This window comes from Lathyrus oleraceus, chromosome 3 (assembly GCF_024323335.1).
Source record: "Lathyrus oleraceus cultivar Zhongwan6 chromosome 3, CAAS_Psat_ZW6_1.0, whole genome shotgun sequence".
Lineage (NCBI taxonomy): Eukaryota > Viridiplantae > Streptophyta > Magnoliopsida > Fabales > Fabaceae > Lathyrus > Lathyrus oleraceus.
This window is the reverse complement of record NC_066581.1, coordinates 35519952-35592040: the sequence shown is the minus strand read 5'-3', so window position 1 is coordinate 35592040 and position 72089 is coordinate 35519952. Positions and strand designations below refer to the sequence as shown.

At 36.2% G+C, this 72089-nt stretch overlaps 1 protein-coding gene, 1 long non-coding RNA gene and 1 pseudogene across 8 annotated transcripts; 2 read left to right on the top strand and 1 right to left on the bottom strand.

Annotated features, from left to right (window-relative positions):
• The first annotated feature begins 25888 nt into the window (after positions 1–25888).
• LOC127133740 (uncharacterized) lies at positions 25889–25988 on the top strand (annotated as a pseudogene).
• Positions 25989–32503: 6515 nt separating this feature from the next.
• On the top strand, positions 32504–62026 carry LOC127132326 (piezo-type mechanosensitive ion channel homolog). Of its 6 annotated transcripts, none has more exons than XM_051061261.1 (21): positions 32504–33091; positions 34138–34218; positions 34442–34601; positions 34715–34872; positions 35362–35518; positions 35632–35818; positions 36975–37090; positions 37566–37650; positions 39149–39364; positions 39447–39621; positions 41784–41912; positions 47579–47752; positions 47934–48158; positions 48332–49813; positions 50024–52503; positions 53424–53819; positions 55232–55390; positions 60325–60828; positions 60980–61121; positions 61257–61401; positions 61494–62026. In XM_051061261.1, the coding sequence occupies exons 1-21, from the start codon at positions 33043–33045 to the stop codon at positions 61627–61629; spliced, it is 7356 nt and encodes a 2451-aa protein (XP_050917218.1). In that variant the 5' UTR covers positions 32504–33042; the 3' UTR covers positions 61630–62026. The 6 variants fall into 6 exon arrangements, with proteins under 6 accessions (XP_050917218.1, XP_050917216.1, XP_050917217.1 ...); XM_051061259.1 differs by having other exon boundaries at positions 60953–61121; XM_051061260.1 differs by having other exon boundaries at positions 39441–39621.
• LOC127132327 (uncharacterized) lies at positions 56148–57025 on the bottom strand. Of its 2 annotated transcripts, none has more exons than XR_007806670.1 (2): positions 56703–57025; positions 56148–56512 (listed from the first exon to the last, which is right to left on the bottom strand). It is a non-coding gene; the product is annotated as an uncharacterized LOC127132327 (long non-coding RNA). The 2 variants fall into 2 exon arrangements; XR_007806669.1 differs by having other exon boundaries at positions 56148–56489.
• Positions 62027–72089: the final 10063 nt, after the last annotated feature.

Below are 72089 nucleotides of genomic sequence, written 5' to 3'. Positions count from 1 at the left end.
GAATTTCTTTTAAGGTATGAGCATTTCACATTGAAAATGGCAAAACATGTAAAAAATACACACAAGTCAAAGTTCTATAGGCAAAGTCAAAATTTCACCATGCACAACCTCTAAAACCATGTCCATAAAAAACTAGAGGAAAAATGGGATCTAACAAAAAAACTCTCATAATTTTCTGATTATTAAAATATTTTTTATGAATTTTTTAAGATTAAAATGATTTGTGTAATATTTATTGAATGTGTTAATTAATTAAATGTTTTTTAATGGCAAACTTGTAATTATCCTCTGCCTGGCCAAAACGCAGGCGTTTCATTTTCTCGCTGGCATGGTGTGATTGGTTGGAAACGGAGGGAAACAACATTTGAAATTTGGCCTGGCAATTGATGAATCAAACAGGAAAAAATCCAGAAAATTCGTCTTCCTCCCCGCGCACTCAAGCTTCCATGTCCAAACTTGGTTTTGCTCATTTCTCCACCAAAATTCACAAACGACATATGGTTGGAAAGGTCTCAATGTCAGGATCACAAATATGTCCTTGACTTTAACTAATTCTTCCTAAATTTTCTGAATCGAACACTTTAGGTTTTGGTATCAAAGCTTTGAATCAACATAACTCAATCTATGTTTCATCATTTTACAAACCAAGCCTAGCATTGGATTCTACATTAAACGCACTTTCAAACGCATATAACAATTCATCAATCCATGAGATTCGAAAAATCACCTTTGTTTGATGACAGCCGTGATTCGTGATGTATTTGCGCGTGGAAGTCCAAAACAGTTGAAGAATGATGATAGGTGAGGTAGATGCAACTTGTAGCTTGGCTCGAATTTGCCTCTAGTGCAAGAAATCTTCAAACACCATAGTTGAACCTCACTTGGACAGTTGAGTTTGGTGATGATTTTGATGTTGCTATGCCAAAACAGTTGAAGCAGAAGATAATTGGAGATTGAAGCAACAAGAATTTTTCAAATTGATGAAGAAATGAGAGAGTTTCGATCCAATTTGCTTGATGTGTTCTTGAGGTTTTTGGTGAATTTGGAGGGAAAAGAGATTGAGATTTTGGGAAATGTGAATTCTGTTAGGAGTTTGTTAGGATTAGGAATATATACCTCAGCTTAATCCACACTTAATCACCTTAATTAGCAAAATGAAATATGATTAGCAAAATGTCACTTTCAAAGGCAAGGGCAAAATGGTATTTTCATATGGGCCTTGTGACAGCTCATTGCCAGCTCACACATGCTCTAAATATCTGTCATGAGCTGTTGCAACTTGTCTCATCTTCATTAGCCATGTATTTTTGATTTTCACTATGCTATGACAAGCTTATGCATTTTTCAAGTTCATTCCAAAAGTGAATTCTTCAACCATTGCACCTTGACCTGTTATGATGATTCAAACCATTTCCAAATAGCATTTGTGAGGTGTTACAAAAATCCCCATTCAAAAATTCCCATTATTTCACAAGTTGGACCATTTTGCCCCTGGATCTTTAACTGTGCACTTGAAATTTGACTTTTTGCATTGACCATTTTTGATGAATTCCAATTATGCACCATGAAAGTACATGTCAAATGGAGTTTGCTCATAAAAGATCACTCAATTTGGACACTCCATGTGGAAGTTATGCCCCTCTGATTATGGGTCATTTTTGAAATTGAATGGACCATAACTTGCCAACCATACATGGGATTTTCAAGTTCTTGGACATTTTGGAAAGGTGAGAACAAGATCTACAACTTTCATGTTGAACAAATTTTCATTTGAAGCTTCCTTGGACATGTAATTTTGAGGCCAAAAACTTTCCATTTTTGGAAACTTCAATTACAAGTCACTTTCTATTTTTGGCAGTTTTTGTTCTGACTTGATTTTCTCCATTCTTAAGCTTTGACATGTCAAATAACACTTGTTTCAACATGAATGAAGTGTATCCAACTCAATCCCACCTCCAAATCCATCAAATCATGCACAGTTGACCACAGTTGACTTTTTCAACTGATAGATGAATTTGGCCATGCACTGATCAATCTGAGCCTCAATCCTCTGATGAAATGGCTCAAGGGTGAAACCCTAGCCTCAATAATCTCCATACAACCAAATAATGATCCCCAAATCCATTGTAGACCCCATCTCCTTGCTATGCCCTGATTGGCCCAATGCAGTTGATTAGGGTTGACCAGTGGTCAAAACCCTAATCTCAAGATATATGATCAACACTTGATGATATCAAAACATGATGATGATGATGAATCATTGTAATCAAGATGAAGACCAATATCCTTTGAGAACCATGAAACCCTAATTTGGACCTCCACATCCTCAGATGATTAATGACCAGTCCAATAAAAACCCTAGTTTGCACTTTGACCTCCTCATCTTCTGATCAAGACTTGTGAGGATGATTTGCACAATGTAACCACATGATATGCAATATGCAATGCCTAATGACCTAAAAAATGATATGCAATAGGTTATGCTAGTCCCAAGAGAGGAGGGCAAATTTTGAGGTGTTACATTAAGGAAGGCAAACTAAATCAATTCCAAAATCCCTACCAAAGATACTCAACGGACAATTCAGACACACATAGGAAGTAGAAACAGAACCCATAGCAGGTGTATCAATAACCATACTTCTACGCATATCATATAATATAAGATTCAATCTCTTCGCACAATTCAAAGAAATGAAAGAATGAGTTGCACCGGTATCAATAATGGCAGTCAAAGGTGTACCATTAATAAAGCACGTACCTTGGATTAGCCTATCATCGGTAGTGGCCTCCACACCAGACAATGCAAACACCTTTCCCTTCGCTTGCTCCTTCTTAGGCTTATCACATTTGGTACTAATGTGACCTTTCTCACCATAATTGTGACAAGTCACACTCGAACCAACTCCACACTGGTTTGCTCTGTGACCACTCTTGCCACACTTGAAACACGTCACAGAATCCTTACTACAATCAACAACACGATGACCTTCAACGCCACATTTGAAACACTTAAGTGGAGTAGGAGATCCTACCCCACTTGGCTTCTTGCCAAAACCATATTGTATCCTCTTGTCATCATACGGTTTCCCACGATCCTGGTTTTTCCCCTTCAAACTCTTGTAGAAAGAAGCACTCTCCCCATTATCCTCATCATAAATCCGGCTCTTGTTAACCAACTCCGCAAAACGAGTAATATGTTGGTAAGCAATGGCCCTCTTGATATCATGTCTCAAGCCATTCACAAACTTCAAACATTTAGATCTCTCAGCATTAATAATATTGTAATGAGGACAATACTTGATAAGCTCCTGAAATCTAGCAGCATATTCAGCAACAGTACCATTTCCTTACTTCAATTCAAGGAACTCCACCTCTTTCTTCCCACGACAATCTTCTGGAAAATAGTTCTCCAAGAAGACATCACGGAAAAGAGCCCAAGTAACCTCAATGTTGTCTCCTTCAAACCTCTGAAGAGTGTTATTCCACCAATCTTCAGCTTCCTTCTCAAGCATATGAGTACCAAACTGCACTTTCTGAGCATCAGTACAGTTCATGACTCTGAAGATCTTCTCAATTGCCTTCAGCCAAGCTTGAGCTTTATCAGGTTCATGCTCACCCTCAAAGACAGGAGGATTGTTCCGCTGGAATCTCCCCAAAGCACGGAACTCATCATCATCTTCATCTCGGTTACCAGCATTCGCTTGAGGGATCTGACCAATGGAGTCAACCAACATCCTCAACGCCTCAGCAATGGCATCATAATTCCTGCCTACAACCATCGTCCTGAACAACCCGAACAACCAGACGAACAGTATCGATCGTGTCAGATACACAAATCAAATACAACGGGATGGAAAACCCTAATGACTATTGACCAACTGGTCGACCATGCTCTAATACCACTAATGTAACACCCCTTTTTCTACCCCAAAACACTCAACATATAATCAGAGTAAATAAGCACGCATATAAACAAAAGGGCGTCACATTGACGTTTTCAAAAACTAAAAGCTTTCAAAAACCAAACATCATTCATCATCAATATACAATACACCTGATCATTTAAAATAACACATTTCAATTATCATGAATATTCAAGAATATGCGTTCGCAGCGGAAAATAATGAATACTCATGCATTTCATAAAATGATACATGTCCCATACCATGATCATCTCTCAATAATCCTCAAGATAAACTAAAACCATATCCAGAATATTTGGCACTATGGCTCCTCAAACAGCAAATTTCAAATAAACATGTTCACAAGTAATAGCATAATACGTATCCAAATCAGATATGAGTTCAATACTACTAATCTACTCCGTGTTACATGACCAGAGTATTGACTCACTACTTAGTATCTAAAACAAGGCACCGAAGCTCTCCAGCTAATCTCGAGTGAGCTACCGTTCACTTACTTCAGCAATACTACTCTGGAGTATCTGCACGATGCCATGTAAAGCAACATTCAAACAGAAGGGTGAGAATTCAAATCATTATGAAGAAGTATAATAAGGCACAATGGTTAAATCAACAACTAACGGAATTCATCACACCTTGTATAACCATGTAAATATACACACAACTACAACTATCACATAAGCATATATTTTGCCAAATTATGTATCCAAACATCACCAAATTCAATTACCATATCTCATACACACATGACAATCACATCAATGCATACATTCAATTATCACATAACTTTAATGTGACTCAATGCAAGACATGTGACTCTATGCATGTGGTACCGCAATGTGAACCCAACGTTACACCGCTTTCCGATTCAATATCTAGAATCCAAGCCACGCTTCCGATTCGGACAAGATCAAAGCCACTACGTCTATTTCCAATTAAGGATCAACGTCTGCTACGCCTATTTCCATTCAAGGATCAACGTCTAATACCATGTGAACCCACAGTTTCACCGCTTCCACCATGAAGCCGACCATGCCATGAATGAATGTACAAATACCAACACATATGCAATTAAGATCATCTCTACCATCTTAACATTCCACATATCACCATAATTCAACTCTATGAATTATCCACCAATGGTACATATACACATTCATAACAATATATCATTCATAAATATAGGCTAATTATCAACTACGTACACTTAGATTTCATTTCAAATGAATACAACTTTTAAAATCTCAAATTTTCATTTTTTTCACAGCAAGTAACCGGTTAACGCTCGGAGGGTAACCGGTTAACATAAAATAGAATCAATTTCTTGCGCAGATTTTCAAGCAAGTAACCGGTTAATGCTCGGAGGGTAACCGGTTAACATAAAACATAATCAATTTCCTGCGTAGATTTTTAAGCAAGTAACCGATTAACGCTCGGAGGGTAACCGGTTAACATAAAATAGAATGCATAATTTTCTGCGTTTTTCATCGTTGGAGGACTTTCGGACCTCCGATTTCGATTCCGTAAAAAACCAAACATTCAGAAAATTATAACTCATACAATACTCTAAGTATATAACGTTAATTTGCAGTTTTAACACAATCAAATCACCACACATCAAGAATACTCATCAAAACCTAACAATTTCAAACAACCATACAAAATTAGGGATTTTAACCTAACATACTTCTACCCATTGACCCAATCATACTAACCCATAATAATAAGGATTATCCCCCTTACCTCTTCAATTTTCTAGAAACCCTAGCTTCTCTCTTGTTCTTCCCCTCTTCTCCTTACTTTTCCTCTTCTCTTTCTCTAGTGTCGTCAAATGATCAAATGAATCCTACTTCTCACTCTCCTCACCTCTTATATTCTAGTATTATATTTGGACTTAAAGAATGATACCTCTAATTTACTTATTAGACCCAATAATACCTAGTATTATAATATCTCTATTTAATTCAAATAAATTAAACCAACACAATATACACACCAAGTTAATTAATTCAATTATTCATTATATCTCATATCAACTAAATAATTAATTAACACACCAAATTAATTAATATAATCAATTGTTATACTACCTAACAACCAATTAATTACTTAACACTCCAAAAAAAAATATAATAATAATATAAGAAATAATTACTAAAATTGGGTTGTTACATATGGTGTCTCTTCCTTGCATGTGAAAAGTCACCTGCAAGCGCAAAAAGCATAAGCGCCTCTTCCTTGCATGTGACAATTCACATGGATGCGCCTAAGGCTAAGGCTACTATATACCTTTGCCATGCATGCATCCAATCACATGCTGAATAGGTTGCAAACCTATTAAGACTCATTCATATATAAACAAGCTTCAAATCACAACATCAAATCATTTGTAACACTATATCTACACTCTTTCTTTACAACTCTCTTTCTCTGCCACACTCAAGCTCTGCAACATTCAACCTCTACAGCATTATGTCCCTGTTGACTATGGATGATGAACGCAAAGGAACACTCGAGAATATCTCGACATTTGTATGTTATCACTCTCTTTTTACTTATTTCATATTTATTTCATATATCTTTCTTATCTATGTTTGTATTATATATTACTTCTTCTTATTGTATTTCTTACTTATGTGTTATTAGGACCCAAAGCATTTTCGATGTCGTGTACATGAATATGTACCCCACGATCCTTTGATAGAACCATATATTAGAGGATGTGGATTTGGAAATCTCATCAACATAGTCTCGTACTCGGTGGACTACAAATTCACTCTTGCTTTGTTGGAGAGATGGAGACCCACACATTACACCTTCCTTTCGGTGAGTGTACCGTCACACTTGAGGATGTATGCATGTTGTTGGGTCTCTGTATATATGGTAAGGCCGCGAATGGTAGAGTTAACCAGTACAACTCTATCTGTAACGAATTATTGGGTGCCCCTTTGTGTGACAACCAAACTGAGGGAGAGTCATCCAGTCAAGCTAGGGGGTAAGGTATAAATTTAAAATATCTTAACAATACTATGCGAGTATAATATTGTCCGAAGAATCAACCGAGTATTAAAAAATAATTAAAGCTCGGTGTTATATTATGATTTTATTTGGTAATTTTTTATTTCTAGAAAGTACAGGTAATTCAGTAAATACTATGTATTTACCGTTGTTACGCAACATTAATAAGGTAAACATATATAGTTGAGGTTCAACTGTGTTGACACATCTATATAGTGCAATGTGTAAAAATGTCAAAAAAATATTTTTACTTTTTATTCATGTGCGTATTTGCTACAAGCATGAGGTTGATCAAGAATGTCGTCACTCGCCCAGGTAAACGAGAACCCATTCATGTTCCTGTTTGCAACAAAGTAAGTTCAACACTGTACCATTTAATTAATTATACTTTATATTACAAATAACTGTAAATAATATTTTTCAATTTTTTTTATCTAGGTGGTTAGTAAGGGGGATGAACTACAATAGGTGTCTGAAACACGCTATAGTAGTCGATCGCAATCTATTGGACCACATTGGAGCAGACGATGTAATACTCCTACATAACTCTATTTTAATTTAAAAATACTTATCAAATTATTTATCATCTAATCGTATCGTATTGTTGTACAATTTATCTGGAGGCCTGATGGGAAAATAACAAGTGTACTATTTTTCTCACTGTAGTAATAAAAGGGAAATTCCCCGTTTGTCGATCTCAAGGACTGCTTGACGATACAGAGTTTATAGATTGTTTCAATTAGACAAAAGCCTTTGGTTTTTGTGTTGTGAGTAATTATCCTACCAATTGCAAATAAGTAAAGCAAGTAAAAAGGTTGAACGAGATACAAATGAGAGACGATTGCTAGGGTCGGTGAATGAAACTTCCTGTAACAGATATAATTTATGAAGGCTTAGACAATATTCCTGTCAAATTAATTCCGGTCCTCAAGGGTATCTATTCCTAAGTCCTTAGTAAACAGACCTTTGATTATGTAACCTAATTACTATGTCCATAAATAATTAAGTTCATACTCAAGCATTCAAATATCAAGAATTACCGGTCAGATAGAAAATCCCTAGTCCTAGGTTATTTTTACTATCCAAAGTTCTTATCCAGGTCAATGAATAATCGCTGTCCAGCTTAAACTATTCATATTAATCATCACTCGTTGGTCCGACGAATAAAGCATAAAGAACGGTAATAAGAACAAATCAATGGAAAAGAATAACTAATCAATGCATTAATAAACATCAAATCTGTCACATTCAGAATCAGAGTCACCCCCTAGCAATGGGGGGTTTAGCTACTCATAATAGAAATAAAAACAAAGATTAATATTGTTGTCATTACAGAATTTCGTGAGAAATCAATCTTCAATAGTCGGAAAACTCTTGAACATATGAATCCTTTGATATTCGTCGAGTCTCCAGCTCTCAAAACGCGTCTTTTTTCTCTCCAAAACGTCCAACCCCCGGAAAATCGTGGTCTGGCCTCTTAATAGCTATTCAGTTGGATTTTTCCTGATTTTGTGCTCCATACGCGTACTGAGCTGTCCCATACGCGTATTGCCTGGTCTCAAACGCGTACTGCACGTAACACAGCCTCTGATACGCGTATTGCCCAGTCTGGTACGCGTATTGCCCAGACTGGTACGCGTATTGCCCAGGCTGGTACGCGTATCACCAGAAGCTTGTCTTTTGGCTGAATTTTCCATCCCTCTGGTCATTTACGTATGCTACGCGTACTGGGAAGGCCCATACGCGTATCATGTAAGGCCATACGCGTATGGACAGCAGGTTCTCCAGAAAAATGATTTTTTCTTCCGTTTTCTTGCTCGGGTTCAATTTCTCATCTGACGTTTGATTCCCTGAGCTTCCAAACTAGTTTTTTACCTGCTAACATACCCAAAAGTGTAAAATATCCTCAAGAAACTCATAAGTAACAACACACTTTATATTATAGAATTGAGCTTATATCTAACTAAAAATGCTTCAGTTTACACAGTTTACCTGACTTATTTACGGTTAAATAGTGGAATGTCTAGCATAAATGATGACTGATCACAACCCCAAACTTAGCTTGTTGCTTGTCCTCAAGTAACATTTTATTACCATCAAAGATCATGTCACCCCAAACTTACTGTAAAACAGTTCTTACCACAATACTGCTGAAATCTTTCGCACTGGACCTCTTGATGTTTTCAGGTTTTCTGATTCTTCCACATAGCCAACGAGCTAGAAACTCTTTCCCTCAGAAATATGACTTTACCTGTCAGCTTATATCACACTCTCACCAAGTCTCTATGGGTTAAAGTGTTATCACTCTCAAATCACAATATGCAATATCAAATCAGAAGTTTGAATAAATTCTCTCATCCTATCAACATGTACAGTCACACACACTATTTGAGGTCTTTTAGGGTTGTAACGGGGCTTTGGTTTAGGTAGGGTATGAAATTTGAACAAAGTTTTTTTTTCTTTTTTTCTTTTGGGTTGTAACGGGGTGTTGGTTTAGGTAGGCTATGAAATTTGAACAAAGGTTTTTTTGGTTCAGAGTACATGAAATCATTTTCTCACTACGTTTCTTTTCTATTATTCCTGTAAGGTTATGCAATCCTCTTTTCCTTTTATCTATAGTGAATGTAGCCTCTTTCAAAAGCTGTTCTTTTATTGTTTTTCGCTTTTCTCTTTCTTTCTTTTCATGTTGTTGTTGTTTTTTTTTCTTTTTTCTCTTTTCTTTTTTTTTTTCTCTTTTTTTTTTCTTTTATACGACATTCACTTACTATTCATTTACTGCAAAGCTACCCCAAACTTAAAGGTTGTTATTCCAACAGCAACCCCAAACTTAGATAGAAACGTAGATATGAAATCAATTCTCACATACTCTGAACAGGGTAGGATAGGTACAAGGTCATGGCTTTAGAAAAAAAAATGGGTATATCAAAAATAAATGATTAACAGGCTCAACAGGGTAAAACAATGAATAATAATAATGGGATGGCTAGAAAGGCTCTAGGTGATAAACAAAAAACATGCCTCAGTGTGTGTATTCGTACAACTAATAATAACAAAAGAACATACGCAAACCAAGATTGATAAAGACATACCTGATATCTCTCATATGATGATAAGTGTTTGGCTTTTTATGATCTCACCAGGACGGGTTAAGCTGACTTGTTCTATCATACCTCTGAGTTCAAAGCTCATGCTCGTGGTTCTGATGTTAATCTTAACCAGTGCGTCCAATCATAAACAACAGTATCTACAGTCAGGGGACTGAAAGAGAGGACGCCCAAGTAGTTGGTGTAAGTGATCAAGAAACCAATAGCCAGACATAGTCACGTATCTAATGAAATAAACAGGAAAATGGAGGTAAACCAAATCAAATTCATTAGATAAAGCCAACCCATAATAGGTGGTTACATCACAGCAACAGAAATTAAAAACTGAATAAATAATAAAAAAAAACAAAAATTACACAAAGAAAACCAAAAGTACAAAAAACATAATCAAAATCAATCACTCTGTCCACTGTCCTGCATATGGGTATCAAAGTTAATCATATCTGTCGGATCCAACATAGTGTGCCCTCGTGCGAAGGCAGAGATAGGCGTCAATGTCTCTGTGTTGCCCGACGGAGTATGCTGCTGTTGAGGTGGTGTCTGGTGCGGTGGCTGCTGCGGTGGCTGTTGCGGAATCTCTCCCCCTATCTGAACTGGCTGGTTCCACCAAGGAAAGGTGAACTGGCCAAAGTGAGGTGCTGAAGGCGGTCCGGAGAATCTATCTCTAAAGCGTTGTGCCTCCTCCCAAAGATCTGTCTGATGAGTAAGAACTCTCCCTGACAATCCATACTGAAAGCAGAAGTCCTGCATAACACAAAACTGTGACATCTGCATACGGTACTCTCTGGAGTTCTCATCAATCGGAGGAGGCTGAGGTGGCTGTGTCTCTGTTGTAGTCGGCTGAGCCTCCTGGTGCGGAGCACTGGTGCTTCCCTCCCTGTCTCGTGGTCGCCTCAGAGGTCGGGGCGGATCATCTGTAACCGTCCTCTCCTTCATCCAATGGGCGTTCAGCGGTGCAGCCGGTCGCAACATCAGCGAATCAGAGAAATCCGGAACACCCGCTTTCTTGCACAGTAGGTAAATCACAGTCGCATGGCCTAAGGATTTCTTAGGCGACTGAGCGATGTCATCCATATCAGCAGCGATGATCTGTCCAATATTCACTTGTTTCTGATGCAGGATCTGATGAAGAAGTAGGGCACGCTCTGATATCAATTCCGACCCGCTCCGATTAGTGCTCAAATTATGATGAATGAAATATGCCAATGCCTTAGGAATCAGAGCTAGATCAACTACCATAACCTTCGCCGGAGAGATTTTTGAAGTGGGTGCCCAATCGTGACCTGGCCTAATCAGTGAGTTTTTCATATCAGTGTATGGCCAATAGTTCTTGTCAGACCGTTTCATTTCGTTAAACGGGCAAACGGAATCATAGAATTTGCATTTCAGCACACTATTAATCGTTTTCCCATCATATTTGATAACTTTGCCCCTTACCCATGAAACGAACGCTGCATTCCCTGTGGGATCGTCTTCATCAGATGTTACCCGTAGTGCATTAGCGTAGAACTCCCAGATCAGATCCAGTGAAACCGGTTGGATTTTGTCATTGAAGTAGATCAACTTCTGCTTTTTTAGAATATTAGTGACCTCTGGATACGTGTCATTCTGATACATCCAATGTTTTTCTTCGACCATGCTTCGACTCTTGATTTGCTCATATCTATCTTCATGGTGGGTGGTACGGAATGTGTTGACCTCGTTTGGTGATTGAGACATGATATTGATCTGTAGACTGAATGAAATAGAAGAAAACAGAGAAAAATCAAAGCAATACGCACAAAACACGTAACAAAAACAGTGAGAAAATGAAGTCCGTACGGAAAAAACTATATAAGCATGCCCATAAAACTGATACGCGTATCAGGCTCCCATACGCGTACCATACGCGTATCAATATGCCATACGCGTATCATACGCTGCTGAAACAAGTGCAAAAAGTGATTTGCGTAACAGATCACGTATCATAATGTGATACGCGTATGGCCTGGTCCCTTACGCGTATAATACGCGTATTCTTCTTCTTTACGCGTATCATACGCGTTTCACCAGAGGAGTGCATTTTTGTTGTCCAATACGCGTATCATGAGATCCATATGCGTATTGGCAGATTCATTTTCAAATTTTTTTTTTTTTTTTTAATAATTTTTTTTTTTCTTAAAAAAACTGACTCGGCAAAAATAAAATGACAAAACCAATCAAACCTCCCTTGGGTTGCCTCCCAAGCAGCGCTTCGTTTAACGTCGCATGGCTCGATGGGACACCTCATACTCAGATGAGTTTAACAGTTTCAATTGGTCCCCCTTCACCGGGATCATATGGTTTCAACCTCTGACCATTAACCTTGAAGGTGTCGCCATTCTTCTCATATAAAACACCAATACCACTTTTATCTTTCTTCAGTACCTTTTCATCTTCTAATTCTGGTGAAGCTCTCAGATCCTCCCACCTGCGTGGGTTGTATTTCCTCCAAGGGGTTTGTGTATCCAGCATAGCAAGCACTTCTTTTTCTTTTTCCTCATCCTTCTCCTCCGTCTCTCTGACCGACAGACTAAGAACTCTTTCTACCGGTAATTCAGGAAACTCTCTTTGAATTGTGCTAGTTACAATTTGATCAATCACTTCCACGGAGTGGTTTGTACACATATTCTCTTTATGTTTCATAGTATCTCGGACATCAATTTTGAGCTCTTCATCATACACCTTTAGGGTCATGGTACCTTCCTCCATATCTATATTGCATCTACCTGTTTCTAAGAAAGGTCTGCCCAGAATCAGAGGTAACTCTTCATCTTCTGGCATTTCCAAAATTACAAAATCAACAGGAAAAACAAATTTATCAACTTTGACCAGAACATCCTCAACTACCCCAAAAGGTCTCTTCACTGAGTGATCAGCAAATTGAAGTGTCATTCTGGTATCTTGAACATTTCCAATTCCTAGCTTCCTGTAAATAGACAAAGGCATAAGGCTAACACTAGCCCCCAAATCAATCAGCGCCCTTTTAAAAGACCTATCTCTAATGGTACACGGGATGGTCACAGAACCTCTATCTGGCTTCTTTACTGGAATCTTCATACCCTGCAAAATAGCACTACAAGTTTCAGTTAGTATAACAGGGTCAGCGTCAGTGGTGCGCTTCTTGGAGATGATGTCTTTCATGAATTTCGCATAGATAGGCATCTGCTCGAGTGCCTTAGAGAATGGAATATTGATTTCTAATTTCCTGAACAACTCCATGAATTTCTGAAATTTTTTCTCATCTTGCTTCTTCTTTTTGTTTCTTTGTGGGAATGGAAGCTTAATGATGGGTTTTGGGTCAGGCAGCTTTTCTTGTCCCACCGGCGGTATTACAATTTCTTCCTCGGGTGGTGTCTTGTTTTCTAAGATTTCCAGGTCCACTTCAAGCAACTGATCTTCTTCTTCATCCTTCTTCTTACGATCTTCAAAAGATCTTCCGCTTCTTGTTGTTACCGCACTCACATTATGATGCTCCCTCGGATTTGTCACTGTTGCACTAGGTAATGCGCCCGGTGTTTGAAAATTTGTTATCTGTTGTGCTATCTGACCCAATTGAATTTCCAGATTTTTAATGGATGCATTGGTGCTCTTCTGATTATTCCTGGTTTCTTCCTGAAATTGCATATTCTGATTCGCCATCTTCTCTATAGCAATCTCCCAATCCGCTTTCTTCGGTACCTGTTGTTGGTACGGTGGTTGTTGTTGTGGAGGTCCTTGGTTCTGAATATTACCTTGCTGATCTTTCCAAGAGAAATTAGGATGATTTTTCCATCCCGGATTATAAGTATTTGAGTAAGGATTATTCTGCCTCAGGTAATTTATTGCTTGCACCTGTTCTGCGGTTGCAACACAATGCATGGTAAAGTGTGGTCCACTACAAATCTCACAAATCATGGTCGGAACCGATTGCACTTGAGCAACAGTCTGGGTACCTAAATTCATAGCTTTCAATCTTCTTTCAACCTCCGCAGCAACCTGATCTTCCATTTTCACTACCTGATTTGCTAATTTCAAGTCAATTTTTCCCTCCGGCTGATTCACAGTACGGTCATATAATTCCAAATGCTCATTCGCTGCAATAGCTTCGATGATCTTTTTGATACCGGTTGCTGTTGAAAAATTAGATGAGCCACCAGCAGCTGTATCAATGAGTTGCTTAGTCTTCATCTTCAGCCCGTTTACAAAATTCTGCATTTGTTCAGTTTCATCTAGATTATGTGTAGGACATGCAACTAAACATCTCTTGAATCTTTTGTATGCATCTCCAAGTGTCTCTCCGTCTTTCTGTTTAAAATTCACAATGTCATACCTCTTATGGATATACACAGAAGCAGGAAAATACTCGTTCAAGAATGCTGTTTCCATTTGTTGCCAAGTAGTAATGCTTCCGGCGGGTAGGGAATAGAACCACTCCTCAGCGTCCTCAGATAATGTGAATGGGAACATGACTAATCTCTTTGCCTCTTCAGAATGCCCATCAATTTTTAAGGATGTAGTCATAGTCAGAAACCTCTGCAGATGCTTGTTTGCATCCTCATTGATCTTTCCTGCAAAAGGTTTGCTTTCTAACTGACGGATAGTTAACGGGTGTAACTGGAAGTGAGCAACATTAACAGGTTGGTTAACAATAGTCAACCGCACTGCTGGGTTATTCTGTCTGCCATAGTCACCTAAAAGTCTTTCCGCTGGAGGTGTGATCGCTCGACTGTGTGAGTCGAGAATGGGATACAAACTGCAAGTGCACAGTTCTATCGCGTAGTTTTAAAAGATATCGATCCCACAGGGACTTATGAATCGATATACCGTTATCTAAAGTTACTACGTAAATCTAAGGTGAAAATGTTTGATTGTTTGGGGAAAAACTAAGAGCTAAACTAATATCTAGATTAAATATCAATAAAACGGATATCGGTATGTAGTTCGTCAAAACTAGGGAATCAAGTCTTTGTCGGTTTCCAGGTTTTTAAAATAAATCGTTTCAGTTAACTTTATTGGTTAAAGGTTTTATCTCAAACTCTCGCTCTGTTGAATAAACCATGATTTTATATTAATGTTGCTGTCACTTATAATTAAGTCAAAAACCATATTTTGAAAGCAATAAAGTTGCAGAAACTCTTTTTAAGAAAATACTGACCGTTTTAAACACCCTTATCTCAAACTCTCGCTCTGTTGACTTAGGTTATATGATTAAATCCAAATGCTTAACTCTCGTCCTCACATTCGATCTTTAAAAATACTTTTTGGAAAAGGTCAGAATTTAATTGACTCTAAAACTTGCTCTCGCCCTGATCTAGAATTAATGCCTAACTCACACTGTCCAGTCAAAACCTCAAACTCTCGCTCTGTTGGTTTTAACTTCTTTATGTTCTTTACTTTTTGTAAAAAATCTTGTTATTAAACCTGTAAGTTGAGACCGTAAAAAGATTGATTCTAATTTTAAGTTTAGATAGACCGACTCAGTCTCGACCCTTTTTCTGCTTACTTTACATACCGATACCTAGGCAAATTAGCCAGACATGCTAAATAAATAAGAATTTATATCATGCATAAACAGACTCATTCCAGGCAGGCAATATGAATAAACAATAGAATAAAACATTAAAAATTAAATAACGATTAAAGAACCTGAATGCGTAATACAATGGTCTTGAACACTCCACCACAAGCCGGTAGGATTTGTTCTTGGATTCTTCAATTAAACAGTAAATTAAATCAAGGAAATAAAACTGGAATATAACGTAAGGTTAAATCCGGTATAAAGTTGCACAGTAGTTTCCGGTGTAGAAACTACTACGCGAAAAATATCTAAAAGCTAAAAACGGGAAGATAAATTGCAAGGGGAAAAGAGAAAGTAAAACTTGCAAAAGAAATAAATAAAATGAACAATGTTGGAAAGGAAGAAAAATAAGCAAAGGCGTGAAAAATAAATTTGGCAGAGCTTCCGCAAAACTGAGCGTGCAAAAACTGTGTCTTTGAAAGTTCCCAATTAGCTGCTATTTATACAGCTGCTGGTGTAACTACTTTTCAAGGGTTTCCGTGTGCGTGGTCTCGTTCCGAGGGTTAAGCGTGCGTGGAAGTAGGCTTCAACGTGGTCAGTTGAGTTCCTTGCGCCAAAAATATAGAGGACTGGTGTGACGTTCGTCACACCATGTGTGACGCTCGTCACAGGAGTGCTTTTAGTGTGACGCTCGTCACACTCCTTGTGACGCCCGTCACAGGGGCAACGTGCGCTTTCTTTTGGGCTGGGCTTGGTCTTGGTTATTTGTTTCCTTTTTATTGCTTTTTACACCTCCTTTTCTTCCCTTTTTCACTTTTGCTTCAAAATGGGTACCTGATGTAAATAGAAAAGAAATACTGCATAATATCTGATAAAATGGGATAAATTAAAGTAAATGATAATATAATCTAATTAAGTTAAGTCTTAAAATGTGATATAATTTCGTGTTATCAAACTCCCCCATACTTAAATCTTTGCTTGTCCTCAAGCAAAATTCAGTATAGTAAAAGTTTTAGCCAGATGAAATTTTAAAGCACACATCAATTCGTACTAGGTTGCCAATGGATTTTTGTTTAGGAGGACTTGAGTTTAATCTTGACATCAACAACTACCGTTACAACTTAGATAACCCTACCTTATGCCAATCAGTTTCAAGTACACTATGATAGCTATCCTGGTTCCTTTAGTCTTATTTTACCCGTTTTCATTCTAGCGAAATCACATTAAGCCCTTTATCTTTTCGCGCACATAGTGGAGTAACCGGTTAGTGATTATGATCCGCTTTTAGCTAGAAGTTCTGGTACATAAGTTGGATAACTTCATTATTCAGTCCATTGCAAATTGCGGGGGATCGAACCGTAGTCCGCCCTACCAAGTTCAGTACCAGATTCCTACTGAACCAACTCGTAATGGGTCTTTCGTATTGTGCTTTTGCATGATCTGCAACCTTTAGATTAAATGATCTGGTAAAGATCACCTAATTTAATTAGTGCGTTTCTTGATATATTTATGTATCTTAGGTTACTTTGGGGATCATTCACTTATATTCATCGGCTCTCCACGTAGTTTGCTATTAAGATGGTGCTGACTTCTGTATAAACTACTTGGGGTTGCCATAGAACTAAAAGTTCAAGGAATCGGTATAATAGGTACTTATCCTGATCTAACATATTGAGGTTCTCAGAGCGTTGTTATGGTAATGATTTTGTTTTGATTTCACTCAAATTTTATAGAGTAGGCGACCTTTATATTTATTGGGTGTGTTAAAATTTTTGTTATGGCTCAGGAAATTGAGGGGAATAGATAATAGAAAATTTTCACACTTAGGAACTTAACTTAAACTAAATATATATTATAATAATATATATATATATATTTTTTTTTTCATAATAAGAAAGGGAAATAACAATGAAAGGGAAAATAGCATACTTGAAAAAAATGAGAATGGAAAGAATATTGTTTCCCCCCCATACTTAAACTAAACATTGTCCTCAATGTTTTAAGGAAATGAAATACAAGATGGAAAGGAAAAAGAAAATAACAGCTAAGGCTGCCTTCCGCCTCTGGTTCTTGGACCTGGTGATCTTTGACGGATGTCTAAGTTGTCGAACCTGTTGAACAACTCAGTAAACCGCTGGTCGGTTATGGCATTCCGAGCATCCTGTTGCTGTTGCATTTGACGCATCATCTGCATCATATCTGCATTCTGTGCCTGCATACCATCGATAGCATCCATAATGTCGTCGTTGGTCGCAGGTCGTCTTCGTCGACGACGTTGGGAGGATGGGCCGGCTGCATTACTGGAAGGGTTTAGCGGGACTGATTGTTGTGTTGGCGGATGATCACCTTGTTCCATTTCTGCAAACTCATCTGTTTGCTGGTTTGTTTGTGAAGGCTCGGTTGTTTCAGGAGCGCTAAGATCGTAGAGGTGGCGGTCCGGTTTGTGACATCGGTTAGGGTGGTATTGGGTAGCACAACACTTGGGACTGCTTGGTTGTTCACCATAAGATAATAGCCTCCGCCTACTCTGTTTTTAATCAGGCGGCTGGAGCGGCAATAGCTGATATCCATAGAAAGGGGAGGTAAGGATTCTAAAGTTTGGAGTTTATCCCCTAGGTTCAGGCCAAGTGCTATGGAGGTTATTAATCCACCAATTATAAAGGGTTGCCGGCCTCTAGCACATAAGGTGCGGATATGATGAAAGAGAAAAGAGGCGGCGTTTACCTTAGTATCCGGTTCGAAAACGCACTGGAGGAAAAATAACTCCTTCGAGTTAACCTTACTGTTGTTTGGTCTTCCAAAAAGTGTGTTTTGCAGGATACGGAGAAAATAACGGATGGTGGGGTTATGGATGTGGGAGAGAAGGAGTTCTTCCCAGTTGTAGGTATTTATACCGGAAATTTTCTTAAAAAGGTCGAAAACTAGAACTGTGTTCCAGTTTGAGGTTGGAGGGATTCTGGCATGCAGCAGACCTTCTGTGGGAAATTGTAGCATGGCACTCAATTCGCGTTGGGTTAGAGAGTACTCGGTGTTAAACATACGGAAGGTTGCCGTACCGGTTAGAAATTCACCTTCACCGGCGGGAGTGGTGTAGTCGTAAGAACTTAGGAATTCTAAGGTTAGGGAAGGGTAGGTGGGTTGGTTATGAGTGCAAAGGAAGGTTAAATCGGCTTTACGGAGCATCCACTCGATACCTTGGAGTAAGCCTAATTGTTGCAAGCAAGTTAAATCGGGGGTACCTGGTGGGAGCGACGCCTCGCTGCTGGAAGCGCTCGAATTGCTCTTGCTGATAGTCGTCATCTCCGGATCGGAAGATGATATTTCCGAAATTTTGATTTCCCGCCATTTTGATGAATTTTTGAAGGGATGATTTGGAAAGAAAAAGAAATGTATTTGATATGAGAGAATTGTTTTGTGGTGAATGAAGGAAGTTTTGGTAGGTATTTATAGGAGAAGGATTGGAAGATTGAAAGAAAAAGTGGTTGAAAAGTAATTAAGTGTGGTAAATGAAAAATGAATGGGGAATGTAAAGAATTAAAGTGTAACGTTCGTCTCCAACGGCTCCTTAACGTTCACTTGTCTGAAGGGTGTTACGCTCGTCACAGGGGTGTGACGCTCGTAACAGGCATTTTGCGTGCCGTTCGTCATGGAGTGTGTGACGCTCGTCACACCTCCTTTTTGGCAAGGCTTAGTAGCGCTTCACAGAATCACTTTGGTAGGTATTTAAATGTTTCATTTTGCTTATGATCATTTTTTAGTATGCAATTTTAATGCATTGTGCATGCTTACTTGCTTTGTATAATAATAATGGGTAACAACAGTAGAGCGTAACAGGCATTGCATAATAAAATTAACTAAACAGCTTCAATAAAAAGGATCATAATGTATTACAGGAAGGGAAAATAATGAAATGAAATAGAAATAAACATGAATTCAAACAACATTAATGAAAAAAAATCTAGCCTAAAACTAAAAAACTTAGAAAGAAAAATAACTAAATTCCATCTATCTTCGGATCTCTGGCCGGAGGAGCAAAAGAGTTAACATGATGCCGTAACATACGTAACTGACTTGCCGTGCTGCTCATGTGTTCTAGGACTGCAAGTCTCAAGCTGTGGAAATCTTCCCTGAGGGCGTTTTGTTCTGACATCAAAGCTTCAATGACGGTTTTAATATCTGTTCCTGGCATATGATGTCGGAGATCAGGCATGGCTGATTCTTCGGTCAGGACAGGCTGAGGAGGAGGATCAATATCATAGTAGCCGGATGGAGTCTGAGGGTCAGATTCAGCAAGAGAGATATGGTCAACATAGTGCTCATAGTCATCACAAATCTCATAATCCTGGATGGATTCAGTGGATCCAGCAGGAGTTGGGGTTTCATTCAGGTTATAGAGCCAGTTCCTTTGGTTATGAACACTAGTTCTAGGATCGGGCATGGTGAATAGGCAGAGAACCTGGTTATCAATAATAAGCTCGAACTCATCAGACCCTATGTTTGCTATAAACATAGTGTTGAAGAGGAAAGGTATACTCAGAGTAGTAATGCCACAAAAGGGTTCAGGTCAAGCATAGGCTGACGTAATCCAATAGCATTACCTATCATAGTTATCAGGCCACCTATTCTAATGGGTGCTCGCTCATCCTGGATAAGGTGGTCCAAATTAGCTAACATAAAAGTAGCACCGTTTACTGGACGGTTCTGGGAAGCACAAAATATGATGAAGAGTTCATCACGTGAAACTGAAGTACTATTTGGCTTCTTCCCAAATAAAGTGTGGGTCAGGATCTTATGGAAATAGCGAAAAGCCGGGTTATGTATGTTTCCAGAGAGAAACTCATGTTCTTCGGGCTCATCATTTCCAGTCAGCTTACCCCAAAAGTGTTCCAGCTCTCTATATTCAAAAAGTTCTTCCTGGCTTATAGTGAATGTATCAAAGGAGGTAGGAAAACCTAAAAGGTTGGTGAAGTCTCTAATATTAAATTGGTACTCCATGTTGAACATTCTGAACTGGATAAATCCTCTGGTAATTCCTTTTCCATGGCTAGGTAGATAGATTAATGAACTAAGGAATTCTAGTGTGAGTCTCCGGTAGGTGGTGAAATGTCTCAGGATAGGGGAGGTCTCCCATCCTATCTGATTCAGCAAAAACAGGACACTCTGTCTCAGTCCAAGGGCAGTCATAGCCCAATCATCAGCATATAAACTAGGTAGCATCTCTCTAGTGGCTAGTTCTTCAAACCTTCGTTTCTGAGCCATTCCTCTGAACTTGATACCCATACGGTCAAAATGTCCCATCTGGTTAGTGTTAACTAGAGAAAAGAAAACATGAGTTTAAGTCAGGATTTGGCCAAATGCCGAAAGAAGAAAAAGAATTATTATTATTATATGGATATATTTTTTTTCTTTTTGAATAAATCAATAATGAATACTAAATAGAAATTAAAAGAATAATTAAGAGAAAAATAGAGAAATGATAATAATAATAAAATAATAAAATAGCAAATTAATTTGTGGGTTGTCTCCCACTAAGCGCTTTGTTTAAATGTCGCAAGCTCGACAAAGAAACTGTTAAATATAGTCTATGAGTCCTGGGGGCGTTTCGTCTAAGTGTAGAATTTGCGAATCTTCGTTGGTTTCCGCATAGTGATAATGTTTCAGACGTTGCCCGTTTACGGTGAACGGTTCTGTAGATTGTCCTTTTATTTCTACCGCTCCACTGGGAAAGATTTTAGTGATATGGAAAGGTCCTGACCATCTGGATCGTAGTTTTCCCGGGAATAATTTTAGTCTGGAGTTAAATAAAAGTACTGCGTCGCCTTGCTTGAAGATTTTCCTTGATATACGCTTGTCATGCCATTGTTTTGTTCTTTCTTTATAGATTTTGGCATTTTCATAGGCGTCTCTTCTGAGTTCCTCTAATTCGTTTATGTCAAGGATTCTCTTTTCACCGGCGGCTTTGTAATTCAGATTTAAATTTCTAATAGCCCAATAGGCTTTATGTTCTAATTCTACCGGGAGGTGACAGGATTTTCCATAAATGAGCTTAAATGGGGTCGTCCCTATGGGGGTTTTATAAGCAGTTCGGTATGCCAATAAAGCTTCTGGTAGTTTCAATGACCAATCTTTCCTTGAAGTGGCGACCGTTTTTTCTAGTATTTGCTTGATTTCTCGGTTAGATACTTCCACTTGTCCACTGGTTTGAGGTGGTGGTAAGTGGTAAGGTGTTGCTATCCTATGTCTCACTCCATATTTAAGTAGTAGTTTTTCGAGTACCTTGGATATAAAGTGCGATCCACCATCACTGACTACTATCCTTGGGATGCCAAATCTCGGAAATATTATATTTTTAAAGAGTCTAGTTACTACTCGGGTGTCATTAGTTGGAGAAGCTATAGCTTCGATCCACTTTGATACGTAGTCAACCGCCACGAGTATGTATTTGTTACCGAAGGAGGGTGGAAATGGTCCCATGAAGTCTATCCCCCACACGTCAAAAATCTCTACTTCCAAAATACCTTTTTGTGGCATCTCGTCACGTCTAGATATGTTTCCCGTGCGTTGACATCTGTCACACTCCTTAATAGCCGCATGTACGTCCTTCCATATAGTTGGCCAATAAAAGCCAGCTTGTAGGATTTTAGAGCAGGTCTTGGATGTACTTGTGTGTCCACCATAAGGCGCAGAGTGACAGTGTTGGATTATATTTTCTACCTCTTCTTCGGGTACACATCGACGGAAAATACCATCGGGGCCTCTTTTGAAAAGTAAGGGATCATCCCAGTAATAGTGTTTTATGTCGTGGAAGAATCTTTTCTTCTGCTGGTAAGATAAAGTAGGTGGAATTATTCCGGCAGCTAAATAATTGACTAGATCAGCGTACCATGGTATGACAGATATAGCTAAGGTGGTTTCTACTTGCATGTCGGAGTTGTTCTCTTCCAAAGTAGCTATGAGTTTGTCATACGAGAAATCATCATTAATGGATGTTCTTTCTGGTTCAAGGTTCTCAAGTCTAGAGAGGTGGTCTGCTACTACGTTTTCAGTTCCTTTCTTGTCCTTGATTTCTAAGTCGAATTCTTGTAGTAGCAAGATCCATCTTAGGAGTCTAGGTTTAGCATCCTTTTTTGTTAGAAGGTACCTGATAGCAGCGTGATCAGTGTAAACTATTATTTTGGCTCCTACCAAGTAAGAACGAAATTTATCTAGCGCAAATACCACTGCTAGGAGTTCTTTCTCGGTTGTGGCATAATTCATCTGCGCTTCATCTAGGGTTCTGCTAGCGTAATATATAACATGAAGCTTTTTATCCTTTCTTTGTCCTAAAACAGCACCTACAGCATAATCACTGGCATCGCACATTATTTCGAATGGTTCATTCCAGTCTGGTGTCTGCATAATGGGTGCGGAGATCAATGCTTGTTTAAGAGTTTGAAATGCTTTTAAACAGTTATCGTCGAATATGAATTCAGCATCTTTCATTAATAGTCCGGTTAAGGGTTTAGTTATCTTAGAGAAGTCTTTGATGAATCGTCGGTAAAAACCGGCGTGTCCTAAAAAGCTTCGTACTTCTCTCACGGTTCTTGGGGGTTGAAGATTTTCGATTACCTCTATTTTGGCTTTGTCTACTTCAATTCCTCTGTTCGAGATGATGTGTCCCAAAACAATGCCTTCTTGTACCATAAAGTGGCACTTTTCCCAATTAAGTACTAAGTTTACTTTTACACATCGCTCAAGAACTCTTTCCAGGTTTTCAAGGCATTCTTCAAAACTTTGTCCGTATACAGAAAAGTCATCCATAAATACTTCCATGATGTTTTCGAGAAAGTCGGCGAAAATTGCCATCATGCATCTTTGAAAAGTTGCAGGGGCATTACACAGACCAAACGGCATTCGTCTATAAGCGAAGGTACCAAAAGGGCATGTGAATGTTGTCTTTTCTAGGTCATCAGGGTGAATTGGTATTTGAAAGAAGCCTGAATAACCGTCTAAATAACAGAAATGTGAATGTTTAGCTAATCGTTCTAACATTTGGTCAATGAATGGTAAAGGGAAATGATCTTTTCGGGTTGCTTTGTTTAGTTTTCTATAATCAATGCACATTCTCCATCCCGATTCGATTCGTTTAGTTATAGTTTCTCCTTTTTCGTTTTCAATAACGGTTATGCCTCCTTTCTTTGGTACAACGTGTACAGGACTGACCCATTTGCTATCAGATATAGGATATAATACCTGCTTCCAATAACTTGGTTATTTCTTTCTTTACTACCTCACTTAGGATCAGATTTAGTCTTCTCTGGTGTTCCCTAGAGGTTTTACCGTCTTCTTCTAACATGATGCGGTGCATACAAATAGAAGGGCTTATTCCTTTAAGATCGGTTATGTGGTATCCTAGTGCGGTTGGATATTTTCTTAAGATATGTAGGAGTTTTTCTGTTTCGAGTCTTCCTAGATCTGCATTGACTATCACAGGTCGTTCAAGTTCTAAGTCTAGGAATTCATATCTCAGATTTTTGGGAAGTGTTTTCAAATCAGGGGTTGGTTTGTTAAGACACTGCGTAGGGTCCGGTGTTATTGCTAAGCATTGTTTAGATTTGTCTTCTAAAAGATAGTCTGATGATTTGTCTTCTCCTGACTCTGCTTCTTTTATGCATTCATCGATGATATCCATGAAGTAACATGTATCTTCTATTGCAGGTGCTTTCAAGAATTGGGAAAGAATGAATTCAATTTTCTCTTCACCTACTTCGAAGGTGAGTCTTCCTCGTTTTACGTCTATGATTGCACCGGCAGTTGCTAAGAATGGTCTTCCTAGTATAATAGGTGTAGTATCATCTTCTCTAATGTCCATAATTGTGAAGTCAGTGGGAATGTAAAACTGACCTATGCGTACGGGAACGTTTTCAAGGATTCCTACAGGATATTTGATGGAACGATCTGCTAATTGCACAGACATTTTGGTCGGTCTTAATTCTCCCATTTCCAGTCTCTTACATATGGATAAAGGCATAACGCTAATTCCGGCTCCTAAATCGCATAAGGCTTTGTCGATGACAAATTTTCCTATGTGACAGGGTATAGAGAAGCTACCCGGATCCTTGAGTTTAGGGGGCATGTTTTGGATTATAGCGCTACATTCGGCAGGGAGTGTAACGGTTTCGCTATCCTCAAGTTTCCTTTTATTAGAAAGAATTTCTTTTAAGAATTTAGCATATGAGGGCATCTGCGTAATAGCTTCGGTAAACGGAATTGTAACGTTTAATTGTTTAAGGAGATCGACAAATTTTCTAAATTGGCCTACATCTTTGGTTTTAACAAGCCTTTGAGGGTAAGGTATAGGTGGTTTGTAAGGTGGTGGAGGTACATAAGGTTCCTTCTTTTCTAGGGTATCCTTATTACTCTCTTCCTTTTCCTTAGGTTCACTTTCCTCAGTAGATTTCTTAGGGTTTTGGTTTTCTATCCTTGGATCAGACGGTCCTTCCACTTCCGTTCCACTTCTTAATATAATTGCATGAGCTTGGCTTCTCGGATTAGGTTGGGGCTGTCCAGGGAATGTACCAGTTGGTGCAGCAGTAGGTGCTTGTTGTTGAGCTACTTGAGATATTTGTGTTTCTAACATTTTGTTATGGGTAGCCAAGGCATCTACTTTGCTTGCTAGTTGTTTAAGTTGTTCGCCAGTGTGTATGTTCTGGTTTAAGAAATCTTTATTGGTTTGTTGTTGGGAAGCTATAAAGTTTTCCATCATGATTTCCAAGTTGGATTTTCTAGGGTTATTATTGTTAGGATTTGGTTTCTGATATCCCGGAGGTACAGATGGGGTTTGATTCGGAGACTGTCCAGGTGCGTATAGAGCATTATTACTCTTATATGAAAAGTTTGGGTGGTTCTTCCAATTTGGGTTATAGGTATTCGAATAGGGGCTTCCTTGAGCATAGTTTACTTGCTCTGTTTGGATTCCAGTCAAGAGTTGACATTCCGCAGGAGTGTGGCCTTGGATTCCACAGACCTCGCAATTCTGAGTTATAGCAACCACGGCGGTTGGAGGTGATACGTTTAAACTTTCAATCTTCTGGACCAAAGCATCCACTTTTGCATTAACGTGATCAAGGTTACTTATCTCGTACATGCCAGTTTTCGGTTGAGGTTTTTCCACTGTTGTTCGTTCGGTTCCCCACTGATAGTGGTTTTGGGCCATGCTCTCGATAAGCTGGTAAGCATCAACATAAGGTTTGTTCATTAGTGCACCACCTGCAGCGGCGTCTATTGTTAACCTTGTATTGTATAAGAGACCATTATAAAATGTGTGAATTACTAACCAGTTTTCCAAACCATGGTGTGGGCAAAGTCTCATCATGTCTTTGTATCTTTCCCATGCTTCGAAAAGAGACTCGTTGTCTTTCTGTTTAAATCCGTTTATCTGGGCTCTTAACATAGCTGTTTTGCTTGGTGGAAAATATCGGGCAAGAAAAACTTTCTTCAACTCGTTCCATGTGGTGACTGAGTTGGAAGGGAGAGATTGAAGCCATCTTCTAGCGCTATCTCTTAATGAGAAAGGAAAAAGACGAAGTCGAATTGCCTCTGAAGTGACACCATTAGCTTTAACAGTATCAGCGTATTGAACAAATACGGATAAATGAAGGTTTGGATCTTCGGTAAGATTTCCAGAGAATTGGTTCTGTTGCACAGCCTGCAACAACGAAGGTTTAAGTTCAAAGTTGTTTGCTTCGATTGCGGGCGGAGCAATACTTGAATGCGGCTCATCTTGCGATGGAGCGGCGTAATCTCTAAGAGCACGAGCTGGTTCTGCCATCTCGGTTAAAGAAGGAAAAATGTTTTTGATATCAGGAAGGTTTATAGGAGGGAGATTGTTTTCAGCACGATATTCCCGAATTCGTCGTAAGACTCGGAGATATAGTTCGATATCGTTGATTCGTAAATAGAGCGGTTCGCCTTGAGAGCGAGTGCGTGACATACAAATCAACGAAAGAAAGAATAGAAGGAAAAAGAAACCTTAGTCTCTACAGCGTAACGGAAGAGTTACGATATCGATTGAATAAAAGTCCCCGGCAACGGCGCCAAAAACTTGATCGCTCGACTGTGTGAGTCGAGAATGGGATACAAACTGCAAGTGCACAGTTCTATCGCGTAGTTTTAAAAGATATCGATCCCACAGGGACTTATGAATCGATATACCGTTATCTAAAGTTACTACGTAAATCTAAGGTGAAAATGTTTGATTGTTTGGGGAAAAACTAAGAGCTAAACTAATATCTAGATTAAATATCAATAAAACGGATATCGGTATGTAGTTCGTCAAAACTAGGGAATCAAGTCTTTGTCGGTTTCCAGGTTTTTAAAATAAATCGTTTCAGTTAACTTTATTGGTTAAAGGTTTTATCTCAAACTCTCGCTCTGTTGAATAAACCATGATTTTATATTAATGTTGCTGTCACTTATAATTAAGTCAAAAACCATATTTTGAAAGCAATAAAGTTGCAGAAACTCTTTTTAAGAAAATACTGACCGTTTTAAACACCCTTATCTCAAACTCTCGCTCTGTTGACTTAGGTTATATGATTAAATCCAAATGCTTAACTCTCGTCCTCACATTCGATCTTTAAAAATACTTTTTGGAAAAGGTCAGAATTTAATTGACTCTAAAACTTGCTCTCGCCCTGATCTAGAATTAATGCCTAACTCACACTGTCCAGTCAAAACCTCAAACTCTCGCTCTGTTGGTTTTAACTTCTTTATGTTCTTTACTTTTTGTAAAAAATCTTGTTATTAAACCTGTAAGTTGAGACCGTAAAAAGATTGATTCTAATTTTAAGTTTAGATAGACCGACTCAGTCTCGACCCCTTTTTCTGCTTACTTTACATACCGATACCTAGGCAAATTAGCCAGACATGCTAAATAAATAAGAATTTATATCATGCATAAACAGACTCATTCCAGGCAGGCAATATGAATAAACAATAGAATAAAACATTAAAATTAAATAACGATTAAAGAACCTGAATGCGTAATACAATGGTCTTGAACACTCCACCACAAGCCGGTAGGATTTGTTCTTGGATTCTTCAATTAAACAGTAAATTAAATCAAGGAAATAAAACTGGAATATAACGTAAGGTTAAATCCGGTATAAAGTTGCACAGTAGTTTCCGGTGTAGAAACTACTACGCGAAAAATATCTAAAAGCTAAAAACGGGGAAGATAAATTGCAAGGGGAAAAGAGAAAGTAAAACTTGCAAAAGAAATAAATAAAATGAACAATGTTGGAAAGGAAGAAAAATAAGCAAAGGCGTGAAAAATAAATTTGGCAGAGCTTCCGCAAAACTGAGCGTGCAAAAACTGTGTCTTTGAAAGTTCCCAATTAGCTGCTATTTATACAGCTGCTGGTGTAACTACTTTTCAAGGGTTTCCGTGTGCGTGGTCTCGTTCCGAGGGTTAAGCGTGCGTGGAAGTAGGCTTCAACGTGGTCAGTTGAGTTCCTTGCGCCAAAAATATAGAGGACTGGTGTGACGTTCGTCACACCATGTGTGACGCTCGTCACAGGAGTGCTTTTAGTGTGACGCTCGTCACACTCCTTGTGACGCCCGTCACAGGGGCAACGTGCGCTTTCTTTTGGGCTGGGCTTGGTCTTGGTTATTTGTTTCCTTTTTATTGCTTTTTACACCTCCTTTTCTTCCCTTTTTCACTTTTGCTTCAAAATGGGTACCTGATGTAAATAGAAAAGAAATACTGCATAATATCTGATAAAATGGGATAAATTAAAGTAAATGATAATATAATCTAATTAAGTTAAGTCTTAAAATGTGATATAATTTCGTGTTATCAGGGTGGGTCTGCAGCCATGTTTACAGTGTCTGGATGTGAATCTGTGTCTGACTCAGATTTTTCGGAGTGAACAAAGACTAGTTCTTCGGTGTCAGAGTTTGCAAGTTTTTTCCTTCTAGCTTCTCTGAGCTTTGCGCGCAATGTCCTCTCTGGTTCTGCGTCAAAATGAAAATTAGCTGAGGCCTTACCTCGCATACACAGATTAGACAGAAATTAGTTGTAATAACAATAAAAATAAAATTAACAGTAAATAAAATTTTGGATGCAGAGCAACAAAATTCTAATTGAAAATAAATTAATAAACTCTATTATCTTTGGCAGTCCCCGACAACGACGCCAAAAACTTGATGGGAAAATAGCAAGTGTACTATTTTTCTCACTGTAGTAATAAAAGGGAAATTCCCCGTTTGTCGATCTCAAGGACTGCTTGACGATACAGAGTTTATAGATTGTTTCAATTAGACAAAAGCCTTTGGTTTTTGTGTTGTGAGTAATTATCCTACCAATTGCAAATAAGTAAAGCAAGTAAAAAGGTTGAACGAGATACAAATGAGAGACGATTGGTAGGGTCGGTGAATGAAACTTCCTGTAACAGATATAATTTATGAAGGCTTAAACAATATTCCTGTCAAATTAATTTCGGTCCTCAAGGGTATCTATTCCTAAGTCCTTAGTAAATAGACCTTTGATTATGTAACCTAATTACTATGTCCATAAATAATTAAGTTCATACTCAAGCATTCAAATATCAAGAATTACCGGTCAGATAGAAAATCCCTAGTCCTAGGTTATTTTTACTATCCAAAGTTCTTATCCAGGTCAATGAATAATCGCTGTCCAGCTTAAACTATTCATATTAATCATCACTCGTTGGTCCGACGAATAAAGCATAAAGAACGGTAATAAGAACAAATCAATGGAAAAGAATAACTAATCAATGCATTCATAAACATCAAATCTGTCACATTCAGAATCAGGGCCACCCCCTAGCAATGGGGGGTTTAGATACTCATAATAGAAATAAAAACAAAGATTAATATTGTTGTCATTACAGAATTTCGTGAGGAATCAATCTTCAATAGTCGGAAAACTCTTGAACATATGAATCCTTTGATATTCGTCGAGTCTCCAGCTCTCAAAACGCGTCTTTTTTCTCTCCAAAACGTCCAACCCCCGGAAAATCGTGGTCTGGCCTCTTAATAGCTATTCAGTTGGATTTTTCCTGATTTTGTGCTCCATACGCGTACTGAGCTGTCCCATACGCGTATTGCCTGGTCTCAAACGCGTACTGCACGTAACACAGCCTCTGATACGCGTATTGCCCAGTCTGGTACGCGTATTGCCCAGACTGGTACGCGTATTGCCCAGGCTGGTACGCGTATCACCAGAAGCTTGTCTTTTGGCTGAATTTTCCATCCCTCTGGTCATTTACGTATGCTACGCGTACTGGGAAGGCCCATACGCGTATCATGTAAGGCCATACGCGTATGGACAGCAGGTTCTCCAGAAAAATGATTTTTTCTTCCGTTTTCTTGCTCGGGTTCAATTTCTCATCTGACGTTTGATTCCCTGAGCTTCCAAACTAGTTTTTTACCTGCTAACATACCCAAAAGTGTAAAATATCCTCAAGAAACTCATAAGTAACAACACACTTTATATTATAGAATTGAGCTTATATCTAACTAAAAATGCTTCAGTTTACACAGTTTACCTGACTTATTTACGGTTAAATAGTGGAATGTCTAGCATAAATGATGACTGATCAAGGCCATATATGTGACTTGATCATCAGGTTAACCATGACGATGCTGCAGTTTGGACAACAAAGACACCAATTATCCGATTCACTACTGTGGAAATGCACCAGAGTGACCAGTAAAATTGCAGTTCGGCATGCAACAACAGATTCTAGAACCTCCGACGTGTTTGGGGAATTGGCATAAAAAAAGAGTTGATGCCCAATGGGAATATTCTGACTAGAGAGACTTTGCAAAAGAGATGTGTCGTCAATGAGGAATCGACAACAACATATCTTAAACGAACTAGTCACCCATGGTGCAAGACCAAATCAACAATATATGACATGGTTTAGGTCAGTGATAATACAACAATTTATGTCTAAGCCGCGATATTTGATTGATCCACGCCAACTAGCCTCGTCATCGTACGCCCAACAACAAGTCCCCGTCCAACACCAATGTCAAACCACCCAAACCCAACAACCAACCTCACACCATTAACCTACCACATACACCCAACAAACAAACACCCAACCTCGCAACCCATTCATGCCATCCACCCAACAACCAAACATCCAACGTCGCAATCCATTCATGCCACCCACCCAATCACAAAACCAAGAATCAAACCCTACCCACCAATAACCATACACTTCAACCACAACCGTCTATAGCCCAGATGATTCATATGTGTCACTTCATCGTACCCCCCACCAATGACCACTCAAACATCCATCACCAAAACACCCAACCATTGTTTAACTATAGTACACCCTATGAACCATTGCTTCGTTTCCAAAACGATTCAATGTCCCAATTCGGGCAACTATACCGTCCATAATCCATCCAACCCCATCGACCTAACTACGATGACATGGGCACCGAACTCCATTACAGGAGTGCAGTTGGCCAGAGGCCCTCAGGATATTGGGAACAAATGATGACACATCTGTCAAATACCGCTGGAACTTCCGTCGGACCTTCACACCAGCCATCATTCGATCAGGTCAACACGCAAAGACCCAAAACACCTCAGGAAAATCGTGGGAGACCATGAAGACAAAGTAACGCACCTGAATGTGGAATAGGAGGACGTTTCGATCGGGCAAGTCATTAAATTTTTGTCAATCCCATGTAACATTTATTATATCATGAATAAAATTATTTTTTTACATCATTTTTTATTATTTAATAAATAAATAAAAATTAAAAATAATACAAGGGTGTATGCGCCAAATGAATTGACGCATACACCACAAACAACAAGCAGGCGCCTATGACATTGACACCTCCTCATGAGCAAGCCAATGCATGCGCTACTAAAGGTGGTGCCTCCTCGTGGTGCAAAATAGATGCACCCACCCAACAAACAAACACCCAACCTCGCAACCCATTCATGCCATCCACCCAACAACCAAACATCCAACGTCGCAATCCATTCATGCCACCCACCCAATCACAAAACCAAGAATCAAACCCTACCCACCAATAACCATACGCTTCAACCACAACCGTCTATAGCCCAGATGATTCATATGTGTCACTTCATCGTACCCCCCACCAATGACCACTCAAACATCCATCACCAAAACACCCAACCATTGTTTAACTATAGTACACCATATGAACCATTGCTTCGTTTCCAAAACGATTCAATGTCCCAATTCGGGCAACTATACCGTCCATAATCCATCCAACCCCATCGACCTAACTACGATGACATGGGCACCGAACTCCATTACAGGAGTGCAGTTGGCCAGAGGCCCTCAGGATATTGGGAACAAATGATGACACATCTGTCAAATACCGCTGGAACTTCCGTCGGACCTTCACACCAGCCATCATTCGATCAGGTCAACACGCAAAGACCCAAAACACCTCAGGAAAATCGTGGGAGACCATGAAGACAAAGTAACGCACCTGAATGTGGAATAGGAGGACGTTTCGATCGGGCAAGTCATTAAATTTTTGTCAATCCCATGTAACATTTATTATATCATGAATAAAATTATTTTTTTACATCATTTTTTATTATTTAATAAATAAATAAAAATTAAAAATAATACAAGGATGTATGCGTCAAATGAATTGACGCATACACCACATACAACAAGCAGACGCCTATGACATTGACACCTCCTCATGAGCAAGCCAATGCATGCGCTACTAAAGGTGGCGCCTCCTCGTGGTGCAAAATAGATGCGCCAGATGATCTGACGCATCTGTTTTAAAATGTGGTTATATTAGAAAATTTTCTAAAAAATAATTTTTAAAAATTTATTTTGAAAAAAAAATCTTTTTGCCATCTTTATAGACAAAAGTCATAACCATACTTGTATAAACCTAACCATTATGCAATCAACATTTTCTCTTCTAATGCAAAAAATGTTTCCGAAAAATAAAACATTTTTTTCTAATGTTTCAGGGGTTACTATCGTAATATCGCATTGAATCAGCTCCCAGTTTTTGCTTACGCCTATGCTATGACTGAAACAGAAAGAAGGCTAAAAGAAACGAAGTACCGGAATTACCCTTCATTGATTTCTCGAGTAACGAAAATTCAGTTGATCCAATTCAGGAGGGAAATGGAAACTCAACTCATCAACAAAGCGTAAGCGAAGAACACGCTTCGTCACGTCTCAAATCTCATTCATCCACATTTCATCGATTCAAATCTCGAATCGTTCCTTTTCCCGTTGCGGTCTTCAACGGCAACATTATAATCCGGCGTCGTTTTGGTTCTCCACATGCATTGCCATGAGAAGCGAAACCTTCAATCGCGCTCATTTTCAGGGTTTCACCAAAGGACTGGGTTCTATAGATTGATTTGTGTTGCTCCACACTATGATGTAATCACTGATTCTAGTTTTTTCACATGAAATTGTGATTACGTTTAATCATGGTTAGGTTTATACCTGGATTCGCTCTACCTATCATTCTCCTTACAGGTTTGATCTTATTATTCCTCAATTTTTACTCCACATTGTTATGCTTATTGCGTTCCAATATTACTACTTGAATTATATGATACTCACGCGGATGATAGTTTTAAATATTGGAAGTGATTGGGATGTAACAACATGTGTGGGTGTCGTATCTGGTCCAACCATCAAATTTAAGCTGAGGGTTTTAGGAGTTTCATGTGACGCAAATATACCGCCCTAGTTGAAGAGAAAATGTTATTGGACTGCAATAAGACATGCGAGTACGAAATAAAAGTAAGTGTAGCAGAAATGAGGATGTTGCGTTGGATGTGTTGTAAGATTAAATATGATAAGATTAGGGGTAACACATATAGTAGAGAAGATGGTGGAAAATAGACTTAAGGTGAGTTGAGCATGTAGAGAAAAGACATGTAGATTCTGTGGTAAAGAGGCTAGATCAGATGGAGAGAAGTCAAACAACTAGAGGAAGAGGAATACCTAGAAAGACTATAAGTGAAGTTATTAAGAAAGATCTTGAGATTAATAGTTTGGATAAAAACATGGTCCTAGATAGGACATTATGGCGAAAGTTGATCCATGAAACCGACTGGGATAAGGATCGGTTGTTGTTGTATAATTTTCTCCATGCTTGCTTCATTTACGTAAGAACATCTCCAATAGACATGAAGAATTTATGCAACTCACTTTGGATAGTTTATCTCTTATTTAGTGGCCACATCACATTTATACAACCCACTATTTTTTACTTTAATGGTGTAGATTTAAACAACCCATAAGTTAGGGTCTTGTTAAAAGTGGTTAAGTATGATCATACCATTCTTTACCAAAACAGTCACATTGGTTGCATAGGACAATGCCTATGCAACTTACACAACACTTGTTTGTAGTTACAACTTACAATTGTGTAATTTATACTAGCGATTCCATCTAAAATTTGAATGGGTTTGCTTGAAATCACATGAAGCTCCTTGAGTGGCTGTCCACAGTTGTATACTTTGCTTTTTCTATCAGCTTTCACTCTCTAAATTGCAATTGACTCTTTCATGCAGCATCTATACTTAACTGGAGTTTGATGTCTTTGGCTGACCTAATAGCATTCCTATTCATTCAGTACACCGCTCTTAGAAAAGGTGGGATGCTTGCTCTGATCCTTGTTATCTATTAATAACATGAGAGTTTTATACCTTTTTTTGACAAAAATGTTTGGTGTCCTATCAAGAATTTAGTGATGCTTACATGCTCTAAATTTATGATTCTGTTTCTACCCTTTCCCCACTTGCTAGTGCTTTTCTTGTATTTTAGGTGCAAATATAACTATTATGTTTTCATGACTTGTTTACTTCTCCAAATTAGGATCTCGTTTCCATCAACAATCTTTGATATCATGGTCTGTTCTTATATTATCCTCATTGACGCTGCTCTCACATGCCATATTCCATGTTGTATTGGCCATCGAGGGGGATCACTGGAGTACTGCTGATGCTCAGTGGGCTCAGCTAATTGGATTTATAAGGTAGTTTTTTGTTTTGGTTTTTACCTTTTGTATATTATAATTTCCCTCCCTTAGTGTATCACCATTCAGAGTATACTACAAGTCTACAAATGCTGTATGAAATGATTTTGCAGAGTGCAGTCTTGGAGGACTTTGCCGATTGACTATTTTTTGGTCATGCAAGTATTAGCAACCTTTCTTTCTCTAATTGAAATATATGGAAATGGATGTGGTCAAGATGCATGGAGAAAATTTTATTCAGGGCATCTATGCTCTTCCTCTCCGCGAATAGGTTTGTTGTAAAACTTATCTCTTTTCCCTTATTCTTGCTTTGGGATGGAGTTTTGTTTATGGCATCTCCATCTTTTTCCCATGTTTGTTTTAAGGGATTCACCATCACTGATATACAAAGGGTCGTTTTTGCAGTCTTGATTATTTCTAAGTGGTTTCTTTTCATTTTTGTCTTCTTTTTCTGTTTTCAAGGGTGGTTTTGCTGACCTCTTTTTGTACTGGACTTGTTTTCTTTAATAATTTTATATTTTGAAATAGACAAGAGATTTTTCATAAAACCACTGTTAGGAATAATAGGATGACTGTTTCTTTGACATGGTTAAGATTTCAACCTTCACTTTTTTTCTATTAAAAAATTATCATCTGTTCTTATGTTAAAATGAATAATTTATTTGGTTGCATGATGTTGTTTAACACTAATAAGTATAATAAACTGATTTCTCTGTCTCTACAGAGTATTTATAGATGGATGTTGGTTTTTGGATTGCAGGATCTCATCTCAAGGGATTGTGTGTTTTATTGATGCCTGCTATTCAACTAATTGCTGGGATTAGTCATGCATCTTGGGTTTCCTTGCCTTTTTTCATTTGCAGCAGTATTGGGCTAGTAGATTGGTCTTGGACAAGCAATTATATAGGTATCTTTCGGTAAGCTTTTCCTCCCCAAACAAAATATGATGATAGTACTATTTATTGTTCTAGTATAAATTTCAAATAGAATTTAGTTGGTTCAATGGTTTGTGGATTTTATGAATTTGAAGGTGGTGGAGATACCTTCTATATTATGCTGGCTTCAATATCATTTTGCTGTACATATACCAACTTCCTATTGAATTCCCAGAGACCATTAGGTCGATATTTTACCACTTTGGGCTATTCAAACTTTCTACAAAATCAGAATGGTCAGAAGTTTGTTCTGCTCTTTCACTTCTACTTTTCTACATTACGGTAAGAATATATAATGCTCCTATAAATAACACTGTTCTACTGTTGAAAAGCAGTCAATATTTGTATCATATAAAATACTACTTTTGGACTCATTTATAAGCAGAAATATATAGTTTCACATTTTTTAGGATAGTAATTAAGTGCCTTTTTTGTTTTCATGTAAAAAGGAAGTACATTTACTAACCTACCTCTAATTATAATGATCATCTACTCACAAAATTAAAGATTTAATTAAGGTCATTTTTTAAATAACAACATCTATTGTTTTCTTGAAGACTTAATTAAGGTTATTTTGGAAATTTAATTTCTGGAAAAGTAAGAAGCAAAATGTCGCCGCCAGACCCAATGCTGAAGCTAAATATAGAGCTATGACACTTACTACCCAAAAGCTCATATGGCTCAAACATCTTCTCCAAGAGTTGCGCTTTTGTAAAATAGGCACTATGACTCTCATTTGTGATAATCAAGTAGCTTTACATATTGCCTCTAATCAAGTCTTTCTTGATTGAACTAAGCATATTGAGATTGAATGTCACTTTATTTGTGAAAAGATTGTGTCTTGACGAGAGTATTACTTCATTTGTTGGTTCTAACGGCCAATTGATAGACATTTTCACGGAAGCCCTTCGAAGATCAAGAATAACTTACATATATGACAAGCTTGATGCTTACAATCTGTATGCTCCAGCTTGAGAGGAGTGTTGAGATATGATATAATTTACATATAATTATTATGGTTGATATGTATTCATTAGGATTGATTGTGTATAGATTTGCCTAGCTTAATCAAGGGATTCTCATTGTACTATATTCAATATATATAAGACCAGAGAGCTAATCTCTCTAGTCATTCAGTATCAACTTCTTATTCTTAAGTCTTATTAAAGTTTTACCATAAAAATATAACAGTAGTCCTTATTTATACTACTATGAGAATCCTATCCTAATTAAACAAGGAAATTAGATTTCTAATCTTAATTGAATAAGAAAACAAATCATGAAATACAAAAAAATATGAACACGATCCCAAGAGATATGATATTTATATATTACTAATTACGTTAAAATACAACTCATATATTATGAGATATTTTCCATATTTTGTAACAATCTCATGTAATATGGGTCACCTATTTTCATTTGCCTTTTGTTCCAGCTATCTTGGATCAGAAATGAGCTAGCCGAAATGAAAATCATCACATCAACAAGAGAAAATGATTTGACTGAGGAACTTCTTCCCACAAGACGGTCTCTCTTTGTTCATGAATACAGGTGAGGTAATTAACTAGATGCAACATCCTCATTTGATCCTTTGTTCTTTCCTATCCTTAGTGGGTCTGATCCTTCTTTGGACCCCCCACCATAGTGGAAGCTTTGTAGCACTATGCCATCCCTTAAGATCGACATAGTATTGGGATGAGAATCTAGTCTGGAGTCAGGTAGTAGGACATATAGCTTCATGATAGTATTTCCTTATTGGGCTTTACTTCTCTCTCTTTTTTTTGTTTGTTTTGCATGTTTGAAGCAAAATAGTGTAAGTGTTTTGGAAATGAAAGTTGAAATAGTTAAATTGTTCCTTTCACTTGGCTAAAAAGCTTCTCATGGAACAATGTGCTCAAATTGTACTCCTATACAAAAGTAGTTGTTTATTCAATCCTTTTTTTTATCTGTTATCTAGTCAAACTCATTGCCTTCTATCTTTATTTCGAACAATATTTTATTTCTTGGTTTTTTAATCTTATGACAGGTTTGGCGTGAGGCATAGAAGTTTCATATTGCAAGGAGCTATTTCTCAGACGTTTAGTATTAACTTTCTAGCATATGGTTTTCCGGTACGCATGCTTTAGTTGCTAAAATCCCGTGCAAAATTCATATCACATTCCTTGGCCTGATAAGTAACATAAATTATTTTCAACAAGAGTTGGCACCCATCCATTTTTTTCTTTGGTAAAAATCAGTGTGCGAGGGTGAGAAATTTGAATTGGTAATTATCAATATTTTCACTAGCCAACTGATAGCCATGATTTCATGTTCCATCATTTATTCTCAAACAAGTAATGGAGCATCTCCCCCCACGATTTTAAATTTTTTTTTTATTATTAATTATTAGATATTTAATTTTGCCCTCACTTAAAGTAGTGTCTTGTCCCTACTAAAAAAAAATTAAGGCCACGAAATGATTTTTATTCTTATAAATTTTATAATCTTTTGAATGAGTATCTTGTTAATTACTATACATTGTATAATTATTTTTAATACTTTATAGTTTTGAAAATGATAAAATAAAATAAATTTAAAATATGTAGACAAATAAATAGAAATTATAATTTGCATTTGACAAAAAAAAAGAATTTATAATTTGCATATGTTATGATTTTTAATTTTTGGGTTTAAATTTGTATAGTATTTATAATATCTCATTTTTCCTCAGAAAAATATCTCATTTTTTGCATAATAATGACACTGTTATTTGACTAAATTACTGTTTTTGTTCATTATTTTATCACGCTCTCGAGAATAGTTTTTTATTTTATTTTTTTAATTATAAAAATTGAATTTTAGTCCTCAAGTATCATATCTATTGGAATTTTGATCCCGACTCTGGTTTCTGGTTCATAAAATAAATATTTTTGGCCCAAAATAATGATTTGTAGCCTCAAAAGTGGTGTTTTCTATTCATAATTAGAATTGAAACTATAGAATCCCATTCTTTTGGGGGTTAAAAATCACCATATTAGGGATAAAATATATGAATTGAGATTAAAATTGTAACAAATGTAATACTTGAAGATCAAAATGTTCAACTTTAGAAAATAAATTATTTGTAAGCGTGATAAAATATGAGACTAAAATTGTAATTAAACATTACTTCCTCCGTTCCTTTTTAAATGTTATTTTTTTGACTTTTTACATATACCAAGAAAGCTAATCATTATTGTTACTTTTTCAACAACAATTCTCCTTTTGCCTATAATACCCTTAATTATTTATTACATTCATTTTACCTTTTCTCTCTCTATAATAATTACTTTGGGATAATTTTAACAAAAGTGCCATTAATACTACCTTGAACTTTGCAAGTGACAATTAAAAAGGAACAAAATGTTTTCAAGAAAGTGACATTTAAAAAGGAACAGAGGGAGTAATATTTACTCGTATTCTTCGAACAAATAGTTGTTATATACAAGAGTGTTGCCCCCACCGGTTAATATTTCTGGTGTCCATGTTGGACTTTGTGCTTCATAGTTTGTGAGCCCCGTCTCACCGTTTGTGATGCTTGCACATAACTTTTATAAGCTGATTTATTGCATTTATTGTTGCACCTGACAGATTTCCTTGCTGGTTCTTTCATTCTGGAGTTTCCACTTTGCAAGTCTCTGCTCATTTGGGTTGCTTGCTTATGTGGGATACATCTTGTATGCCTTCCCTTCCATGTTTCGATTGCAGCAGCTGAATGGCATGCTTCTTGTTTTCATTCTTCTTTGGGCAGCTAGCACATATATCTTCAACGTGGCACTCACTGTCTCCAATAACAAATCACCGAAGGTACATATTGCTAGTGGCTTTGAGGGATCTAGAAATCTACTAAAACGTTTCTTTTTGTTATCTTTCTGTTCCTTAGTTGCAGGATATGAAAATATGGGAAACTATAGGCTTGTGGCATTACCCTATCCCGGCATACTATTTGCTTGCACAATTTGGTCTTGGTTTTCTTGTTGCTGTGTGCAATCTTGTAAACAATTCAGTGTTATTGTGCATTACTGATCAAGGACAATTAACAGCTGATGAATCTGTTGTGGAAGGTGAGAAAAATAGTTGGCCTGAGTCGACTACGCGTGCTACTGTGTGAAATTATGATTCCCAGTGCTTAACCATATTCTCCTGTGTGAAATTGTGCTAACAAAGTTGGATAACATTTAGCTGTTTAGTTTGCAAAGGTTCTAATTATGTCTTCAGGGGAGGAATCCATTTACGAAACACATTTAAATTTCATGTTTACTGCCATCTTGAAAATACTGATTTCTTAAAATGTAGATACTTCAAATCTTTTGTATGAATTTAGTGACACACTTCAAATCTTTTCTAAGTTTGTTAATGGACAGCAAACTACAATCAAGTTTTGGATTATAGAGTACTGGATTTAGGATAGTATTTTGCCCAATAATGACAGAACCTTTACCCATGACCTTAGAAAGAGTACCATCAGTTATTCGAGCTGTAAAATTATTGACATGAAGAATAGCTATTAAACACAATTAAGTCTCCAATCATGTGGTCAGATGCTCGAGTCAATAATCCATGAATTTGTTTTTTCTTGCTGGTATTTAGAGCATGCAAAAAATTATCTTTTTGTGCCACAGTAGTTGTACCAATGGTTTGTTGAAGAATTTTTTGTAAAGTTTCCATTTGCTCCCTGCAGAATGGAGATAAATCAGGATTTAGCTTGACTGTGTTCCCTCTATTGTCTCGATTTCTGGTCAGATTTTCCTCTGAGGGTCTGGCATGTATGATCCAACACGCGTCCTTGGTTTGGCCCGGTTTCCCGCAGAGGGGAGAGTTTTCTTATGGAAGGGATGGGGCTAATTTCCCCTTGCTGCTACAGCAGATCTTTCAATAGATGGGACTGCAATGGATTTTCCAAGCATCACTTTTCTCCTGCTCTCCTCCCTCTTTACTTTTGAGAATTTTCCCCAAATTTTTGGAAGGGGTTTGATTCCAAAGATTCTCCCACGAACTTCGTTAAGTCCGATGTTAAAACCCATTAGGAATGTGTAAACTCTATCTCTCTCCACCACGTCTTTGTACTTCTTATCCTCGGTGCAACTCCATTCAACTTCATATATATCTAGTTGTTGCCATTGACGACTCAATATTTAAATAATTTGTGACTGAGAGGTCGCCTTGTCGCAAATCATGGTGTATCCTCTTGGTTTCAAGTATTGCAGACACGTTGTCCACATTGGAATAGGTTTCTTTATCTGCATCCCACATCTCCTTGGTAGTGTCATAGTACATAAAACTTCCTCCAATTTCATTAGTCATGGTATTGAGCAACCATGACATTACTAAGCTGATTTCCAGCTGCCGTTTCTCGAGTTTGGGATAACCTTTATCTGAACTTATGAATTCTCCTATGATTTAGCTTTCCTTCCCTTTTTCTGGAAGTTAGATCTTCATTGACTGCACCAATTGATTTTAATTCAGGCCATTCAATTTGTAATCAATGATAGGAAGAAAGTGCCTCTCAACCAAGCTGTTGGCTGAACCCTGTGATTTGCTTTCTTCCATGGGTTTAATATGTATACTAATCTGACTTAATAGTCAGGGAAATAATTTATCGCGGCATTAATTTAGAATAGTTCTATTTACATTAATGTTTGTAACTGCTGCACAATCATAATTATGTAACGGCTGCATAATGATTATATGATTATGATACTCTTCAACAAATTGTTTAGCCCATCTGGCGTATCATTTCTAGAATTTTGGGCACTTATTTTCTTCAAATTGAAACAGTAGCATCTTGGACAATTTAAGTATTTTCTTTACCATGGATCATAGTCCGAGTAATGCCATTGCCATAGCAACACATGCCTGCTAATTTTTGCTGTTTTGACTTTTGAGAACATCACAAACAGGAAGATGTGTTAAATAGGTATACTGTAGGCATTACAGTTTTCCTGGAATTAGATAGCCCCCATATTAATCCTTCAACTATTGTTTGTAAAATATGATTACAATTATTATGAAATTATAAGAAACGAAGAGTTCTTCTTAAATGTCCCTTGGACGTCTTCCGATTTAACTTTATATTGTGCATTGGCTTCTGCTCACGTGTTCTAGAAATTTTGGTGTACACTTATATTTCATCAGACTTTTTCTGTCAATAAAAAATAAAATTTAAATATGCATTGGATAAAAAATCTTACTGTTTTGCTGATTCTTTCTGTTGTCAAATTTCTAGAGGAAGAAGACACCACAGTTTTAGTTGTGGCTACAATAGCATGGGGACTACGCAAGTGCTCACATGTTATAATTTTAACATTGATATTTCTTATTGCAATAAGACCCGGTCTTTTTCATGCTGTTTATAGTAAGTTCAGTGTCCAGATTCTTCCTATGTTATTTCTATATTTGTTTATTGATATACTTCTAATGAGGAATTGCTCTTATTTGTATTTTCTGAAAGCATGAAATGCGGATCCATTATTTACCTCATCAATTTTGTAGGCTATAATTTTGATCCCCAATTAGTGTGTACAGTTTTATAATATTAGTGAACCACACTTCCACCTCCACATGTTCAAATATATTGGAAAAAATAGGTAAAAATTGTTATATTTTATTCGTCAGCCTTAGACTGATTTATATAGTGAAGATATAATTATTACAATTGATTTTCTTTTTAATAGAGAATAAAAAAAAATAAAGGTAGTATTAAAGGCAATAATAAAACCAAAAATAATATATTTTCCAACCCCTCTCAAATTGGTGCATAGATATATATCATTACCCAACTTGTCTATCAAATACTCAAAAGTAGGTCTTGCCAAACTTTTGGTCAGGATATCCGCAGTTTGTTGATTTGAAGTCACGAAGGATAGACATATGATTTCCGTATCTAACTTCTCCTTTATGAAGTGTCGATCAATCTCGATATGCTTAGTTCTGTCATGTTGAACTGGATTATTAGTTATGCTAATAGCAACTTTACTGTCAGAGTACAATTTCAATGGAAGTTCAATTTTCATCTTAAGTTCTTCTAGGACTCTAAGGATCCATAATCCTTCACAAATACCTTGAGACATAGCTCTAAACTCGGCCTCTGCACTACTCCTTGCTAGAACTCCTTGTTTCTTACTCCTTCATGTCACAAGATTGCCCCAAACATACGTACAATATCCAGAGGTTGATCTTCTATCTGTGACTGAACCTGCTCAATCGCATCGGTGAAGATAGACACATTTCTTTCACTAGTCTCCTTAAAAAATAATCCTTTTCCAGGATTTCCCTTCAAATATCTCAGTATCTTATAGACTGCCTCAAGATGTTCCTCGAAAGGAGAATGCATAAACTGACTCACTACACTAACTGAGAAAGCAATATCAGGTCGGATGTGTGACAAATAAATCAGTTTCCCAACCAATCTCTGATATCTCCCAGTATCAACAGAAACATTACCTTCTTCTCAAAGTTTAGCATTAGGATCCATAGGGGTATCTGCAGGACGACATCCACTCATTCCTGTTTCTTTCAACAAGTCTATAATGTATTTCTGCTGTGAAACCACAATACCATTTTTTGACCGAGGAACCTCCGTACCTAGAAAATATCTCATGAATCCCAGGTCCTTGATTTCAAAGTCTACTGTCAATTTTTCTTTTACTCTTGCCATTTCCACTGTATCGTCTCCAGTAAGGACAATATCATCAACATAAACAATCAGGACAACAACTTTTCCATCGTGGGAGAATTTTGTGAACAAGGTGTGGTCAGCCTGTCCTTGGATGTACCCTTGTTTCTTCATGGACTGAGTGAATTTTTCAAACCAAGCTCTAGGGGACTGCTTTAATCCATACAAAGACTTATTTAGTTTGCACACATTTGATCCAAATTTGTTTTCAAAGCCAGGAGGAATGTCCATATATACTTCTTCTAGATCGCCATTAAGAAAGACATTCTTAACATCTAACTGATGCAAAGGCCAATTCATGTTAGCAGCAAGAGACAAAAGAATTCTGACAGTATTCAATTTTACAACAGGAGCAAATGTCTCTGAGTAATCTATACCATAGGTCTGAGTAAAGCCTTTAGCCACCAAGCGAGCCTTGTACCTTTCAATTGACCCATCTAAATTATACTTCACATTAAACACCAATTTGCATCCAACTGTCTTCTTGCCACCTGGTAGTGACGTAACACTCCAAGTTTTGTTCTTTTCAAGAGCTTTCATCTCCTCAAGTACAACTTCCCTTCACTTTCGAATTTCTAGAGCAACCTGTACACTTTTTGGAATTTCTACACTAGACAATTTTAAAGTGAAGGCAGACATAGATGAAGACAAATTTGAATATGATATAAAATTGGACATGAGATATTTAGTGCAAGATCTGACAGGTTTTCTAATGGCAACAGGATCATCTCTATCAGGATACAAAATACGACTCTCAGAAACAGAGATAGACTTACATTTTCTTTTGTTAGGAAATTGATCATTCCCCGGTTCAGATTCCTGACAGTGTTGAGATGTGGACTGGTCCTTTCCTTTATGGTGCTTTTTCACAAAAACCTTTCCTTTCCAAATCCTATTTCCTAATTCAAATTTGTTTTGTTGAAGTGACTCATTATTTTGTGGCATTTCAATTAGATCATCATTATCATCGTTTTCAGGATTCTCATTGTTTTCTACAAGAGAAAATGTAGGCTCGGATTCATAAGGTTCCTTACTCACGACAGGAGTAGGATCAGATAAAGAATCATAACCATTTTCTGTTGGTGCAGGTGTAAAAATCTCAGAATTTTGTGATACTGACAAAGATAAGTTATTTAAAAAACTCATTTCCTCAATTTGAAACGAGTCTTCGTTTATCTCCCCCCCTTGAAGATGAGTGTCATCAAAAAAAGGTTTATTTTCAAAGAATATAACATCCATAGTGACAAACATTTTCTTATTTTTTGGATCAAAACATTTATATCCTTTTTGGATTGGGGAGTACCCAACAAAGACACATTTTATAGCACTTGGCTCAAGTTTTCCAACATTTTTATGTTCATGAACAAAGGCTGTGCAACCAAAGATTTTTAAAGTCAAATCAGTTAAAACACGAGTACTAGGAAAATGTTCTTTGAAGACATTATTAGGAGTTTGAAAATTGAGAATTTTGGATGACATTCTGTTAATTAAATACGCAGCTGTTAAAACAGCTTCGCCCCACAAATAATTTGGTACTTTATTTGAAAAAAGTAGAGCTCTAGCAACCTCTAGTAAATGTCTATTTTTCCTTTCGGCCACTCCATTTTGTTGAGGAGTATTAGGACATGAACTTTGCTACACAATCCCATTTTTTAGAAAAAAATCACATAGGATAGTGTTAAAATATTCTTTGTCATTATCACTTCTAAAGAATTGGATATTTATTTGAAATTGATTCTGCACCATTGAAAAAAAATTCTTTACAGCCTGACAAACATCTGATTTCCCCTTTAAAAAGTACACCCAACATACTCTTTTATGGTCATCTATAAATGTGATAAACCATTTTTTGAGAGAGAGTGTACTTGTACGGTTAGGGCCCCAAACATCACTGTGAATAATCGAAAAAGGTTTTGATGGTTTATAAGGCTGTATTGAAAACTGAGAACGATGATGCTTTGCAAATTCACATGCTTCACATTTAAATGAAGAAAAGTTCTTATTGTGAAATATCTTAGGAAACAAGTGTTTTAAGTAACGAAAACTAGGATGACCTAATCTTAAATATCATACCATACTGTTGTCATCTTTATTATTCAAAACAAAAAAAGACTCAAAGTAGGAACTTATTGTTTTTGAAGGTAGTTGTGATGCAGATTCAATGTCAAGGTAGTAGAGTCCTCCACTCTCCTTAGCACTGCCAATCATCTTCCCCGAGTTCAAATCCTGAAAGACACAGTGAGATCGGAAAAAATTAGTTTGACAATTTATATCTTGGGCTAATTTACTGACGGACATTAAATTACAAGATAAATTTGGAACATGAAGGACATTTTTAAGAGTTAATATTGGAGACAGTACAACTGACCCTTCACCTGCAATGGCTGAAAAAGAGCCATCTGCGATTTTTATTTTTTGATTACCTGCACATGGACTATATGAAGAGAACAAAGTAGATTCACCTGTCATGTGATCAGAGGCACCTGAATCTACTATCCAAGTATGACTGGGACTGACATTAAGAAATACAGAATTACCTTTTGTTGCTATAGAGCAAGAAGGGGTTGGAGACTCGAGGAGTTTGTACAGTCTGTCTAGTTGCTCCGTAGTGAGTGGAAACTGAGACGGAGGAGGTTGCTGCCCTTGATCAGAATTACTAGCCTGAAATGCACGACCACTTTTCTTCTTTCAGTTAGGAGGTTTGCCTTTGAGCTTCCAACAAGTTTCACATGTATGCTATTCGCGCTTGCAGTGATCACACCAAGGAACTTTGTCTGACCTTCTTCCCTCGTCAAGATTCCTAGTAGCCAGAGCTGAGCCTTCAGATTCAGAATTTCGTGGTGTCTTGCCCATCATAATTCCTTGTCGTGCCTCTCCCCTTCTTATTTCTACAAAAGTTTCACGAAGAGTTGACAATGATACTTTTCCTAAAACTCTACCTCTTACCTCATCAAGGTCTTTATTGAACCCAGCGAGAAACATGAATACACTATCATTTTCTTGCCTATTGAGAAACAAAACACTGTCTTCTATACACCTCCAGTTGTCATCATAGCAGAGATCTAACTCTTGCCACAGTGTCAACAACTCATTGTAATAAGCAGTTACACTCCTGTCACCTTGTTTCGCATGCCATAACTTTGATTTTAAACCAAAAATTTGAGAGGAGTTTTGAATATCAAAGTATGTTTCCTTAACAGCTTCCCACACATTCTTTGCGGAATGTAAAAACATGTAAGGCTTACCTATTCCAGTTCCCATAGAGCTTACCAGCCACGGAATAATCAAGGAGTTTTCCGATTTCCATTGTTTGTAACGAGGGTCTCCTGTTGCCGGTCCAGCTACTGCTCCTGTTAAGAAATCAATTTTCCTTTACTCTCCAATACCAACTGAACGGTTTGAGCCCATTCATTATAGTTATTCCCATTCATTTTAGGGATACTAACCTTGAGGGAGTATGAGGAACCCTCTTGATCATTACCGTCTATGTTGGAATAACTGTCACCAAAAACAATGTCGTTCCTGTTTCCATTGTTGCCGTCGTTACTGCCATTATTTATGACCATCGGCGGTTCCTCTCGTACGCCGTTTCCACGTCCACCGCCGTTTCCGCGGCCGACGCCCGACTCAGGTTGCGGTTGTTCGCCATGGTTGATCCATTGTAGGCCTGTGATGGGGAAGACCACCTGTTGTTGTTATTCGCCATAGGAGGCTAAACGGGTATGTGAATCAGGTGGAGTAAGAAAGCGGGTCGAACAAAAATATGTTAGAGGAAAGCTTTATGGTAACCCCTAACCCAACAAAAATAGGTTGAGGAAAACTTTATGGTAACCCCTAACCCAGTGCTCTTAACCTAACAAAAATATGTTGAGAAAAGTTTTACGGTAACCCCTAACCCAATGCTTTTGATACCATATTGGAAAAAATAGATAAAAACTGTTATATCTTATTCGTCAGTCTTAGGCTGGTTTATATAGTGAAGATACAATTATTACAATTGATTTTCTCTTTAATGGAGAATAAAGAAAAATAAAGGTAATATTAAAGGCAATAATAAAACCGGAAATAATATATTTTCAACAAAATAACTCACGTTTTTAATTAAAGTTAATAATAAGTTCTATAGTGAATTGCAACTTATTGTTTATTCATGTTTTCAAGAGTTTAAAACTAACTTTTTTTAAAACATTGGTTATTCACTAACTTTTCTATTTTGCTTAAATAAAGAGAGTTAAAACTAACTAGACATTGATCACATTTAAACTTTTTTGTAGCATTGTCTTTGGAGTAGTCTGAACTGTGTCAGTATTCCTAATTTACTGATTGCGCATACTTTCTGCATGCAGTGATTTTCTTTTTAATTTATCTTTTAAGCAATGCAATCAACAGCAAATTACGGCAAGCTGTTATCCTTTTATGTGAGGCGCAATTTGCACTTCAGTTCATTCTTCGGCTTGATTTGATCTCCAAACATTTAGACCAGAAAGGTTCATATGCTTTTCAAATTCTCTCACAATTAGGTAAACATTTTCTTCTTTTGTTAATGTATAAATACACTTTTGTTATGCCTATAAACAGAAAAAGGATACTTTTATTATGCCTGTCAGACATTTGTTTGTTTTTGGGGTCCAAATTTAAACTGTGTTTCCTTCAATAAAGTCATTCTATTTATTTATATTATTATTCATGTGAATGTTGCAGGCATGCTTAATCATATCCATTCAGTGGATTTCTTCAAAATATCGATTGTTGCCTGCTTTTGTGCAATTCATAATCACGGGCTTCAAACACTTCTTACATTTTCAGCTATTGTGCGACACACATCTTGCCCACCAGTCGGGTTTAACATTTTGAGAGCTGGCTTGATCAAACCTGTCTGTTTATCGGGTTATAGTCCAAGATCTAGTGAAGGCCAGGGAACTCATGGTACAACTATTGCAAATACTGACTATTCCCTAGTATTTTCATATCATTTTATTTTAGTATATGCATTTCTTATTGTGCTAAGACAATAATGCTTCCATTGCTTGATTAGTGTATGCTACATATTTAGACGAAGTGTGAATGTCAATATTCTAATCATTCTATTAATTATTCAGAGAGGAAGACCATATCATATTTGAAGGTTATAAGGCAGAAGTTCCTTTCTGCTTATCGGTCATGTGGTAAATACATTGCCTTCCTGACAATTCTCCTCAGTGTATACCTATGCACACCAAACTATGCTTCATTTGGTTACTTATTCTTTCTTCTACTGTGGATAAGTGGAAGGCAAGTTGTAGGGAAAACAAGAAAGCATCTCTGGTTTCCTATGAAATTGTATGCTATATTTGTGTTTTTCTCAATTTACAGCGTTGGTGTCTTTTCCAGCTCAAAGATATGGTTTCCTGGGATCATTGGTTTTCAAACTGCCTTTGGCTATGACCCAGAAGCTTCAGTGTTACAAAACATTTGGGAACCCTTGGCTGTTTTGGTAGTGATGCAGCTGTATAGCTATGAAAGGAGGCAGAGCAAAAGTTCTGGGTCTAGTAACTATGATGCACCTGAAATAAGACCTTTTCCTTTTACCAGACGTCTGTTGGTCAGGCATACTGATAAGATACTATATTTTGCCCTGATTTATGCATCTATATCACCTATAAGTGCATTTGGTTTCCTGTATCTTGTTGGTTTACTTAACTTCTTAAGATTACCAAAGTCTTCTCAGATCCCTGCAAAAGTATTTCTAGTTTATTCAGGACTTCTTATAATGGTGGAATATCTTTTCCAGATGTGGGGAGATCAAGCTAAGATGTTTCCTGGCCAAGATCACTCTCAGTTATCCTTACTTATGGGTTTACAGCTGTATAAGCCTGGTTTTAAAGGTTTAGAGTCAGGGTTGAGGGGAAAGGTTGTGGTTATTGTAGCATGTATACTTCAATACAATGTTTTTCGTTGGTTGGAAAAGATGCAATTTGTTAACGGAAATGGAGATAGATGGAACGAGCCTTGTTCTCTATTCAGTCCAGTTGATGATCCTAATGAAACTCCTAGTTCACCAACAATTAAAAGAGGTACAAGAAGTCGTTCATGGCCAACAATTAATTCTGTATTATCCCTAGGGCTAGATTCAGCGCAAAGAGATGGAGTAAAAAAAAATCAACTTTTACATTTCTGGGGGAGTTCAAAGGATAGCTTGAAGTGGAACAGAAAGCGGCTTCTTTTCTTGAGAAAAGAGAGGCTGGAAATGCAGAAGACTGTTTTAAAAGTATCTTTGACGTTCTGGATAGAGAACATGTTCAATTTATTTGGTCTTGAAATCAACATGATTGTTTTGCTTCTTGCTAGCTTTGCTGTGTTGAATGCCATCTCCTTGCTCTATATAGCATCACTTGCTGCTTGTGTTTTTCTACATCGGCTACTCATTAAAAAGTTATGGCCTGTTTTTGTTTTTCTATTTGCTTCTATCATCACTATTGAGTACTTGGCTATCTGGATGCATCTTGCTTTCGTGCACCAACAGATTGGCGAACAAGTACCATGCCGTGACTGTTGGAGAGTATCAGATATATATTTCAGTTACTGCAAAAGGTGTTGGCTAGGTATCTCTCCATTAATGCATGTTTCTTTATGTGTGTTCAGATAGTTGACAGCAGGTATATGTCTTGTGGATAAACATGTAACACATGTATAAGAGTCCCAAACCTTGTTTTTGACACTAGAGGATGTTTATAAGTCAGGACTGGATAGTTTTACTATTTATTACGAGATAACTTTTCCCCAATAATTTATTTTAAGTGCCTTCACTGCAGGAATTATTGTTGATGATCCTCGTATGCTTATTAGCTATTATGGGGTTTTCATGTTTTCATGTTTCAAATTCCGGGCTGATCAGGCATCTACTCTCAATGGATTAGAGATGTATCAGAAAATACTGTCGCAATGGAAGTCTGCATCTGTACTGAGTGATCTTTCTTTTGAAACAAAAGGATATTGGACAATTCTTGACCACTTGAGGCTTTATGGTTATTGTCACTTGTTAGATTTCGTTCTTTCATTAATTTTGATTACAGGAACTCTTGAATATGACATGCTGCATTTTGGCTATCTTGGTTTTGCTCTAGTTTTCTTCCGAATGAGGCTAAAAATACTAAAGAAAGGAAATCAAATCTTTAGGTACTTAAGGATGTACAACTTCGTTGTTATCGTCCTGTCTCTTGCATATCAATCTCCTTTTGTTGGTGACTTTAGTGAGATCAAAAGTGGTTACATAGAACGGATAAATGAATTGGTTGGATTTCACAAATATGATTATGGTTTTCGAATTACATCAAGATCATCATTTGTGGAAATCATCATATTCATGTTAGTATCACTACAGTCATACATGTTCTCATTTCCAGAATTTGTTTATGTATCAAAATACCTTGAGAAAGAACAGATCGGTGCTATACTGCGGCAACAAGAGAAGAAAGCTGCTTGGAAGACTGCTCAGTTACAGCACACACGTAAAACTGCAGTGCTGAAGCATGCCCGAAGCTTGCAGGTGGAAAAGATGAAATCAGAGATGCTAAACCTTCAAGACCAGCTCCATAATATGAGCACTGATGCAAACTGTAGTAACGCTTCTCTCGAAATAGATGGCCTACGAGAAAGAGGAAATTCTTCCTTAGATTTTCATAGGGAAAGCGAATTCTGGAAGAAAGACCTTGATATAAATACCGAGTCAACAGTCCCAAATAATGTGAATCAATCTCTATTGAGTGAAAAATCTGCAAGGCCACTGGCACCAGAATATTGGAAGCATCCAATTGATTCACCTCATGGAATTGTTGACGTAAAGGATAGAACTGAACACAATGGTGATTTTGATTTAAAAATAAGGAACCGTTATAAACTTCGAGTCAGGAAAAATGCTTTAGTTTCAGCTGTACATTTCATAGGAAAAGGAGTATCTCAGGTGCAGTCACTTGGAAATATGGCAGTTAGCAATCTAATGAACTATCTGAAGATAGAACATGAAGAACTAGAGTCAACTGACGATTCATCTGATGATGAGGAGTACTATGAGATTGAGAATCAGAATACTGGTGCAGAACCTCTGGAGTCTACATTTTCCTTACACTCTGTCAATGATCATACTGGGCCTGATACTGCTTATCTTCAAATTGGCATTATTTTCCGTTGCATGTGGTCCCGAATGAGGTCGAATAATGATGTTGTTTGCTATTGCTGCTTCATTCTAATATATCTATGGTCCTTCAGTTTACTTTCTGTGGTCTACCTAGCAGCTCTCTTTTTATATGCTCTCTGTCAAAATACTGGTCCCGGTTACATATTTTGGGTTACTATGCTGATATACACTGAGATGTGCATTTTGCTTCAATATTTGTATCAAATCATTATTCAACACACCGAGTTTGAATTCCACGTGAGCTTACTTCAAGAATTGGGGTTCCCTGCGAAAAAAATAACATCATCTTTTGTTACAAACAACTTACCATATTTTCTAGTATATATATTCACTCTCTTGCAAACCTCCATAACTGTGAAAGACGGTGGTTGGACAATCGCTGCAGATTCCAGCTTTAGTAAGAGAAGAAATCAAAACTTCATAGAGGATGTAAACTGCTCCACCTTCCAAGATAGATTAGAGAGATTATTCCTACCACTGAAAAATCTACTGAAACGGTTGGTCAGAAGCCTCTGTAGGTACTGGAGATCATTAACTTGGGGTGCAGAAACACCCCCGTACTTTGTGCAGCTGTCTATGGAAGTTAATATGTGGCCTGAAGAGGGAATTCAGCCAAAGAAAATCGAATCAAGAATAAATAAGTCACTGAAGATATTGCACAATAGAAGATGCAGAGAGGATAAACTTTTCAAGTTGCACTCAGCAAGTAGGGTTCGTGTACAGAGCATAGAAAAAAGTGAAGAGAATGAAAACTTGTGTCTTATTGTTTTTGAGGTGTTATATGCCTCCCCTTCAATTGAGTTTACTGCTGAAGAATGGTATAGCTCATTAACTCCAGCAGAGGATGTATCCAATGAGATTCGTAAAGCTCAACACATTGGTATTTTCAAAGAAATTGGGTTTCCATATCGAATAATTTCCATCATTGGTGGTGGGAAAAGGGAAATAGATCTGTACGCCTACATCTTTGGGGCTGATTTAGCTGTTTTCTTCTTAATAGCCATATTTTATGAATCAGTTATGAAAGCTAACAGTGAGTTTCTTGAAGTCTACCAGTTTGAAGATCAGTTCCCAGAAGATTTTGTATCGGTTCTCATGGTAAGAATTGTTCTCAGACGTATAACATTGATGCTTTATTTGTGAATTGTATCAGATATTGTAAGTCCTATTACTGTTTCTATTGGCTGATCATTCTCTTGATGGAACTTAGGCTATCTTTGGATATATAATGATGAAGGAATTGAATGGAACGGGATATAATATTAGTGTTGTTTGGAATTTTTTTTTATGAAACACCACAAAAAAGACTTGTTCTACCCCTTATCCTGAGTTAACGGGGGAGAAAAAGAAGAGTATTCAAAGGAATGGAATGTACTCCATCACATTCCATTCCCTAGTTCCTATTTTAAACAATGCAAACAATAAATCCTAGTATTATTTGATTTTATTCCACTCCATATCATCCTTTTTCATCAATCCAAACATAGTCTTACCGTTTATGTTGAATGCGTTTATAAGTTCATTAGTTCAAAGTATGCCGATTTTCAATTATTTGATAACAACATTTATCTTACTTCATGCTTCATTAATATTGCAAACATTATGATAGATTCATCAACACAGATTAGGGGAAAGTATTGGGTAAGTTTAACCTCAATTTTTCAACAGAAGACAATAAAAGAAACCTATTAACATGCTACCAAACAAAAAAGTTGTATGGGCTGAAAGGTTGTTGGGGTTAGCCGTTTGGATATCCCAAAGAAAAGACAACACTAGAAAACTGCTAATTTCTTTTCTTCCAAGGGCTCACATAACTTCTGTTCATAAATTTTCAGAAACTTGGTAGTGTCTTTCTATGTCAAAGTCACCCATTTCATTTGTTCTTATAAGATGCATAGTTCAATACATTCCACTGCTTGATCCATTTGACCAACGAATATCAACTTTTTGAATCTGCCATATTGATAATAAAATCTTATGTCTAGCTAGTTACTCAGCGTAAAAACTTTATCTTGCAGGTTGTCTTTTTCTTGATCGTGCTGGATCGAATTATATACCTCTGTTCATTTGCAACAGGAAAAGTTATTTTCTATTTATTCAACCTTGTTCTCTTCACATATTCAATCACAAAATATGCTTGGGACATGGATCCTTTGCACAGATACTCTGGAAGATTAGCAATTCGTGCCATTTATTTTACAAAAGCAATTTCACTGGTTTTGCAAGCAATGCAAATTCATTTTGGGATTCCACACAAAAGCACTTTGTACAGGCAGTTTTTGACAAGTAGTGTTTCACGAGTTTATGTTTTGGGGTTTCGACTTTATCGAGCTATACCTTTCCTCTATGAATTGAGATGTGTGCTAGATTGGTCTTGCACGACAACATCTTTGACTATGTATGACTGGCTAAAGGTATGTATGTGCTCAACAGTCTCCATATTCTTTTTTTACGATAATTTTTTATTGATGTTACTGTTAGTATATTATGAGTTATGCCGTTCACATATTAATATAGAACTCCTTGTTTTGCTATTCTTGAACAGTTGGGGTAGAACATTTGGACATCATTAATGCTTGTGATTGGTCATTGAATGAAAATCTGGAAAATATCATTTTGAAATAATTCCAAGAGTCTTATTATTAATGGTGAAATGTGAATATTAGGGACTACTGACTTAGTATTTTGAGAAAAAAAAAAACTAGCAATTTCTCAACAGTTTATGATATAATTTAAACTTTCATTAATCTATATTATAATGAAGTTAAAGCTTTAATTTTATTATAGAAATTAGAAAGAGGACCAAAACATGTCACTACATGATGGACAATTTTGGCAAACCAAAATTGTCAGGGTAGCACCAAAGAAGGAAAGAAGTCATGGAAAATAAGCTGTCACAACTAAAAATTATAATTAATGAAGAAATGTTGTAGCCATGCAGAGGCTGAATTGCGATCCGTGTCCCATGGTTTTTGTGAAGTAATATAGGTTAAAAAGTTTATGAATGAATTGAAGATCTCTAGCCCAAAACTAATCGAAGTCTATTGTGATAATAAGACCGCTATTTCCATTGCCCATAATCCTGTCCTACACGACAAAACGAAACATGTTGAAGTGGACAAGCACTTCGTTAAAGAAAAAATTGATAGTGGTGAGGTTTGTATGTCCTATGTGTCAACCACATGTCAAGTAGTCAAGTAGCAGATGATCTCACAAAGAGTCTTTCAAAGAGACAATTCAATTACATGGTGAGCAAGCTTGCAATGAGTGACATAGACATGCCAGCATAAGGGGGGAGCGTATTTATCACATTATGAATTAACATTTATAGGGAGAATAATTCCTCCGACAGGGAGAATTATTACTCTAATTTTCAGGTTAGAATAGTATTCTATTTTCTAACTTTTGTACTCTATAAATACCTTTCATGTAATATTTACCAAATCAAGGAAAAACATTTATCATTTGTGTGTTTCTTTCTATAGAGTGAGACTCTTCTTCACCTTACACGTTGATTTTGTTGATTTTGTAGATTTGTCATAGTCATATTATGGAACTAAACATTCATGGACTTGTAATTTTTAAAGCAAAATCTTAATATATTGATGTTAATAGTTTCAGAAACAGGCACCTGAACTAAAATTTGATAGTTACCAGTATCTTAATATTCATGTATTAATAATACTCCAGCAAATTAACGCATTTCATTCAACAACTTAGATTCATAACTCCTATAACACCTTTGCTTTTTCGTTATCTACTTCTGATAAGCAGTTTGCGTTTTTATCCCATTTATATCTTTTTAACAATCTAACTTTCTTTCTAGCTGGAAGATATTCATGCAAGCTTGTTTCTTGTCAAATGCGATGTGGTTTTGAATAGAGCCAGCCACCAACAAGGACAAAAACAGACAAAAATGACAAAGTTCTGCGGTGGGATATGTTTATTCTTTGTTTTAATGTGTGTTATATGGACTCCGATGCTGGTAAGAATAAAAAATTCTAATATCATCTTTTTGTTAAAATTAAATGTTCCAATTATGAATCTCATTTTTTTTGAGAGGAGTGCCTCAGAGGATTTTATTGTGATAAAAAGGTATTGTTCAGGCTAAAGGGGTTGTTTAATCGTACAACTTTAGGGCCAAAAATGTTGTATGAGATGAAGTGTGGGCAATAAAATTTCACCATGAGTAAGATTAGGACACCAGAGATGTAGAGAATATGGCTGGATCTCGATTTAGGTGGTTTGGGCATGTGTGGAAGAGACAAATAGATTACGAAGTAAAGGGAATAAATAAATTGAAGAGTATCCCAATTGCTAGGAGAAGAGGAAGAAAAATTATAAGAAAAACGGTCGAGAAAGACCTAGAAGTCAATAGTTTAGATAAATATATGATATAATAACAGCATTATGGACTCATTTGATTACATCCCCACCTTGTGAGATAATTTGTTCATTTCATTGCTTTTTTTAGATGAATATATCAGTTGAGATATATAGAAATTCCTAGATTTTTGGATTTAGCTTAACTCATTGTTACCAAACTGACTTGTAAGTTATAAGATAGGTCTTTATAAGTTATTTTTAGATCAATGTTCTCTACGTCAGATTGCAGAAAATAACGGGAAGCTAAAAATCCTCCATTAAAATATGGTGGATGACGGAAGGGAAAATTGCGGAAGCATGGCAGATAAAAAAAAACATTATTATATACTCACAGAAAACACTAACAGCACCAAAAAAAAGCCAAAATACAGAATTCATAAAACTTAGAAAACAAAATCATATACAGAGGAGGAAACTAAAATTCATACATCAAATTCATTAAAATAGTAAATAAAATGGACGGGGCATGTCTTAGGTACCTCAAAACATTCAATTCATAAAAGACATTATAAAACAAAACTATCACCACTTAATAAATCAAAACACTTCTCAACAATTTTGTGCAAGTTTGAAAATTGCCCTTCTTTCCCATTTGATGATCTTTGGCTCCTTTTATTTCTCCCTTAATCAATTTGTCTAGAAAATACAGCGAGTAGAGTTTGTATATCCGTCTAAACCCCAGAGGTTATGGAGGATTCCTGATTTTCAAAAATTGTCTAAACTACAGAGTATAAAATAAAATAAAAACAAAAGACTTAAAAAAGAGAAAAAAAGATAGAGAAAAAAAACAGGGCTGAAGAAAAAACATAGTATAATAGAAAAGAGAGTAATGGGGAGGAGTAAAAAGGAAAAGAAAACAAACAAAACAAATAAAAGAATAAAAGAGAAATTTCTTTTTCGAAGAAGAGTACCAGATAGTTGCGTGATGCGTGAGAAGAGAAGAGGAAAAGAGAGATGCAGAAAAGTTTGTGGAGAATGGAAAGATTGCAGCGTGGAGAATGAAAAAGTTGTAGTGTTTTGGTTTTATAAATATTTAACTAGAGTAGTTATTAATATTAAATGAGGGTTATTAGTATTTGACCACAACTATAATTCTTTTGGGCCTGTTTAATGGTCGGGTAAAACATTTCCCATACAAGAATTGAGATTTAAAAAAACCACAATTTCTGCCATAAAGCCATGGTGCCGCAAAGCAAAATTTGTAACCCCACAGCTTTTTCATTGGCTATGTTGAATTTCTGCAACCGCAATCCGCCAGGCTGCCGCCATGGCCGCAATTTGACAACACTGTTTCAGACTTTATATCTTTTCAACGCGAGACTTTGGTTTTTCCTGTACGCCCTATCACACCCATCATTATGAGTGGATAATATGCGGGTCTTTGATACAAACTCGAATAATTTGGAATAGATAGTGTTTGGAACTGAATAATATATTTCAAGTATGTTAAAATTATAAGCACTAATCTCTTTATATAAGACTATTCTAATTTAATGGACCTAATTAATGGACTAAAAGCCCGAATATAAAATACTACTAATAGTAGTAAAAATAACTTATTTACAACACTCCCCCTCAAGCTGGTGAATGAATATCTATCATTCCCAGCTTGGAAATAATTTTTCCAAAGTTATTGTTGTTCAGCCTCTTTGTTACCTCTTAGTTAGAAGAAAAGCAAGGTTGTCTTGAGAAGAAACATATGGAGTGCAAATAAGTCCCCTATCTAACTTTTCTTTGATGAAATGTCTGTCAACTTCAATATGTTTGATTCTATCATGCTGCATTGGGTTATGGACTATGCTAATAGCAAATTTATTATTACAATAAAGTCTCATCGGTTCATCCCTCTTTATCTTCAAGTCTTATAATATCATTTTCAGCCAAAGTAGTTCACACATCCCTTGTGCCATTGCTCTAAATTCTGCTTCAGCACTAGATCTATATACAACACTTTATTTTTTACTCTTCCAAGTCACAAGATTCCCACCCAAAAAAGTACAATATCATGTAGTTGATCTTCTATCCACAATTGACACTGCATAGTCAGCATTACTATATGCTTCAAGACTCACACTTCCATTTCGTTCATACAAAATTCCTCTACCTGGAGTTCCTTTTAAATATTGCACAATTCGGAGCGTAACTTGTAAATGAATCTCCTTTGGATGGTGCATGAATTGGTTGACTAAGCTTACAACAAAAGAAACATTTGGTCTAGTATATGATAGGTATATAAATTTTCCAACTGTTAAGAGTTCCACATCGAACAATATATGACCTGAACATGTGTTTATAAATGGGGACAGTCCTCACTCTACCAACCGATTTTGTAGGGTTGAGTTAGGCTAAACCACACATTCTTAACATGGTATCAGAGCCTCGTTTAAGATCCGGTGGGTCACCCACCATTTATTTCCATGCTCCAGATGTCCAGTTCTGGTGTGAGGGTGTGTGTTAAGAGTCCCACATCGGACAATATATGGCCTGAACATGTGTTTATAAGTGGGGACAGTCCTCACTCTACCAACCGGTTTTGTGGGGTTGAGTTAGGCTAAACCACACATTCTTAATACCGACTAATCTTTGATACATTCTTAATACCGACTAGTCTTACCCGTCTCTTGTAAAAGACCAATAATGTATTTTTATTGAGATATGAAGATTCCTTTCTTAGAGTGAGCAACTTCAATTCCCAAAATACTTTCAGTTTTTCCAAGGTCTTAATCTCAAACTCTTTGACTAAGTGTTCGCCTAACAATTGCTTCTTCTCATCATCACCTGTTACTATAATGTCATCCACATACACTAATAAAATTGTTACTCCGCCTGTCTCAGAATGTTTGATAAATAGAGTATGATCTACTTGACCTTGTTTAAAGTCCAAACCTATCATATCTTTGATGAATCTTCCAAACCATGCTCGTGGTGATTGCTTTAGCCCATATAAAGTCTTTTTTAATTTGCACACAATGTTGGTGGTAGTAAGTTCACAGTATCCTGGGGTTCATCAAGTTCTCCATGAAGGAAGACATTTTTCACATCAAATTGATGTAAATTCCAATTATAATTAGCTGCTGAAGATAATATCACCCTTACGGTATTCATTTTAACAACTAGAGCAAATGTCTCTGAGTAATCTACTCCATAAATTTGGGTGAATCCTTTGGCAACCAATCCTGCCTTGTACCTCTCAATAGATCCATCAACCTTGTATTTTATACTGTATACCCATCTGCACCCTACAGATTTCTTTCCATTTGGCAGAGAAATCAATTCCCAAGTATTGTTCTTATTCAGTGTCTCCATCTCCAAGTCCATGGCCTATTTCCATTTCCTGTCAGACAATGCCTTAGATAAAGAGTTAGGTATTGTTATAGTGTTTAGACTTGTGAGGAATGCTTTATGGGTGGGTGAAAAATGTTCAAAACTTAGATAGTTGGATATAGAGTAAAGTGGCTTTTAAGTACATTTTGGTATATTTTCTAAGGGCAATTGGAAGATACAAATCCCAGGCATGAGAGGGGGTGCTAAGAGTCCCACATCAGATAATCTATGGCCTGAACATGTGTTTATAAGTGGGGACAATACTCAACCAACAAACCTGTTTTGTAGGGTTGAGTTAGGGCAATTAAGGGCAGACTGCAATTAAGGCGTAAATTCCAACCGAAAGCTTGTATTGTTTAACGAGATTGTACAAATATATATACAAAGAGAGAATCTCTCAAAATAAGGAAAAAGAGTAGGAATCAATGAAATGATATTAATAATAATAAATGGAGAGAATAATAGTACTAATTATGACTATTAATCAACAGAAATATAAAAAAGAACAGAGGCACAACTTCTCTTGATAGAATTACTGTGATGGCAAGTGTCTTCTGTGTTTGCTTGGCTTAACTAATTGAAATATCTCAGGTGGGTTATTTTATCCGCATCTATGACCGCTTTTTGATAGGTAGTATGAGTCCTGCATTTCCTAGAATTGGCAAATTTTCCTTTACCAGGACGCCAGCCAAACAAGTCCTCCACACAGTAACTGGCCAAAGAGTTGCTATTACTGTATATGGCCAATACGGGGAAGCAATATATGCCACAAGAGTTTGCTATACTGAATATTTTCGGGCCTTGAAAATTGTATCTTCAGAAAGAGAGAAGAAAGAAAATACATAAAGAATAGATGGCCAATGTCTTTGGCTCTTTGCTGCTTCCTAATAGGTCATGTCAAGACTACAACCAACACGTAGTGTTTCTCTTCTGGGAACGATGTAGCGCTCGGTGGTTCAGCCTGGATTATAGTTTTAAGATGTCTTGAGTGCCACAATGCAATTGTACATATTTCAAATTTAAATACCAAGGCTGACATGATATGCCTTTCTGACATTTTTCCAAAGGCTGTTAAATACTACTTTATTTTCTTTTAGATCAATTATAGAGTGGACACTTGCTGCAGTAATATTGGACATATTGTTTTCCCTAAATTATTTATTGAACTGTCACTTAGCATCATTTCTTCAAAATTACATTTCTGGACAGATGTACAGTAGCGGTAACCCAACAAACATTGCAAATCCGATCAAAGATGCCAGTGTTCGGATTGATATAAAGACATTAAGTGGGAGGTTGACATTGTTTGAGACTACTTTGTGTGAAAAGATATCTTGGGAAAGGCTTGAAGCTCGTGCAAGTTTGGATCCTCTGGGTTATCTTAGTGCATACAATGGCAACGACATTCAATTAATTTGCTGCCAATCAGATGCAAGTAGATTGTGGCAAGTCCCACCTATTGTGCAGGCTAGATTTATGAAGTCCCTTAGGTGGAATATGGACATTACTTTCTATTGGGAATTTACCAGAGATAGGCCTAAAGGAAAGGAAGTAGTGAAATATGAATTAACAATACAGGAGCAGGATCTTCCCACATCTTATGAAGTGGCCAGAGTCTTCAATGGTACTTCCAATAGTTTCCCGGTATTCAATATTTATCCCAGATATTTTCGGGTCACAGGCTCCGGAGATGTGCGGTCTCTAGAACAGTCGGTATGTATGTCTAACTTACAATGACCTAATTTTAGACTTGAACAAAATATCCAATCTAAGACCAAAAAAATGCTCCTTGTATTATTAATTGAACTGCTACGTTCATTCATTGGCTATGACTCAGATCTTAACGGGCATAACGTCTTTGAAGGTCGAGCTGGTTAGTGGGGATCTTGTCCTTAACCGCGGGGATCCAGAGTGGTGGTCTTTCTATGATCTCGACATCTCAGATTCACATGGATGTGGGAAGTTCCCGGGACCAATGGCTATAATTGTATCCGAAGAGACCCCTCGTAAGTTCAACTGAAGCTTTATTACAGCTACCTATCTTGTCGATATCCAGGAATCGAGGCAGAACTTATTTTCTTCTAAGATATGATTGAATATCTTAACTAATACCAATTTATCTATTCTCTTTGCTGCTCTAGAGGGCATTATCGGTGAAACTCTAAGCAAGTTCAGCATTTGGGGACTTTACATCACGTTTGTGCTTGCAGTTGGACGTTTTATCAGATTACAATGCTCTGATTTACGAATGAGAATTCCTTTTGAGAACCTTCCTTCTTGTGACAGGTGTCCAAGCAATTAGCTATATTATGATGAATTTATTGGGAAATTAAATGAAGTGGGTTCTGATGATTTCTATAATATGTTTATCGATGTAGATTGATGGCAATATGTGAAGATATATATGCTGCAAGAGCAGAAGGAGAGCTTGAAGTGGAAGAGATTCTGTATTGGACGCTTGTTAAAATCTACCGCTCTCCACACATGTTGTTAGAGTATACCCAGGCTGAATAACTTCTTGCAATAATTACGCGATTTTCAGTCTCCCGGTGCATCAACTTGCGGAATATTGATAATTGAGCATGATCTAATTCTCAGATGGAAACAGAAAAGCAGGAAGACAACATGTAAAGGCTGCTCAACTATATCATTCTCGGATTATATCTTTTACTGTATGGCTCCAGCCACTCGCAAACCATCAGGAGTCACTTGGGATCTTACAGGTGGTTCTGATTCCAGGCCATGCCATGCTCGGATCGAGAATAGGTTGAGGTCGAATATGCGCTTCAGCTTCAGGCATGTTAAAATTAATGTAAACCAAAATATCTTGCTTATTTAGGTAAATGTGAAACTGGTTGATTATTTATCACAAATTACAATCTAAATTCATATTTTCATTAATTATCATTTATTGACCTGATGGCTATTTTCTACAACTTCTTGAGCTTATGTCTAAAACTTTTTGCGCGGTTAGTGTAAAAATGGTTGTATAGAAAAACATTTGTTTTGCTTATATATGTAATGCCACAGTGCTACTCCTTAAGAGGTGGCATGTTTTCTGTAAAATATACTTTTACATTATTTAATTAATATCCGTCTTAAGAAAACAGAAGGCCGTGTTTCTATTTGTGAGAATATGTATAAGAACAAAACTCAGGTATAGTCTTACTCTTATTGGAGTTGGATACGTGGAGCAGGAAATTGTCCATTGTTTAAGTTGGTAATTGCAACAACTTACTCTTTTATATGTCGAGTGTTTTGTCTGACACTGCAATATGTATTATTTTTTTCATGATAGTATTGTGGACGAATTGTCCATCTCATCTCACGCCGCACCAATTAATTATATAAAACATGTACTAGTAATTCATAGAATTTTATTTTACACATTTTAAATATATATTTTGTTATTTGCATATTTATCATACATTCAATTAATGTGTTTTTATGTTTTCAATTAATGAAAATTTTTCTCTCCATTTGAATCATTTTGTTTCATCGGTGATATGTTTTTAATTTTTTATTAAAATTAAAATTAGACCCGCGATTGTTAATCAATTTTTATTTGTTTTGTATGGAGTTTTAATTATGATAAAAAAAATTCATTTAATAAATATAGATAATAAATTTATATTATAATAATTTATTATGAATTATAATTGAAACAATATAATGAATTTATAAAAAAAATGTATGATTGTAAGTTGAAAGTGATATATAAGATTTTATTTTGCAATTTTAAATAATTTGAAGAGATATCACTAACGGTTTATTTTTTTATTTTGATTCTAATGTATCTTTTTATATTTTCCTTCTTTTAGATATTTAATTATAAACCGTTGAAGATATGTATCCATTTTTCATCTTAAATAAAAATTAAACTTAATTTTCAATTATTATTGAATAAAATAATTATACAAATTTACGTTATATATGAGAAATTAAGAATTTTGTTGTTTGTTTTTAATTTATGTGTGATATTATAAAAAAGTATAGAGAAGAAATATATAGATTTGAAAAAAATGTCAATTTTCTATTATATTTCTAAATTAATTGAGATTAATTTAACTTTGAGAAATTGTGGAATATATATTTTATTAAAATAATTTTTAAGGGTTTTATTTTGTTGTTATTATGATTTTAAGAAAATAAAAAAATATTTTAAAATATGTGGATCTGAACATCTCTTTTACTCTTAAATTTTTTGAAAAATATATTTAGTTTGAGTAATCGTAAAGGGTCGAATCCCAATCTATTTATTAATATCCAATAAAAGAATATATGTATTGTATCATATTCAACTTTTTGCAATGTGATTTTAAAATTAAAATATAAAAAAAGTAAATACATATGTTTTTAAAAAAATATTTTTTAATAATTTTATTTATATATTTAATTTAAACATTTAATTAAATTTATATTTTTTTAAATTTAATATAAATTTATTTATATAACTTATATATATGTTTATGTTAAATATATTAAATATAATTTAATTTTATCTATTTTTTATTAGTTTTAATCATATCTCTTTTTAATGCACTTATCTTTTTTTTATAATATAATATATTTTATCTTTTTTTTAAATATATTTTAATTTATTTACTTTTTTATTTTAAAATTGAATGCTAAGTCAAATAAATTATTTAAATGTTAATATTTTTTATTGTGAAATAAATGATGAAGAAGTACTATATCATTTATATTTTTAAATTGAAAGATTCTGAAATTATTTTATAATTAAGAAATTATTCTAAGATAAATAGTATTCTATAAAAATGAAAATAATATATATGAACAAATGAGTTGTATGTTAAAAATATTAGTTGATATTTAATAAAAATTTAATTATATTCATCTTATAATGTATTATATTAAAAATAATAATAATAAATTTATCATGAGTAAATCAATATGATATTTTTTGAAATAAATCAAATTAATAACTAAATATCATATTATTATATTTTTGTATTGTCAAGATTTTTCGAACCTAAAATGGGTAAAAATATATTTTAATCTTTTTTAAAATTGAAGATGAATTTTAAAAGAGACAAAAAGAAATTAATGTACTGAATTTAATAAATATAAATAGAAGAAATAATTAAATAATCCATGTTATTGATTGTTTAAGATGGGTGTATAACTCGAATAGTATGTAAGCATTTCGACTTATAAAACTTGTTACTTATTTTAGTTTTGTCATTTGGTTTTGTCCCTTGATACTTATCACCTTATAACATAATCTATTTTATATTATTTTTAAATTTAATTAAGTTATTTATATATAGAATTTTGGACGTGAGATAGAGTCACAAATTAGCATAACCTATTTTATTTTTGGTCAATATGAATATTTTTATATTAATTCAAAAAACAAATTGTATAATTGAAACTAATTCAACATTAGCTTAGCAATCTGTTTCTTAAGTTTAGGACTACTCAAATCCTTGTCAACTATTGTATCAACAATCTTTCCTCATATATTTGTATTATTTACTTTGTTTTTACGAGAATCATCATTCCTATATTTTCAAGTTTCAATAATCGTTTTCGCCGCTGCACTCTTTTAACAGTTGAGCTCTCCAACCTTTACCCTTATTATTTCTCATAATCCAATTGAATTCATCACTGCATTCCCCTGGGTCATGACTAACTTGCATCCATTCAAGAACTTCCATGCATTTTTCACTGTTCGCATCCAAAGAAGAGACGTTGAGTTGTTTTCACCCGAGTACAACAGTTGCACCTGCCATTATCCGTCATACCAAATTTATGAAGTCTCTCATTTGTGGCTAATCGGTAGTGACATGCTAGCCAGAACATGGAGATTGCTCTTGGACTCACCATGTTGTTATACAATGTTTTCCTCCATTCAACATTCTGATGTGCCTTCTTAATATATTGATACACCTTTGTTTCAAATTTTCTATTCATATAATTCCAACTTTGCATTTGATGAGAAACATCTCTTTGCTTTAAAATGATCTTGAGGATCCAAGAGCAATTCTGTGCCACATGCACATTCATCAGTTGACAGTTTTTTATATAATAAATGTGAACCCATTTTATCTATAAACTGTCTGCTTTTCAACTAAGGTCCCACAACAATTTAGCCAAATTTGCCTTGTTCCATTCCTCAAGAGAGACCAGGTTCAATCCAACTTGGACGTTAGGGGCACAAACCTATTTCCACGCCACTGGTGATTTCATGGTTACTTCATTCCCCCATACCACAAGGATGATCTACAAATAACATCAATCTTCTGAACTACCTTCTTTGGGAAAGGGAGGTACTGCATCTAATAGTTTGTAGTTGCCACATTTACACTTCTTATTAGTTGAATCCTGCCAGCATAATTCATGCACATCATAAGTTTATCAGTCAAACTCATATAGTGGTGAATTGATAGTTTTTTTTACTATTGAGAGGTACACTTAAGTATCTAAGAGGAGAGAGCCCTCAACAAAAGAAGTAACTTCTTGTATCTCTGCCTTTATTTTTGTTTTCAACTCCACCATAATAAACCCTACATTTGGAGGGATTCACATGAAGCCATGTAGCTTTAGAGAACTCTATGATTTTTTCCATCACCAATTCTATGGATCTTGTGTCTCATCGAGCAAATAATAGAAGGTCAACTGCAAAGCTTAGGTTGATGATGTGAAGCTTCTCACATTTAGCATGGAAATTGAAATCAGTGACTTTTCTCATTTTTTACAAAGTTCTATGCAAGTACTCCATGACAACCACATAGAGCAGATGAGATATTGAATCTCTCTACCTTAACCCCCTTTTAGCATTCATATACTTGGTATGTTCTCATCCTATGTTGAATATATACTTGGGAAGCCAACTTCTTTCAAGATTTTCTCCAAAGTCATCTAGTCCACTGTGTCATATTCTTTCTGAAGGTCCAGTTACAACATGCATCTAGGTGTACCTACATTCCTGGTGTATCCTTTAACCAACTCATATGCAAGAAGGATATGATCATGGATATGCTGCCTAGACATAAAAGATGACTGATTATGATTTACAATACTGCTAATCACTTCCCCCATTCTACTAGTCAAGATTTTAGAAATTACTTTATAGATGGTTGTGCAACAAGATATGAGCATATAATCTCTAGGAGTTTTGGTTGTGGAGCTTCTTGGAATGAGTTTCACCAATGTGTTATTGATAACCCTATACATTCTCTAATGCTTGATTTTTTTTTTGTGTGACAAAAATGATGCGATTTTGACGAAGGTTGGAGGTTTGGGGTTAGGGCTTGGTGAATGTATGAAAGTAAATGAGAGAGGAAAGAGATGATGAAATGAAGTGAGATAAATAAATGAGTCAATGAAAAAGAATTAGATGATGTCCCGGAAAAAAACGTGATATAAAGGATAGGATTAATGAGTGAAAAAAAGCGTGATGTGACCTTTAAAAAAAGTAGGATAATGATGGAAAGGGAAAAAATAACTAAAAAAAATGAATTGAGTTGAGCAAACAGCCTCAAAAATTATTTTTTTAGGAACATTCATGAATCAATTCATTATCCAATTCACATGCTGATTTTTTTTTTAAAAATTAAATGAAAAGTGAAGAAAAATGAACTATAAATGTTTAGAAAATGGATTTTAATGCAAAACAAAATAGTTTTGGTGAAAATTAAAAAATTTTAACAAAAAATATTAAATGCATGAAATGCAATGATTAAATGAATGAATTTTAGTTAATAGATGAATGTTATGTGAATAAACTTACATGCAATGCCAATTTATACAACAAGCATTCAATGAAAAATGATAGAGAATAAACACACATGCGACCGTTTTTTAAAATTGTAAACGCATACTTACTCCCCTTTAGATGTCTCTTAATGTGTTATCCAACAAATTGTTTTTTTATGGCGATCCAATCTCGAGGAAGTTTGTTTGAAGTTTCTTGTTTATTATCCTCTTGTTCACTTTCCTCTTTATCATCTTTTGGAGGATATACTTTTGGAACATCGTTGTCGACTTTATCATCTGAGATAACACATTTGTTGTTGTTTTCATACGTAACGAAGTTGTGCTCTTTCTTGACAAAGTCAATGAATAACGACGCGCCACCCGTTATATGACTTGAACACCTACTATTTAGGAACTACATCTTATTTGCAGCTGTAAGACATTCCTACACGACAATCAATAATAAAATATAGATCCCCAATTAGAGTTGGGTCCTTGGGGGTTAACGCTAGGACTCTTAGGTTTTCATGCCATGAGACCATTTGGATTTTTTACATTCCAAATGTGGCATTTAGGCCTAATGTGTCATTTTTCTCCACAATAATGGCACACAACTATAGGGGAAATTTTCTTTCTATTCTTTCTAGTAACATGAGCGTTTTTCTTACTTTGTTTTCTAAAACTTTGCTCATTGTCACTTGAACTAATAGATGTAACAGTAGGTGTTTTAGTTAATTGTGTTATTTGTCCCTTTAGATTTTCTATTTTAATTTTTAAACAAGGAAAAGTAACACACTTAACTAAATTTTCCTTTTCATTTGAGAGGATATTTTCTTAAAAGATTTTAACACATCATCATGCATCTCATGAAATGCCTCAGATAACTCATTATAAGAAGGTAAAGAATGAGAATCAGAGTCACTTACATCATAGTTCTTTTGCTTGTTTTGAGGCATCAGATATATTTAGCTACTTCTTCGTCTGAACTTGAAGAGGATGATGATGAGTATTCATCTTCTTCCCAAGCGATGTATGCACGTCGTCCCTTTCCCTGGATTTCAGACTTGTGGTAGTTTTTATTTCCTTTGCGCTTTGTCGAATTTGGACAATCACCTTTGTAGTTGTCATACCCCAAGATTTGCCATCCCTTTTTCATTTTTCATCTGATTTTAGATTGTGATTCATCTGCACACATTCATGCCAAATACATGTATATCATTCATTCATATTAGCATTTTCAAATCATCATAGATTCAAGGTTTATGTTATTTATACCTAACAAAAGCATATGATTTGCCCAAGGTTCAAGCCCTAAGGACTTGGGTGGTGCAATCAATTTTAAAAGCCTATCCTATGAATCAAGGCATGAAACCCTAGTTATAGATGCTTGACAATTATGGCCCATTTGGTCTGGACTTGATTGAAGAGCCCTTTTGCTTGGTTTGAGATCTTGGTTCATGTGGCTTACATATTAATCTTGGATCAATTGTGGAACCCCAATTCTTGAAATGGGGCATTTGATCACTTTGGTTTGCATCATGCCATTGCCATTAGAGTCATTCATCAAGTTTGATCATCTATTGACCAGGGCTTGTTACGTGATTATTTATTTGATGGTTCATTTGGTTCAAGGCCTTTTTTATTCAAGTCTTATTCAAGCTTCATTCAAGTTGCATTCAAGTTCCCATTCAAGTCCATATGTTATTCAAAGTCCATTGATTTAAGGAGAATTCAAACATGATGTTGGAGGGAAGACTTTGGTCAACTGTTGACTTTTTGGTCAACTAGTTGACCAAAGTCAACATACCTAATCCTTAAACCTAATTCCAATTTCCCTTTGTTTCTTCACTCTTCTATCTCCTCCATTGTCTTCAATTCCAAGCTTTCTTCATTTGCAAGCAAGCCATGCCATTTCCATCATTCTTGACTTTCATGGTAGCTTCACTCTAATGCCTTGAAGTCATGACCAAACTACAAGTAAAATCCGCCTTGCACATCACCAAAAACCTGCATTCAATGTATACTAAAGCATCAATGCATAGAGTACTAACATTGCATAACATTTCTCTTCAAATTGTTAATCATAATAGTCCAAGTTTGCTTTGATTTTCACCAATTCGCATAGTGTTCCAATTCAATGTTAACTAACCTAATACTAACTTTTTCTTCTCATAGCAAGTATTGGCATGATCCATTTACAATGCAAGCATAATCACTCTAATGACAAGCTTCATATGCATTCCAAAACCATGTTACGATTTCAACCTAATGCATGACTGACCTAAGTCAACAAGTACAATAAGTAAACCACTGCAATAACATTTCCAGCCACATGAATGCATATAGAAAACAATTTAATATAGTAGACAATTTAAAATCTTTCAAAATCTAGAGAGAGAGAAAGATATTATATATATATAATATATTATATTAATATATATATATATATATATATATATATAATATATATATATATATATTATATTATATATTATATATATATATATATAATATATATAAGAGAGAGAGAAGAGAGAGAGAGAGAGAAGAGAGAGAGAGAGAGAAGAGAGAGAGAGAGAGAGAGAGAGAGAGAGAGAGAGAGAAGAGAGAGAGAGAGAGAGAGAGAGAGAAGAGAGAGAGAGAGAGAGAGAGAGAGAGAGAGAGAGAGAGATAGAAGAGAGAAGAGCGAGAGAGAGAGAGAGAGAGAGAGAGAGAGAGAAGAGAGAGAGAGAGAGAGAGGTGAAAAACACAAGAGAAGCTTTTTCAAGCTTTTGAATTAGGTTTTACAAGCAAAAGCTTTTTCCAAAACAAAACACCCACAAACAGATTAATAACGAAGAGATAAAAACACAAGTATTTTTATCATAGTTCACTTGAAACTCAAAGCTACTCTAGTCCATCCGCCAAGGTGATTTTTCCTTATACATAAGGACTTAATCCATTATAATCAACAAATTACAATCATCACAAGAATAACCTTCTTTGTCTTCTCAAGGATCCAACTATACCCTATTCTTCTTAAGGACTCACAAAGAACAACCTTCTTTGTCTTCTAAAGGACAACCTCCTCAAGGAATAAAATAAATAGTTTGAATAATATTTTATGTGTTACAAGTTGCTTCAATACAAGCAGATTTTACACAAATCAATTACAAACACATAAAGAAAAATTGTGTGCAAATAAATGATAGCTTTTCACAAAGAAATATACTTGTCAAAATATTGTGTCAACTACGACGTTTTATTCAAGTCTCCACGTCTCACTTATATAGCATAAGAAGAAGACCATTAGAGGGAAAAAAGGAAAAAGCTCATAGGTCGATTGTCCACTGTTGGATGGGAGAGGAGTGATACTGCTGTCATACCCCAATTTTGTCCGGGCATATTTAAATTTTCATACAATTGATTTCATTTTTATTTTGCATCATATGCGTAGCATGACATACATTGCATCATGAATAATACCTAAAATATCAGTCAGAATGAATTTATTGAGAATACAGACAAATCGGTTGAATCATTTCTCAAGAACATGCAAAAATTAGCGGGTAAAAATTTTCAAAATTAAAATCACAGACACCAGTATTATTAATCTACGGTTCATATAGTTTAACCTGGTATGTTCGTTGTATTTTTCAGCGACTGTTTCGATGGCATTTTTACTCGCCTGAGCCTTTTAACCGGTGCAAATTTATTTCAGAATTTGAAGAAACGCTGTATTTTTTCAATAAGTGTATTTTGTGCTGATTCTTTTAAAGCATCCGATTTAATTTTTTCGAGAAAATTAACGCCTGACTTTTATGCGTATTTAATTGTTTTATTTTTTGTTTCTATGCACAAATTTTCAAATTAAATAACTAAAGTTTTACTTAATATTGATTAAGATTTTAATAAGCATTTTTTTAATAGTAAAAATAATATATTTTTGACATTGGATCCTCTTTTTTAAAAAATAAATAAATAATAAAAATAGCCAACATTGAACAAATTTTTACAGTTGGCAAAATCCACCTATTTCCTCACGTCTATCTCTCCCTCACACTCCCCAACGGTCATCTCACATGCGTCCTCACACCTCATTTAATACCCACTGACTCTCCTCACCCAAAGAAAAAAAACTCTTCTCTCTCTGACGCTTCACACACTCTCTCTCAGAAATGAAAAAAGAAGCGAAAAGAGAAAAATTAAAAAAAAGCTGAAAAGAAAGAGGGAGGTGAAGCACTGACTTCTATTTTCTCTCTCCCCAAAAAAATCCCTTCATCTTCTTCAATCTCCATTTCCGCCTCTTCATCCACCCAACCACCTTCTTCGCCACCATTCACAGCCGTAACAGAACTCACACCGACGAAACTCCTTCATCTTCACAAACCACCATCCATTGTTTCCAACTTCCGTCTTCATCGCCGTACGCCCAAACCCAACCTTTTTCTCCCTTCGATTTCACTGCCTCTCTGTTAAAACCGCGACTCGCAACAATAACCCGTCGCACCCCTCAATATCTCCTCCGCCGAAATCGCGACACCATGAAAAACCGTCGCCGGTAACCACCCTTCATCAACCACTTTAGACCGCCTCCGCGCTACCCTCCTCCACCACCGTACCTACACACACCCGCCGTTAAACAAACAACGAACATCCTTCACCTCCTCCTCCGTTCGTGATTCGCGTCGGCAACCGCACTCCAACACCATTCACCTTTAACCTTCACACAACAACTCCATCCACCTTTAACCTTCACACAACAACTCCATCCACCTCTCAAACCCCGCCGGCAAATAACCTTCGCCTCTCTTTCCGTTTCCATCCCCGTCGCAAATCACTCACCGTCAACACTATTTTTACTTCTGCGACTCAACCCGTCACCAGCCCCAGCGTGATAGTTGTTAATCACCCGCGTCTACATTTACCGTCTGTTTGTTATTTCCATTCTAACATATTCTTTTCAGGAAAATCTATGCTCTCAAAATAAAGATCCGTTATTGATCCTTCGATCACTGTTGGAAAGGCATGACGCGCAGATGAGTTAAAGCTAACTTACTACGTAGGCAACAAGACTACGTGAAGCTAGAAGAAACCAAGATAAAGCTGGAAAAACTCAGTACAAGCTATAATCACGCTTTATTTTCGGTTGGTCTTTTTTTGCTTTTCGGTTATGAATTGTGTCGAATGCGCGTTCATTATTCAATCTGTTTATAATGTTTTAAAATTTGATATGGTTGAAGCTAGCAGAATGTTGTTATGTTATGTTTTAG

What these genes read in the sequence shown, in the direction of transcription:
- LOC127132326 (XM_051061258.1), top strand. Translation starts at nt 33,043, where the DNA reads ATGGTTAGGTTTATACCTGGATTCGCTCTACCTATCATTCTCCTTACA. An exon ending in CTGCAAAAGGTGTTGGCTAG is followed by an intron (nt 49,814 to 50,023) that starts GTATCTCTCCAT and finishes CCTTCACTGCAG; the next exon opens with GAATTATTGTTGATGATCCT. An exon ending in TTATATGGACTCCGATGCTG is followed by an intron (nt 55,391 to 60,324) that starts GTAAGAATAAAA and finishes ATTTCTGGACAG; the next exon opens with ATGTACAGTAGCGGTAACCC.